Raw genomic sequence first — 72089 nt, 5'->3', positions numbered from 1 at the left:
ATGTGGGTTCAAATCAAGGTGTCAGTGGGGTGGTGTTCCTATCTGGAGGCTCAAAGACAGGATCCATTTGCTTGACTTTTCTAGCTTCCAGAGGCCACATTGCTTGGCTTATGGGCTTCTTTCCTCCTCCTTTCAGGACTGACAATGTAGCATCTCTGACTGCTCCCATCAGCCCATCCGTTTCTCTGACTTTGACCTCCTCAGCCCCCCTCTTCCATTTTAAGAGCCCTTATGATCACATTGGACCCCCCTGGATATTCCAGGAGCTTCTCAAGATCAGCTGTTTCTAGCAACTTTAAATTCATCTGTGACTTTAATTCCCCTCTGTGGTGAAACCTAAGATGGTCTTGGTTCTAATGAGAATGTGGCCATCTTTGCCATTGTACTTCCTAACACAGTGGAACAGGTAGGATAGGCACTCAAGCAATCTGGCTCCCGAACTCACGCTTTTAATCAGAAGACAGTACTGGTAACTTAGCACATGCGTGTTTTACTCAGCATCAACATCTGTCCATGTAATGTGTGCAAGGTACATCTAAATGAAAAGTTACTCTTTCAACACTTACTGGCTTTCCTCAATGGATTCATCTTCATTTTGATGGAATCAACCATGCAAACTAACCAATATTGTTGAGACTAAAAATTATTTTAGGCTCAGATGTCCCCTCCCCATTCCTACCCCAATGACTCTCTCTCCTCTCTCTCTCTCTCTCTCTCTCTCATACACACACACATCTCTAAGAGCAAGAGGTATGTGTGAAAAAACACTTATTTAATTGTGCTTGTGAATAAAATATTGTTGCATTACTCAATTATGTATACATGTAACTATCCATGTGAATGTTCTTTTAATGCCGTTCTCCTTCTGCTAGACTGGAAGGGCTTTGAGGGCAAGGGCTTTGCCTGTTTTTCCCTCATGATTGTGTTCCTCACACCTAGTACCTGACCCACAGATGTTCAATAAATGTCTGTTCAATAAATTCTTTAGAGATGGTACTCCATCACACCTATCATCACACTGCCACCCCGCCTTCCTCCTCATCATATCATGATCCTCATCCTCCTTATTATCATCCTCTACATCATCCTCTACATCCTCCTCCTCCACATTATCATTCTCTACATCATCACTCCACCCCTGCTGCCATTACTACTTGCATTTCCTGCTTTCATGTCTTATACAGAAGAAAAACTCATATTTACATTTCATCATAATACTTACAGGTGGGTAGAAGAACTATCATTCCATGGCTATGTAAATTGAAGCTCAAAGAGAAGGGTGCTACCCCTAGGAAACACAGAGAAAAAGAATACGTCCCAGGCCACACCTGCTGGGGCTCTAGATCCTCAATTCTAGGAAGTGGATGCCCTAAGCTTACAGCCAGGAGCCAAGAAGTGATCACAGGGAAGGGCAGTAGGGCTCCCAAGACTCCAGAGGGAAGTACTAAAAAACAAACTTGGCTTTCTCTAAGAGTTGATTTTCCTCTTACCAGTCATGAGGGGCAGGAAAAAGGTGTTACCCCACTCAGTTGCTCTCAGGACTTTCATGAGGGCATGGTAGAGTGATTATGAATGTTTGCCTTCTATGAGTTTCTGAAAGCAGGTTGACATCCTCCTGCAGATGAAGGTAGATGGGAAAGAAAAGACATGAACACTTACCAGAGTTTTTCCATAGCCTCAATGCTCTGCATGTCCTGGTCCCTGCCAATACCTCCACCTCCATGACCTAGCATATTCTTTTCTCTCTCTCCTTTCTAGCCCTGTGAGGCTTTCAGATCTCCACCTGCATGAACTCTCTTAGTTATACACTCACCAGGTGCCTTTCATTTATGAATATGTTTGCTGAGTTGTCTTTGGTTTATCCCACTAGAACAGGGATTAGCAAACTATGGCCCACAGACCAACTCTAGCCCTCTACTTGTTTTGTAAATAAAGTTTTATTGCAACACAGCTATGCTCACTCATTTATATCCATTGTGGCTGCCAACAACAGAGGTGAGTAGCTGCAGCAAAAACTGCATGGCCTGCAAGGCCTGACATATTTACTATACAGTCCTTTGCAGAAAAAGTTCCTCAACCCCTGCTCTAGAATATAATAAATAACTGTGTCTATGTCTACAGACTGTCACTGATACCTAACAAATGGCCTGATCCATAGAACAGTCAAGAATTATTCTTATAATAATGAATGAGCACAATTGTAGCATGCTAGGCTATTGTAAAAAATCTCATTTCAGTCTCCCACCTTGCACTGCAATGTTTAAATGTTATCTCTATTCAGAAATTTTTTCAAAAAAGAAGAAAGAAAAATTCACGTTTGGAGAGATTTAAAATCTCAAGCAAAACTATGTATCTTACGGGCAGGAGGAAGAGGAGTCCAAGTCAGTGGGTTCTTGACACCAGGTACAAAAGGCAGCCTACATGGCGGCCTGGAGGAGGACCAGATTGTGGTGCTATCAGTGCTCTCTCTCTCAGCCAAAGGTAGGCTCACTCTGGAAGCTTCTACCTGTTGGAAATTGTTTAAGAACTTTATGTGCTTTGGGAGAAACTGGTAGTTTTGTCTTCCTTATATGTATATCAGGGGCCAAATTAACCTGTCTTCCCTTTTTTGATTCTGAAAAATCCTTTCATTCCAGCTCTTTGCAATACTGGCGGGTTTCTTTCTAAAACATTGGATGTATCTAGGATGGGCCTGGTCCTAATCTCGTATCATCAGTGGAAGATGATGCATGCCTACCGCAGAGTATCATAGGAAGGCATAATTAGTGAACACCGGGTTCCAAAAATAATAATGTAGCATGTGTAGACCAATCAGAGAAATGAAAAGGTACTTGGATGTACCACCAGCCTGTGATTAGGAATGCAGAGTTTGGGGCTAACTTTTGATGAGGTAAGATGAAGAGTATATAAATCATATGATTGGAGTCATGGTTTATGGAATGTGGGAATAATATTTTACTCTAGACCTTAAAATACACCTAAATCGGGCAGCCCAGATGGCTCAGCGGTTTAGCGCCACCTTCAGCCCAGGGCATGATCCTGAAGATCCAGGATTGAGTCCCATGTCAGCCTCCCTGCATGAAGCCTGCTTCTCCTTCTGCCTGTGTTTCTGCCTCTCTCTCTCTTTCCTGTCTCTCATGAATAAAATAAATAAAATCTTTTTAAAAATACACCTAAATCAAACAGAGGCCTTTCTGGAATGATATAGAAAACACAACCTCTGTATGCTCCTCCTATCTTCCATCCAGCAGGTGCCAAGAGATAAGTTTAAGTAATATGAGTGGCCTATAGTCTAGTTTCCTAGAGACAAAAATTGGAAAAAAGTGTGGTCAATATGAGGCCTTTTTTATGGATACTCAGGGAATCTCTGACTTAAACAATTTAATCAAATGTCTCAAACCCTGCAGAATTCATATTTATAATCCTTACACATACTTGAAAGAGGAACTCATCAGTGCATTTGGCTGAATTAACTTAACCTGTAATATAATTTACTTATTATTTTAGCAATTGCCCATGCTAGGCACTATTCAAGACACTTTGAATGCTTTAAAGGAAGATAAAGGTTTCGTCTTCCTTATTTGTTGCGTTTGAAGTCTCTGTGGATTTCCAGATAAAGATTCTTTTTGCAAACGCTCATTGAGCACCTAATGTAAGTCAGGGCTTCTGCTAGGCACTGAATAAACCGAGGTGGAAAAGGTATGGTCCCTGTACTATAAGAATGTGCAGTCTGCTAGAAGAAAGAGACACAAAAATGATTTTAATTGGGGTACCTGGGTGGCTCAGTCAGTTAAGCATCTGCCATTGGCTCAGGTCATGATCCCAGGGTCCTGGGATTGAGCACCACATTGGGCTCCCTGCTTGGCGGGGACCATGCTTCCCCCTCTCCCTCCACCCTTCTCCCTACTCATGCTCTCCATCAAATAAGTAAATAAAACCTTTAAAAAATGATTGTAATAACATGTGGTAAGCTATTCTACAGCAATGACAAGGACAATGGCAATAATATTGATAATAATTGTTGTAAGTTATGTAGCACTTACTCTAATATAGACACTTTATAGAAATGAACTCATTAAATACTGTTATCAACCCTAAAAGGTACAGAATCATATCCTCAATTTACACATAGAGAAACTGAGACTTGAATAAGATAAGCAATTTGAAAAAAGACACCACTACTAGTCAATTACAGAACTTGGACCTGTCTGACACCAAAGCCCATGCTCCTTGTTGCCATCCTACATTTCCCCACCTTCTCTACCCACTGTTAAAGTCTCTGAGATATGGATACAGTACAATGAGAGTGCAGATGATCTGTGAGATAGAAGGGGAAGAAAGGAAAGGCTCCATAGAATGGTGGATTTGAGTCAGGCCTTAAAAACTGAGGTGTCATTTGCTCAACTGTGAAACTTGGGTGCTGAGTAGCAATGGGTCAGTATAGTAAAGGTTTGAGGTCAGGAGATTTACTGCCTTTTTAGGGAATAAAGAGATTAGTACAGCTGAAAGGTGGAGTGCACTGAAAGAAGAATTGTGACCAAGGAGATATATCGGAACCAGATCATCATTGTTTCTGAGGACCAGTTATATTAAAGCCTTGTGACTATTTGCTAGGGAAGGTCCACCAACCCTTTCTAAGCAGTAGAACGACAGTGGTCAATAATATTTAAAGCTTGTAGACATATCCTCACTGCATGTATTTCCATAGTGCCTGCTATAGTGTCTGGTACAAGGTAGCTACTCAGGAATTGTTGCATAAACTAATAAACCACATATTCTTAAAATAGCCCATTGGACAGCAATAGGGAGGATACACCAGAGAAGGAGAAGACTAGTTGGCAAAATATCCAGGAGCTAGTTGGGAAAAATAGCAAGGAAAGATCAGCAACCATGAAGAAGTTAATGTGAGAGAGACATTGGGAAGAGAATCAACAGACCTTAGTGATAGAATGACCCTATGGGCTCAGACAGAGAAAGTAGTTGAGAATAATTTCTAGATTTCCTATATGTGTCTGAGGCCACAATGTGGAATCCAGAAGGAGGAAGAGAGTTGGTAATTTTGAGTCTCAGGTGCCTTTGGAAGGTTACCACACAGACTGAGGCCCTGGGAGGGAGCGACGGAGAAGACACATTCAAATGACTGCCAACAGGTTGCTCCCCTTCCTGGAGGCCTCAGAGCATCCTGGAGGCAGGGACGGCCACCCCTGATTAAAGGTAGTCCCCTGCCTCAGTGTCACACAGTATGAACAACTGTGATGGAAAGACAGAAAGAAAATCCATATCAGAGAGCCGGAAGAGCAGAGGACCAAAAATCAGCAACCTGACCATTACTGGCATGTAGTTACACTCAGTAGGAACTTCAGGCAAAGCCAGGGCAGATTTCGTTGCCTTTTCCTGTGGAAAATTTATGAAGCCCAGATTGGAGAAAATGTTCTGATAGTTTTAAGGCTGGCATTTGAAGTTGGAATGCCGTCTTGAAGTAGCACATAACGGCACAATTCAATAACTCTGACCATTGCGGAAAAATGCCATGTGCCAACAGCGATTTTCCATAATTTTGTTCAGAAAATCTGAAAGAAATGCAGAAAATGGATTTGCAGCCCTGGCAGCAGGCAGAGAAACAGTAGCAGAGGGCTGCAGGCCAGTAATTGATGTTTCAAATATCACTGAGTGCTTTGCCTGTAATTTTAGGGGAGAATGATAATAATTAAAAGCACAAACTTACAAGTCATTTCTGAGGAGGGAAAATGCTGAATGCACTTAAAGTGAAGGGGGTTTGTTGAAATGTTTAACTTTTTCCAGAGAGCTTTCAGATATGCAATGATTAGTTTTATGTTCACAGAGTGACTTTCTCCCCCAATGTTCCAAAGTGCCACAAATGGAAGATGATTAACCCATGGGATTCTCTGGGAGCCAATGATAAAGCTATGTCCATATGATATTCCCAAACGCTTGGACCTCACCTGCTTTTTGTCACAAATAGCACCCTCTTTAAAAAGATGAAATCAAGCCTTTCCCCATCCTCTAACTGTAGAATCAGTTGTTACCATAATTCAGCGTAAATTAGATTTGGGACTTTGCTACATGACAGGTTGGAGCTGGAATCCACATTCACCCTATTAGCTCTGTAACCTCAGGCATGGTCACTCAATTGCTCTGAGCCTCTGTTTCTTCATCTGGAAAATGGGTGTAACAATAGTCCTTCCTTCTCCTAGAGTAAGTATTGAGGATGACCCAAGACAATAAAACAGCACGGTTCCCCAATTATTGGTGCTCAATAAATATTAGATGCTACGAGCATTATTGTTGCTGCTAAGATGACAAAGGCACGCTATTTTTCTAGATCTACTTATTTTTGTTGACAGAATATAATTTCCTCAACTACAATTTGGCTAAATCTGTTTGACATTGCACTAGCAATAGGTCAAGACTGAAGGGAAACTCATATTCCTTTCCTAAAGGGAATCCCTTTGGTTACCAAATGCAGATACTCAGTTTTCCACGTCTCTAACCAAGCACATGGTGAATATTCTATAAATGTGCATGGAGCATACATATGTCTGCATGGGCAAATGGTGTGATCTTTCCATTGGGATAAAGGACACGGATTCTGGTACCTACTCAGATTCTGATGGCTAACCTGTGCTTCCACCAACACCACTAGCTGTGATACCTGGGTTTTTCTCAGGTGCAAGCTCTCCCTTCCTTCCAACACTGCCTGAGGGTGACCTTCTGTAGCCTGAGGGGGCTGATGTGGTAACATGGGTTGATCAGGATGCTGTGGTTAACAGATGAAGCGAACACACTAAACAAATGCTCTAATGGTAGTGGCCCACCATTAGTACTGCAGTAAATATAGTCGCTTTGTAATTTTCTTTAGCATCGTCAACCTCTTTCTGGTTCATCAGAGTGAATTTTGTTCTCCAGATCATGTTTTCTTACTTCTTTAGGTTTTCACAGATGTAACTCACCTTACCTGGTGGCTCATGATTCTGAATGTGGACTAACAAACAGCAGGAAATGAGAGGCAGGGCTTTTATTTCTTTTTTTCTCCCAATTCAAAACAGGAACTTTGATGCCTCCAAGAAATAATTGACAGCAGGTGGAGGCAGGTATGTTGTTAGGCTGGTGACTCCCATCAGCCTGAGAGGTATCTCTGTCTTGACCAGCACAGCTTGGAGGCAGAACAGGAAGTCATCATGAAAACATGGTTTCTCAGCTCCTCCCTAAATGATGTGTTGACAATCTAGTCCAGCTGTATTCTTGTGCAAGAAATACTTCTATCCAACAACAAAACCAAATTTTCTGAAAGTATCTATAGCATTTCACTAATCCAGAAACTGTAGGCACTGAGTTGAGGGGAAGGGCTGTATTTTCTCTCTGGAAATGGTCTAGCATGAATAAATGAGATTGGATAAATATCCAATTCAAAGAATTTAAGGGCCTGCCAAGCAGAAGTGAGACAAGGTAAGAGATACCAGACGATCTCGTTGATTTCAATTTGTTGTGCGAAAGAGCAAATAGAATTATTTATTTCTAATTGAACTTTCCAAGTTAAATTCTGTTGAATTTTAATCACAACTTAGTGTCAAGATGAAGGTGACTGAGTACCTATAAGGAATTAAGAACATTATAAGTAGTTTTTTTAGAAAGACAAAACATAGAGCCGAGCTATATAGGAACTCTCAGCAGGGAAGGACTCCCTGATCAGTTTACCCTGGTGACTTGGGATGCCCTAGGAGTATGTGATTGGACTGGTATCCCTGTGCCTACAAGAGTCAGAATCATTAAGTTCCTGCTTGGGCCTCTCCTTTAAATGGATGACAGATTCATCCCAATCCCCATGTGCTGAGTTTGGTGGTAGGCAAGAGGGAGGGAGGTTGTTAAATGACTCCAGACTCTAAAATACAGAAACTGAGGGAGTGAAAGGAGTACAGTGCCATTAAACAGGGGTCCCCAAACCTGGGTGGGTACCAGAGTCACCTGCTAATGTGGTATTTATGAAGCCCTACTCCAGACCAGGTAGATGTAAATCTCTTTTCTCCATGGAATTGTCTTTGAATCTTTGTCAAAGGTAGTGGGCATATCTATGTGAACTCTAGTCTGTATTTATCGACCTATTTGCCACACTGTCTTAAGTGTTATAGCTTTATAATAAGTCTTAAAATCACACAGTTTTCACCCTGCAACTTTGTTCTTATTTTTCCAGTTGTCGTAGAAATTCTAGGTCCTTGACATTTCTGTATGGACTTTAGAATCATTTTATCAATTTCTACAAAATATCCTGCTGGGATTCCATAAAATCTGTAGCTCAGTTTGGGGAGAATTAACATCTTAACAGAACTGGGTCTTCTGACCTCTGAGCACAGCATGTCACTCAGAAATGGTATTTTAGCTTTTAGCTTAGAGATCTTTCATATCTTTTGTCAGATTCATATATGTGTGTGTATACATATGTGTGTATATATATCTACATATATATGATGCTTTTATGAATTATATTGTTTCATTTAATTTCTGCTTCTGACCGTTTCCAGTACTTAGGAATACAACTGGTTTTGGCACATTGTACTTGTTTCCTACAACCTCCCTAAACTCACCTATTCTAGCAGTCTTTTGTAGATTCATTGGATTTTTCTGCTAAATCTTTATTCCTTTTTTTCCCTATTTACTATGAGTTCAATTGCTCTTCTCTTTCCATTTTCTTAAGTTGAACATTGAGGTATTGACTGTGGATCTTTCTTATTTTCCAATAAAGGCATTTAATCCTATAAATTTCCCCCTCAATACAGCCTTAGCTACTGGCATTCCAAGAAATTTTTTATGTTGGGGCTTTCATTGTCATTGTCTGCAATACAATCTATTTTTTATATTTTGTCATTTTTACATGGATTTTCTTTTTTAGAAGTGTCTTGTTTAGTCTACAAATATTTGGGGATTCTACAAAGACCCTTACCATCATATTTTGACTTAATCTCATTTTGGTTTACTCTATATGATCTGAATATTTTTAAATTATTAAGACTTGTTTTTTGGCCCAGATAGGTCTATCCTAGTAAATATTCTGAATGCATTTAAAAATAATGTGTATTACATGACTATTAAGTAGAGTGTTCTATAAATGTTGATTAGGTCACTTTGCTTGACAGTTATTCAAATTTCCTATATACTTACTGATTTTCTATTTTGTGCTACCGATTTCTTTCTTTTTTTTTTTTTTTAAGATTTTATCTATTTATTCATGAGAGACACACAGAGAGAGGCGGAGACACAGGCAGAGGGAGAAGCAGGCTCCATGCAAGGAACCCAATGTGGGACTCGATCCTGGGACCCCAGGATCAGGGCCTGAGCTGAAGGCAGTGCGAAACCACTGAGCCACCTGGGCTGCCCGGTGCTACCAATTTCTAAGAGAGGAGTATTGATATCCTCAACTATAATTGTGGATTTGTCAATTTCTCCATGGCGCCCTTGGCTACTTTTTCTCCATGTGTTTTGAAGCTATAGTCAGTGCATAGACATTTAGAATTGTTATATCCTTTTGAGGAATCAGCCACTATACCAGTATAAAATTGAAACATGTGCCCTGTTAATATTAAATTTGAAATAGACTTTGTCCGGTACTGAGCACCTCCAAATTTCTTTGGGCTGATGTTAACATGTCACGTCTTTTTCTGCCCTTTTGTGTTTTTCCATTTGAAGTGTGTTTCCTTATAGGCAAGATAGAGTGGGATCCTCTTTTTTTAATCCAATCTGACAATCTCTGCCAATTGAGATATTCAAACCATTGACATTTAATTGTGTTATTGATAGGATTAAATTGTCTTCCCTTTGTCTTCTTTTTCTGCTTTCATTGAATTAATTGGATGTATTTTTTAATGATTCAACTTTCTCTCCTTTTTTGGATTACCATTAGCTATAGCTCTTTGCTTTGTTATTCACTAGTTACTTTAGGATTAATGGTGTATATCTTTAACTTGTCACAGTCTACCTCCAAATCATATCTTATCATTGCATATATGGTTTAAGAGTCTTATAAAAGTATACTTAAATTTCTCCCCTCTCATTCTTTGGAATATTGTTATCATACCTTTTACTATTATATTATAATAAACATAACATTACATTGTTATTATTTTTGTTCACAGGGTCGATGATTTTTTAAGAGATTTAAGATACAAGAAAAATCTCTTACATTACCCATGTGTTTACTCTTTCTAATAACCTTCATAATTCGTGTAGATCCAAATTTCCATGTGACATCATTCTCCTTTGGTCTGCAGTGAAGGCCTTTAACCTTTCTTGCAATGAAGATCTACTGGTGATGAATTGTTTTCACATTTGTTCATCTGAAAAAGACTACTTTGCCAGCATCATTTTTAAAAGATCATTTTCACTGAGTATAAAATTTTAGATTGACTTTTTTTCCTTTCAGTTTCTAAAGATACTATTTAGCAAGTACTACCACTATCTTCATTTTATAAACAGGTGAATTAAAGCTTAGAAAGGTAAATTAACATTCTTAAGTTCAGAGAACTAGTAAGTGCTAGAGCCAGGATTCAAATCCAGGCTATCTGAATTTGGGTTCCCCAAAAGTAGAAACATAAGGGGAACCTGTAGCTAATGTTTAATTAAGCTCCAACTACACCAGGCTAGTTCTGTGTATCTGGTACCATGCTCCTGTGATTTACATACTTTTTCATAATATGCACCTTACAACTAGCTTCCTTTTTTTTTTTTTTTTAAGATTTATTTCATTATTCAGAAAGAGAAAGAGGCAGAGACACAGGCAGAGGGAGAACCAGGCTCCACACAGGAAGCCCGAGTGGGACCGGATCCCAGGTCTCCAGGATCACACCCCCTGCTGCAGGCGTTGCTAAATAAACTGCTGTGCCTCCTGGGCTGCCCTTCCTTTTTTTTTTTTTTTTTTTTTAATCCTAAGGTACTTCTAACACTGGCTTTGTCATTCATTAGCCAAATAGGTTTTTTGTGAAGCCCAAATGAAATCTTCCATGCAAAGCCCTTGGCACAATGGCAAATATTATTTTTCCACGTATGAGTTACCCTAAATGTTAAGTCTAGCATGTCTTCAATAAAATTTTTGCTCTGGACCCAATCCAAATGAGGCCCTTTTTCTTTGTCCATCTTGACTTTAAGAAATTGGTTTTTTCCTCTGTATATTCCTGAGACTTTACACTGGAAATGTGAACTAGGCAGATTTTCCAAAAGCTAACTAGCCTATCTGGTCTCCATTTAAAGTATCAATGTGGAGTGTTTCTCCTTTGTTGGTCAACAATTATCCCTTTTAAAAATCCTTCTTTACTGGTCACTTCCTATAATGTCCACCCAGTCAGTTTCTCTGAGGTCCCCATATTGGCATTATGTCTGTCTGTCCTCATTGAAGAACTGTATAATTGTTCAAACTATTTTTTCCCTTACCCATCCCCCTGAAACCACACAAATGGCATTCTTCTAGCAGACTCATCTGAGTCTCCCTCCTTTCAGTTGCTTCCCAATGTTAACATGAAAACCAGAGTTGTATTATCATTTTCCCCATTCCAGCCACATGGAATGAAAGTCAAATTCACATATGACTTTGTTTATGTGTTTTCATTGCATCAGTCCCTGGCATTGATCTTAGAAGAAAAAAATCATTATTCTTGATTCTCCACATATATTTGGCATATACTGTGGCTTCTTTAAAAACTTGGAGGACAATGAACAGTAGAGAGGAGATAGAGGACATCAATCCATCCATCTGAGATATCTTCTCTGAACAAGAACATTCAATGTCAAAGAAAGCAAGATCCATGAATTAGGGGTTAAAGATTTCCACCATGCACAAGGCACCTTTGGTAAATGATCTCATTGAGCAACCATCACTGGGAAATCACACCCTGATTTCACACATCTCTCTCACCATTCACTGAGCCCTTGGGCTGTGTATTGACTATGTCCCCAGAGAGCAAAGACTTACATGCAAAACTGCAAACAACTCAGCAAAGTTGCTAAAAATAATTATATTTCAGTAAATGATTCTAAGCAAACAGGGAGAAAAATGTATTTAACAAAACCAGAATATCCAACAGACAACAGAGTGGAACTGAACAAAATCTTACACAAAAATAGCATTTGGGTCCCATCTGAATTTAGCAATAAGGACTATAACAATACAGTACAAATGTACCTTTTGTAGCATTTGTCATCTAACTCTGGCTCCCAGACACTTTATGGCATTAGATAATGCAGTTACAGAGAGATTTCATAGCAGAGGGACAGGAAATTAAAAGACTTAAAGTCAGGCAGGCACAGCAGTATGTCAGATGAGATCTACACACAAACCCATAGACTGACAAGGCCCACGTGATTCCAAAGGGCAGGTTGAAAAAGAGAATATTTTAGAATGACAAAGACTAGGTCCAAAGAGCATCAGAAAGGAACAAGAAGAAAGCTGCAGACCCTACAGCTACGTGTGGGACACATCCATTTTCCACCATTGCTCCAATCACTTCCACATGCTCCATTGCATTTTATCTTCACAGATCTCTCTGATATCAACATCACCCTCTTACCTTACAAGAGGGAAAAATGATGCTTGGAGAATGAAAGGGAATATCTCAAAATCAGATATCAAATACCAGAGGCAGGATTTAAGTCAAATTTTCTGACCCGTGGTTCTTAAACTTGAATGTCTATGTGGGTGTGAGAACACACATACACATCATCATCACGTGGGGAAACTTATACAAATTACATTTCTAGCCATCACCTCCCATATACTTCTGGGGTAGGAATATGTCAGGGTCTGAGGGATTTGGAGCTGATTAAGGGAAAAGGTACAACCATGGGAGTCAGTAAGACAAAGCATGCTTTACTGAGCAGCATGTGCACAGGGTTGCATGTGAGGGGAAGTCCCTCACAGCATGATATCATCTAGAGGCTTCAAAGGGCCACCATCTAGAAGGGGAGGAGGACAAAGGAACCCTCCGAGGGAGGGAGAGGGATCTGAGAGGGGGCTTGAGTGTCTAGGTGGTGTCTCTCAGCAGCAAGGCAGGAGAGTTGGGTCAGAGTTCTCCCTAGGGCAGCAGTGACTTGAAGCCTTATAACTACAAGGTCCTATCTTATCAATAAATACAAGCTGTCAGGTGAGATTTCCAGGAGTATGCAAAGCAGGTAGGTTCTGTATGGTTAAAAATCTGCTTCTTTGGACCATTTTAAAAACAATTTGGTGTCTAAAACCTTGGATTTGGCACTGGCAGGCTTCTGAGCTAGTGAGTCTGAAAGGATGACCAATATACAGATGCCATCTTTGGCTCCTTTATATAAGAGAGTGGGAGCCCCATTTGAGATAGATCTGTTGCAGTACATTAGAGACCGTATTTTGAGAAAAGAAAATACTTCAAATCTCATGTGTTGGGCTCTCTTCACTGCACCACAGAAATCTGAAATAGTGGATGAGCATGACCATCGATTGTCTCCCAGAAGACGGTTTGCTGAGGAGCCCAGCAGAAGGTGGTCAGCGCTGAGTCCGTGTCAGCACAGACAAATGCTGGTTGGGCCTCAGGATCTGGCTTGGGATGGGCAACATGCCCTCATCATCTTAATGAGGACCCATTCTCTCCATAGGAGCTCAACATCTGCATTCCTGCCTTATGACCCAAGTGAGAACAGTGTGCTTGAACAATGAACTTCCCAATCCAGTTAGGAGCAAACAGTGCTGTTTCGTGATTCAGTCCACCATAATCATGAAACTTTAACTATAAGCTCTTTGATGTCAGGTACCAGATTAGTTTGAGGTACAATCACATATTCAGCATTTAAATCATAATCGTACCTCCCTTGAAGGCAGTTAGTAAAGAGCATTGACTAATGAAGAAGATAGGAATATTCGGTCAGTGGGTTCCACGTATTTAGGTGGGTGCACTGAGAAATCCACCCAGAGCCACAAAACTCCAATCAATTCCCCTATCCTTGGTGTTAAATAGGGAATTAGGATCCTGTCCTCACCACGGAGCTGAGTCACAAACTGAGGCTGCCACTGGGATGTGGCATTTAAGATTGTGCTCACCACACTTATAAAAGAGTTTTTTTCAGGGTGGTGGGGGGAGTTGGAGGGAGAGGTAGAGACAGAAAAACACTGATTGGAAAAACAAACAAACAAACTTGAGGGATCAGGTAGGGGAATGGAGGAAATCGAGCCCTTCCCTTAGGATGTTGCCTGTCTCCACCTCATTCTTTGTGACTCAGTCAGAACCTTCCCTCTTTTCAAAATCTGTTCCCCAGCACCCACAACTCACCTCATGGGACGCTAGTTTGTGGTCTTGACACTAAATGCGCCACCCCACCCTCAAATTTCTCAACCCACAGCTCCCTCCAAACTCACTCAGATTTCAACTCACATCAAAGTGTCCCAAGTCTTGGTACCATGGTTAGATAGTGTTATACCTGCTGGTGAGGTTATGGTTCTACTCATCTCTACCCAACCCTCAAATGAAAAAAAGAAATATAAGAATTCTAAATTGTGGTTGGCAATATTGTGTCACAGTAACAAAAACACAGTTTCTTTCAAACATCTGATCTGAAAGTTTTGCTTTCTTTTTCCTGAATTGGCCCTTATATAAAAAATAGGGTTCAGCCTTGCCCTAATTACCCCCCACTGCTAGGGGTTGCATGCCCCTATATGTAACTATAACATGTACAGAGGTGATTTTAAGACAGTGTGCACGCTTGCACTTCCTTATGTCATCCATGGTGTTTCTTACTCAGGCAACATTGCAAATGTCCTTTCCTCTTCCAGGAAGCTCCTTTTGCCCTGGATAATTCCTGGTCACTCTTTAAACATTACCTCCCAGACACTTGCTTTTCAAAGTGTAGTCCTTGGGCCAGCAGCACCCACAGCACCTGGAAGCATGGAAGAAACACAGACTCTCAGGTCTTACCTCGACCTCCTGAATCAGAACCTACATTTTAAAGAAGTCCCCGGGTGCTTTGTGGTCATGTTAGAGTCTGAGAAGTGCAGTCCTGGAGGGCATCTTCCTGGCAGCAGTGGCTAGTAGCAACTCACTTCAGCCTTCCATTTCCTCGCACACATTTTTTGTTCTATTACAGTGGCTTTAGGAAACGCTCCCAGGCTTTTTCAAATTACCTGCCTGTAATTAGTTGTGCTAATTGCAACTCATAACCCGGATAGTAGAACCAATTTAGTGAGCCATAACTAGATTTTTGAATGAAATAAAATAGATTAATCCACTCAGAACAGAATGGAAAATGCCACTCAGGTGAGTTCATAAAACTTTTGTTTACGCATAACAGATTGTCTCTATATATTTATTGTGGGTCATGGTCGTAAATGCTGGAGCCCTACTCCTCTAGCATCTACAATCCTTGAACTTAGGGACTATTTGATTCATTTGTTGTATATATAACACCTAACACAGTGATGGTACAAAGTAGAGACCCCAGAAAGGTGGAATAGTGCAATAGAAGGCTATAGATTTTCCAGAATGGCAATGGCTATCTCTACATACAACAGCCAAAGAGAGGCTGACTAAAGGCAAAGAGGAGGAAGGGCCTGGCACAGCCCAGGACAGAGAGGAAGCAGGAACTTGCCAACAGACCTGGGTCCCTCTTTTGAGAGAGACCTGAGTCTGGTCCCTGCATGCAATTCATGCTAACCCAATCACGTGACTTTTAACGAGAGCCCTGTCTTGACCTGACAAAGAACAGCCAGTGGTCTAAGCCTTACTAACTAGAAGCAGAGATGTGAAAAGAAAGCAAATGGAACATTGTATGAGAAAGATTCAAGTCTGACCCTTACCTTGTAAGCAGGAAAAACAAAGATCCACAGAACGCCTTCTGAAGACCAGAATCAGGTATCTACCCATTCATTCAACAGCTACTGATGCAGCGCCCACTATGTGCAGACATTGTTCTGGAGACTGGAGATGTAGGAGCAGACAAAATAAACAAAATGGCCCTGTCCTCATGGAGCTGCCACTCTAGGGACAGAGGGAAAAATAAAAATAAAGAAAATAAAAATAAAAAAAAGCCTCACGTTTTATCTTTATGTTGTGTTTATATTATACTATCCCAGTTTCTGCATTTTCTTGATATGGTGTATTCCATAACAGTGATTGCAGGGACACGACAGTGGAAGGGAAATGAGACAGTGGCCCAGCCAGGTATCTTAGCCCTCTCACCTGTGAGGTAGGAAAGAGCAAGATGAAGTGAGAGCTACCCCAAGACTGTAAGATCCAAGTCTGATTTAGATCTTTTGGGTGATTTAATTTATAAAAAAAGGTTCACTTCTTTTGGGTTTAAATCTGATCATTTGAATCAAAGATGAGCAGCTTTAGAACAGTTGAACTTCTCATTCAACCAGGACTTCACCACTTAACATCTGCCATATTTGTGGGGGTGGCGTGGACAGCTGTGCTTGGTACAACTGCCCCAGAGCCGGATAACTTAGACAAAGCTCCCTTGCACCTTCAGCTTTCAGACAGAAAAACTAGGATTTATCAGGATTGGCTGACCTGATCAAGATCACATACTGAAGAGAAGCTGAACATATTATTACGAATCATGCTCGGTTTTCTCCAATGTAGGTCAATCACCCCCGATATTGGTCAATTACAGAATAACACACTTTCTGCAAGATTTCACCCTCGACAGAAATTTTCCAGGCTCTGTTTCCTTTTGCAGGCAGAAGAGCATGACCCTGGCCAAGAATCACCTGCCTTATTTGGCATTGCAATTCCTTACCTGGTGGTGGAACACACACACACCTCACAAGAGACAACCAACAGAGGCTTAACTCTTTGGAAATGTCATTGTTTACAGGAATCCTACCTTGAGGCACACCCTCTGCTCTCAACTGGTCTCTGAAAGTCAGGGCGTGTATTATCATTTCGTTTGCTTGCTCTCTCAAAGCATCGCCAAAGCTTTGAAAGCCAAGTGTCCATTCAAGTTGACTGTTTTGAACTCCTTCTTCACGCTGGTTCCATTCACGAAGATGTCTTTTATTATCCTTTCATCTGCCAACTCCAGGGAGGACTTTTCCTTCTTTGTATTCAGAGTTCTTCATATGCCAGGACTTTCCCGAATGAGCTTTGCTTTGGCACAACCCCATTTCTCCGAAACAGAGTATACACTCATTTCAATACCCAACCCTACGAGGTTTCATCCCGCCGGGTCGAGGTCCTCGTGGCAAACATCTGTTGACTTTCCCCGTTGCTTTCTTGCCTCTTCTAGAATGGTACCTAATTTCCATCGGCTGTTTGTTTGCCGACCTGTGTTTGTTACCAACTTGAATTGAGACCATCAACTTCCTACAGGGTCTGATTCTGGTTTTTACACTTACTTCCCACCCTCTTTTTTTTTTTTTTTTTCCATCTAAGCACTTTAAATACACACGAACAGATGGAACTGTTTTTAAACACAGTTGCTGAGTTTTTCCTCACAGTCGCATATCCACACATTCTGGTAAGCGAGTTGGGTGACCTGGGTGATTCGTCAAAAGGTTTCCTGACAGCCACTTCCCAACCCACCCAGCGCTGAGATGATTCCAGTATGGTCTGTCTCAGGGGCACATAGTTTTCTTTCTTTCTCTAACGGAGTATCCTAGCCCAAGCCATTCCACTGGCTCCCCTCACGCCAGACCACAGCGAAGTTTCTTCCAACTGCCACCCATAAATTCTCTGTGGCCACACTGGGATGGCAGCTCACCGTTTCACGGCCACTCATGCTAACCCCCTCTGTAATTCTGCTCCCCAAATACCATCCTCTGTCCTTCTGGGGCTGGAACTAGAAACATCACGCATCCCCAAGGCGGCAACAATACCCGTGTTTACTTTAGAATACATTTTGATAAGCACCCAAGTGCTTTAGCTGAAACTGAAGGGTATTTGTGGGAGGTAGCAGATTGTGGCGAAGTTTTATGTTTCAGCATACTCCAGGGAAAAGAAAAAAAATATTATTTTCTTTCCTGGAAGAAAAGAAAAAAGGAAAGAGGGAAAAAAAGAAAAGGGAAAAGAGAAAAGAAAAGAAAAGAAGAGAAAAGAGAAAAGAAAAGAAAAGAAAAGAGAAAAGAAAAGAAAAGAAAAGAAAAGAAAAGAAAAGAAAAGAAAAGAGAAAAGAAAAGAAAAGGAGGGAGAGGAAAGAGAGGAAAGAGAAAGAGACGGGGGGAGTGAGGAGAAATACTAAGATTAAATGCATGCCACAGAAAGACAAGCTGAGGGAATCCCAATAGCATGGACTTTTCTGGAAACACTGGCACCTCCTCTCTCCCTCCACCAAAAAGGAAAAAAAAAAAAAAAGCCCACTCTCCAAGGAAACTGCACTGGTGGTGTTGGAAACAATGCTTGTTTTGTGTTGGGGGGATGAACTGCCTGTGTTCTGGAGGAGGCGAAACCCCAGCAGCAACCATGTCAAAAGTTTCTGCTTTTCTGAGCGGAGCAAGCTCCCCAAAATGAGTGTGAAGGGAGAAGAACAGCTGAAGATTCCAGCCCACGGCTTCAAGTTTTCCGAAGCCTGTTTGCTTTGGCCTGCCTCTGCCATTCCTTTGTCTTTTTTCAGAAGTGTGAAATGGGTCGGTTGCTGGTATTTCTTCTGTGGTTTCTGCTAACTCTTCCATCTGTATAAACTCAGCCCTGCCAGCCGAGCATTTCAGCTGCACTTTCCCTTCAGCCGCCTCGAAGGGACACGGAGGTCCTATTAAGTGGTATTTTGAAGGCTTGCAAATGTGTGATTCTGGCTGTGCAATCGAGGGTGTGAGGCTTAGCTGTGCTGCCCTCCCAGGGCCGGGCCCTCCCTCCAGGACCCAGAGCTCAGCAGGATGAAGACAAAGCGAATCCAGGGACCATGTGCTCCCTGGGAGCCCAGAAGCAAGTGGTGGAAGGTGCCCCTAAGGTGCCCACAAGCCTAAGCAAAGGAAGCTGCGGTCTCGCCCCTCGCAGTGTCTTTCTTTCTCTTTTGAAAACTATTTTTTAGGAGATGAAAAGAGCCATTGGAGAATCTCGATTTCCAGATTTTCCAACTTTCCTTCTATACTTATCTGTATCCGGGTTGACTCGTTACTATTCTTTCAGGAGCAACAGGTTCTCCCTGCAACGAGATTTTTCTTTCTATTTGTCGTATAACAGCTGGGCCTATTTAATTAACTATTTTTCATGAGTTGCTATTACACAGCAAAAATATCATCAAACGGGACAATTTGCCTGGAGGTCAGAGGCTAAAGCTGAAAAGAGCTGATGGCTTTTGCCAAGCCCAACAAGCATCCCTGTGAAGTGTAAGCAGCAATTAATGAAAAGAGTAGCCACAGTTAAATAAACCATGAGGTGGAGAACACTGTGCCAAGGGAAGAGCTATTTTTTGGCCCATCTGTTCTAGCTGTCTGAGGCCAGACCCAGCTCAGTGGGGGCTTCAGTGGAGGGCAGCTGAAACTGAAAAGATGAATCAGAGTGAATAACCACTCCAAAGAAATGGTTTGAACTAGTGCCCCAATCTCCAGCGTGACTTTAAAAGAAGATCTCAGCTACATCACAATTAAATCCCATGAGCCCTTTGTTGAGTTCCCTGAGCTAGAGATGGCAAGCTCTAGCCCAGGGCTTCTTGGTGAAACTAGTCTTCAGTTGTGAGCCATTAGCATGAACTTAAGTTCACGAGTCTATGAGCCCAAGAGATGTTTTTAACATATATACCAAAGCATGCTCACTGTTTCAAGGCAGAGCCATCAGCATGAGGTAAGACCCATCAAAAGTCAGTGTAGATGCTAAAATTTCAAGACTGCCTCCTCTTCGTTTCCCTAACCTAGATAATTTAGTAATCTACTCAGAATGGGGTAATCTTAGACTTCATAAAATGTATTGTGAAGTTGTTGGGGTTTTTACGTCTGTGCCACAGAGCACATCGTATGTACCTCCCACAGTCGTGTTAAATAACGTTTATAGAATTACATTTATAGAATGTGCAATGAGTTATTAAGAATAAAATGAGTCTTCAAAAAATTTTTGTGAGTGCTAAAATTAAAAAAAAAAAAGAAAGAAATTCTGTGAGCCTACAATGATCTGGGTCCGGTGCAACACTATAAGGAAGAAAAAATATGTTTGTATTTGTATCTGTAAATGACATCCGCTATGATAATGATGATGATGGCGATGGTGACACAATCTATGAGTTGTTTACCATTAATCATTCATTCCTCGTTCTTCCTAAAAAAATCACAATTCCAACATCCAATACAGAAATCCTATTCCCGGGACACTTGGGTTGCTCAGTGGTTAAGCATCTGCCTTCGGCTCAGGGCGTGATCCTGGAGTCCTCAGATAGAGTCCCACATAGGGCTTCCTGCATGGAGCCTGCTTCTCCCTCTGCCTATGTCTCTGCCTCTGTGTGTGTGTGTGTCTCTCTTGAATAAATTAATAAAATCTTAAAAAAAGAGAGAAAGAAATCCTAGTCCCCTTTGTCTGAGATTGATCCAGCAAGTGTCCCAGTTCTAGACAATGAAACATAAGAGGGTTGCTGCTGAAGGTACCTTAAGCTAGTTCAAGGTGTTGAGCCCATTTAAAGCTAGACTATAATCTGTACAAGGACTGAAGCTTATTTTCCTGGTTACCTTTTCTCCTGGAGCGTGGCCCTTCCATATGTCAAACCAGACCATGGCAGGGTGTTCCTAGAGCTTCCCATTGTTGACCAGCCCTGGACTCCAGATTGTGTTCCTCCAGCACCGTGGTTATGAAAAGCTCAGCTCAGCTTTCCAGCCTCCAGCTGCCTATTCAGGTAGCTCAGAAGGCTAGTGTATTTCTCTGAGTTTATTTATTCTCCAGATTATTAGCACTGTAATTCTTTGATTTCAAAAAATGTTTCTGTTGAGCTGTTCTAGTTGCTCCTGCATGTTGTAGCCCAGCAGAGGCAGAGGTCAATGTTCAATATTCTTGAGGACTCTGTAAAGACATGCTTATAATGGAGTTTTTAGATGCAAGGATCTCTGATACGTGGGATAATATAAAACAGGAAGATGAACAATAGTTCCTGGGCAGGAAAAGGAGAGCAAAGATAGAAAGAGAGAAAGCAAAGAAAAGGATGAGAGGAAAAAGTCAAAGATCTCATAGCAGAGGTATTCCCATCTCTATTTTATAGTATAAGGACCGACATTAAAAGTAATGTGCAAAATGTAGCAGATCATAAATAATGAAGTCAGTTGTGAACTCAGGACTTTCTGGCTCCAGCCTGGATTTGGTTCTCTTCTCAATATGCCTATCTGGCTTAATATTTCTGACCCTTCATAGTCTTCTAACCCTTGGATCCTGGAAACCAATCAGAACAATTCAATCCAGCTGAAAACCTTGGCTAGTGAACATGACCTTTTAATCTCTCTCTACTCTGCCTTGACAATATAGAACCTCCTTGCTCCACCAATAGTGATCAGTACATTCTAACTAATCTCAGCTCTGATCCCCATGCCCCCCCCAATTGTTCTCTCCCACAATAAGAATGAATATGAAGAATTCATTGGATTATTAAATTCAGCCCTAGAGATCATTAAGTAAATAGAATCCTCTCTCTCTCTCTCTCTCTCTCTCTCTCTCTCTCTCTCTCTCTCTTCTCTGTTTTTATTTTCTGTCCTTAACAAATATTGGCTTAACAGGGTTGTGTGCTTAGGGCATTGCAAAACACTGCATATACAACAGTGGACAAATGGTACCATTCCTACTCATCTGGACCATACAGGTGAATGGTCATAGATGGAGGCTGTGTTTCCAAGTGTATTGCCCTGGGACAGAGGTGCAAATCCATAGAAGACCAACAAGGAAGGAAAGAGACCTAAATCATGGATAAGACAGCCTAATGAGTGCTAAAGCCAGTCTAAAGTTGTCAGATTTTCTAAAGAGGTATCCACACCATACCACAAAAGAAGAGTTTTGTCAATGGCTCCTATGCCTCCTTATTTGTTTGAGTAACAATGTCACTTTGGGCTGAATTGACCTAGTTCCTGAGACCCCATTCCACCAGAACCTTCCAGCTCTCTATGTCCCTTGGCCACAACCCCAACTGCATAGAGATGTGACAGCTGAGTAGAAGCCCTGCCAGTTAGAGGAATCTGCCCTTCAGCATGCCTAGCCCTGTAGAGCCAGAACATTTGACCCAAGAAAGAGATCCATCCAAGTCTTTGAAAATGTATGCACTTTTTTTTTTTAATTCTGAAAACAGGTTAGAGCCAAACTGATCAGATGACTAAGCAAGGATTGCATGTCTTCAGATGCCTGGATGGAACCAATTGAAACTGTATCTGCCCCTGGCCTCCCCCACCCCCCTTAAGCCTCCTCATTGGCAGTGTCCAGTCTGTGAGGGTACCCTTGAAGGCAAGTCATTTGTGGTTATAAATAATTAGCCTGATTTAGTCTTAGCACCAGCGTGCTTGCATTTGTGTTTGAAGAAGAAGCTCTGTCCTTTGGTCATCTTTCTTTCATTAATTCTCACTAAGGCCAAGTGCAATGTAATTACATCCCAATGTAAGCATTCCAGTGTGAAAGTGACTTCATCCCATTTGATACTATCTTTGACATAAAACCATCCATATTTTAAACTAAAACATGGATGTATCCCTTTAATGCAAACAAAATCTCCATTGCTTGAAGAGAAACTTCAAGGGAAGGAGAATATGAATTTGTGGGAGAGTTCTTTCTTGGAATAAGCACCCGATTCTGGGAATAAATCTGGGTGGGAAGGAGGGGGTATGCGTGCAGGGCTTGTGAAGTAGTGAGGCTGGCTTTCTCAATCTTGGAGCTGAAATTCATTCTGATATAATGTGGATTCATTGTAGTCCTTTCCTCTGGAATAATGCCAAACAACTTTCTTTCCCCATAACAACCTTCCAATTAACGGAATACAGAGCTCCTGCCCTCTTATTCTTTTCTTGTGTTTTCTCTTCCCCAGGTTGAACTCTTTCCATTCTTTCAACTATTCCTGATATGGCATTTTGGCAGGAAGAAACAGGGGTGGAAAAATTGTGTGAATAAGTACTTGGTGTACGCTTCAGTAAATGGCAAATCTCTCTCTGACCTCCAAGCCAACATTCTGACACCAGATCAGAGTACACACTTGGAGTGGCATGTCAGCAGGCAGCGTTCCCAGCCTCCTGCCAGTGAGAGGAAGCAAGAAAAACTGGCCAAAATGTTTTTGCCCATATTAATTAAGAAATGTTTTCCCTTCATTGATTCTCATATGGAACTGACATTTTTTGTCACTTGTGAAAATTATTAAAAGTTTTATATTTTAAGCTCTTAATGAATCTTTCCTTAAGTTGCATTTGGAATTATTTTAGTCCCTAAAACAACTCTGCAAATGTGCTTTAAAGGCTCACGGTCTTTTATTTATTTTTATTTCCTGAAATAAAAATAAACAACTACTCTTAACAAATGTCTCTATTTTCTGAAACTGTGGAAACCAGGAAAAAAAACAGACATCAACATGGGCTCCAAATCAGGCACAAGTTAATATTTTTTATTGAATTTGTGGACTAAAGCTCAGAGTCTAAGGCCTGCTATTTTTCAGCCTCCAATGGCTGTAATTATAATGGCACACCTCCACCTGCTTTCTCTAACTTGTTTAGCCTGAGACAAACCAGATGAGGACAAAAAATAGACCGATTACACTTGTCCACTATTAGGTGGGTTCTGGAATTTAATTTGTAATTAATCTTGTAATCTTAGAACCAACTCCTGTGTTCATGAATGGTAAGATTAATACATCTGCTAATATTACTACTAATTATATCAACAATGGAAATAGTTATAATGCTTCTGATTGTATGAAAGTGAGTTTTGAGGGGCACCTGGGTGGTTAAGTGGTTGAGTGTCTCCCTTCGGCTCAGGTCATGATCCCGGGATCCTGGGATTGAGTCCTGCATCAGGCTCCCTGCAGAGAGCATGCTTCTCCCTCTGCCTATGTCTCTGACTCTCTCTCTATGTCTCTCATGAATAAATAAATAGCATCTTAAAAAAAAAAGTGATTTTGGTATTTCACTATTAATTATGATGATGGCTCCTATTTTAAGAAAGATTTCTTAAATAGTGTTGAAAATTACCCTCTAAGTTTTCTTTTTTTCCCCTCTAAGTTTTATAAGAAAGCTGAAGACATTTTAAAATGTCTTTTCAAATTTTATTGATGTTTCAAAATATAATTATTTAAATATTATTTTATTATTGGTATTACTTATATATTAATGGCATAATGGTGGTATAATTATGACGGTGGCATAATTTTTAAAAATCTACCTAAAGCCCTCATAAAGACAGTGAAGCAATATAACATAATTGTTTTTGTTACATATAAAACCTGATACATAGCTAAACCAGGTGGCCCGGGAAGCCCATGGAACACAAAACAAAAATAGATTGGGCACAACACAGGCAGGTATGACTGTTGAATGGTATCAACATCAGCATAGGAAGAAAAAGAAAAAAGAAATAAAGAACACTTAGCAAACCAGAAAAAAGAGAACCCAAAAATGGCCACCAGGGACACCCTGTAAAGTACAGTGAGCTATGGATTTTGCTAACTTCAATAGCATATGAGTGCAAGAAGCACAGACGCAATGTCTGCAGGTAAGGTCTGAGGAATTCTGGGCATTATCAACTCGCAAAACTAGCCAAGCTCCCCTTGAAGACAAATGCCCACAGAATGTCTGGCATGCAATCCTCACTGAGCAGAACAGAGACAATTGAAATAAAGAAACAGAAGTTTCAGATAAAAGTAGAGAAGATGAACAGAGCCAAGAGATAGATATTAGAGACCAAGCCAGTGTATCTTGTAACAACAGAAATGGAGATTGTGAAATTAGGAAAACTACCATGAATGATGATTGCCTCTAAAAGTTCAAGAAAACTGGTTTCACATAAAAATGGACAAGGACTTAAAAAGCATTTAAAAGTAACTCCATAGGGGTGCCTGGGTGGCTTAGTTAGTTAAGCATCTGCCTTTGGCTCACGTCATGATCTCAGGGTCCTGGGATCGAGCCCTAAGTTGGGCACCCTGCTTAGTGGGGAGTATGCTTCTCCCTCTAGCTCTGCCCCCCTCCCCCTGCTTGTACTCTCTCTCTCTTTCACTCACTCTCTCTCTAAAATAAATAAATGAATAAAATACATTTTTTAAGTACCTAAAAAAAAAGAAAGTAACTCCCTAAAGACAACAAATGTACACAAAGGACACAAAAACAACATGCCCACAACAGAGTATTCCTCAATGAGCTCAAAGATATTAAGAGTATAATACAGAAAATTAAAGACCAACAAAATACTGCAATTAGAAAAAATAAGTCAGAAATGAGGTGGGAAAGAACTCAAAAGAACTATAAGTAAAAGAAAAATCATTTCCAAACTGAAGACTAAAACAGAAGGCATACAATTGCAAATAAATATAACAGATAAAGGTTGAAGTGAGATATAAAATGATAAGACAGATCTTTTCTAGTGAAAAAAAATTAAGAAGACACAAAATGACCTAAGAAAAAGTAACAAGCACTGAATATACACAAAGAAGACAAAACAAACGTATAATAGCAGTTCTTGAACAGGAAAAACAAAGCAAAGGAACAGAAGAAAAATAAGGACAATAATTGAGAAAATTAAAACATATAAGATATTTTACAATAAAATACACACTATAAAATTAAAACTGCATACTGAAAAGGCACAGCACATACCTGAGAAAATTGACTCAGAAAGGTCAACACTGAAAATTGCTGGACTTCAAAGAAAAATAAACACTCTTTTCAGCATCTAGGCAAAAACATTATAAAAAATATTACTAGGCTTTTTGACAACAATGCTTTATGCCAGAAACAAAGGCATGAACTAGCACATATTATGGTTTCACTTATATGGGGAATACAGAAAATAGTGAAAGGGATTATAGGGGAAAGGAGGGAAAATGAGTGGGGAAAATCAGAGAGGGTGACAGAACATGAGAGACTTCGAACTCTGGGAAATGAACAAGGGGTAATGGAAAGGGAGGTGGGTGGGGGGATGGGGTGACTGAGTGACTAGCATAGGGGGGCACTGAACGGGATGAGCACTGGGTGTTATACTATATGTTGGCAAATCGAACTCCAATAAAAAATATACAAAAAAGAAAAAATAAGCTAAATATTTTTGTATCCATCCAAAATTCTACATGTAAAAGCTGAAGACAAGCTGCTATCACATTTAAGAACTTAGGTAATTCTGTTCCCAAGCACTTTTTTCAAGAAATCCCTGGGTGGCGCAGCGGTTTGGCGCCTGCCTTTGGCCCAGGGCGCGATCCTGGAGACCCGGGATTGAATCCCACATCGGGCTCCCAGTGCTTGGAGCCTGTTACTCCCTCTGCTTATGTCTCTTTATCTCTCTGTGACCATCATAAATTAAAAAAAATAAATCTACTCAAAAAGAAAGTTAAAATATATGAAATTATTATAAAGATGTTGACATAAGGATTGATGGTGAGCAATATATAGTTACATTTACAACTAAAATTTTGAAAGAGTTTGAAGACAGGATAATATATAATGGTTTTAAATACTGACAAGTACCACTGTTTTTAAAAAAGGAAAAAGAACTGAGGAAGCATTAACAACATTTTTAGTGGTTTGCAGTAATCATAGGTAAAGTACTGTTGATCCAGGTATTCTGAGACTCCTGTGAGTACCATGTAGGATAAAGTAAGTGAGTAATTGTTGAATATTCAAATTCTAGCATCTCTCTCTTCTTGAGAACTAAAATCATCAGTGTAGAATAAATGACAAACAGATATAACCTAGAGAAGTCAAACAAATCATAATCCTGCATGTGAATTGTGCTTAATAATATGAACTCATAAAGCATTTTAACTTAAAAAGTTACAAGATAAAATGTTGATTTTATAAAACACATAAAAAGTGTTAGTGTATCATAGTTCTGTCCACTGAGGAGACCTAGAAATTAATCAGACCAACAACACACAGATATTCACATTGTCTACAAATAATGGTAGTTTTAACTCTTCTTTTCCAATCGTTATCTCATATTGCCACATGGGATAAGAGCTGCACTACTGATGTTAAATAAAAGTACAAAAATAGTCATTATTGTCATTATCTCAATTTTAGGTGGAGAATGTTTAATATGTATATGTTACAATTATAAACTTTTTGGTGAGGTGGTATTTTTTCCTTTTCTTTAAAGATTGCATTTATTTATTATTTATTTATTTATTTATTTGAGAGTGTAGGGAGGAGGGGAGAGGGAGAGGGACAAGCAGTCTCTGCACTGAACACAGGACCTGACGTGGGGCTCAATCTCATGACCCTGAGATCATCACCAGAGCTAAAATCAAGAATCAGATGCTCAGACAACTGAGCCACCCAGGTGCCTCTTAAATGATACCTTCATTGAATAATATCAAATTACTTTTTGCTCTAAAAGATGAAATTCAAAAAAAAAAAAAGAAAAGAAAAAAAAGATGAAATTCAAAAATATGGAAATACTTCTGCCATCTCATTTCTCCAACATCCAATTTTTGTTATATTTATCATACTTTAAATGATGCCAATATTTATAACATTATATTATGTGCTATAACCTTAATTATTAAAATTGTTTTGGTTTGTCCTAAATAAATGTATTTTGTACTCATCATCCTTTATTTCATTTGTAATTCTCATGGTTTTTACTTTCTATTCATATTTCAATTTATTGTTTAAAAATTCAATTTATATTCCCATCATTGCCTTGATTTTATCATTGCTCTTTTTTCCCAAAAGATACTGATGGATGCTCTATTCCCTGACTTTTTTCATATTTGAGAATGTTGCTTTTGTAGATGAACTGTTCTGATATTTTTAGGTCTAGAAATTTGTTAGTGTTTGGCTCTGCATAGGAACAAAAAAAACTCTGATTTTAGCATTTGCTGATTCTCCTGGGGTGAATAATCCAACATCAAGCTACCAACATGATGTCACTGAATGCAGATTTGGGGAGAGATGCTCAGAAGCATACCATTATATTACATTATATAGTATCTGCACTTTATGGAAACAAAAGACATAAATAACCTCAAGATCACGAAAATACTAAATCTAGTAAAATAATTAGGAAGTAATGTCCTTCTATTACTTCTATTTGTTAAAAAATATTTATTATTTATTTACAATTTTGTGTACTTTAGTTTAAAATAATGTCTGTTTAATAACTTGCCAGTCATATTCTTAAAATTTTGATGATCTGCTCTTGGAAAGTCAGTATGAGCTGGGTCCAATGCATGGTCAAGCTTTAGTTATTTTAGAACTCTAGTGACAATGTTCAATTGTTTTCCTGCACTAAATATTACCGTGGAAATATCTGAAGCTGACTTTTTGCAGCATGACAGCTGAACTGATACTTTGTCCCACGTCATACTACAAGTCCATAGAAATTCTGGATTAAGTGGTAAAAAGTAAATCAAAGTAAAATGAGAGAGATTTCCATGTGCAAGAAAAGAAAAATGAAATCGATGCAGAGCAATAATATGAAGGTGATTCAGTGACAACATTCAGGTATTGAAAGAAAGGTAGATCCTAGGAGCTGGATGCTGAGGCTCTAATGCCCATCCAAAAACAATAGAAAGTGAGGCAACTGGAATTCAAATCCCATCTTGTCCTCATGGATTATGAAGGCTCTGTCCATCAGCCCAGAACAAAATTAGTCTTATGTCTAGGGCTTTGATTCAAGAGAAAGAAAAGTTGTTGGCAAAAAAAAAAAAAAAAAAAAGAGAAAGTCTCCAAGCTCATACCAGGAATGAATACGTGGTCCAATTTTAAAGTGGATGAATAGAGCAGTAACAGCAAACCCAGAAATTAACCCAAAAACTGGCTGGCTCCTGGACATGAAAACCCTTGAGGTTTCTCCTGGACATCCTCATCATAAACAATCTTAAAATTATATGTTAGCAACAGTTTCACAAGACAAGACATACAGAACTTCTATAGAATAATCCCTCTAATCCAAAGACAAACTCAATGTCAAAAAGAACAAAGCAATAAGTAAATATTATATCCAAAAGTCTTGATGAACCAACAAAAATAAAACTTAGCAACTCAAGAACTAGAAGTAATAGGATAACATGGAAATATTTTTTGTGGAAATATTTAAATATCAAAAAACAATAAAAGTACTATGTGTAGTTTTAAAATAAAAGAATGTATTAAAAATAGATGAATTTGAGAAAGAACCAGCTAAAATTGCTGGAAATAAAAATAAATAGTTCATTAGAGGTTTTAAAAAAATGAATAAACGAATTAAGTAGGAGGTTAGATGTAGCTGAAGAGAGAACTGATAAGGTGGAAGATGGAGAATAGAAATCATTTCCAAAAACAGAGGATATTTATTATTTATTTATTTATTTAACAATAAACATCAAAATTACTTCTTAATTAAGTACCATAACTTCACTTTAGCTGATGACAATGTAATTAAAAGACAAATAAATAGTCAAATAGCAACTAAAACAATCCACCTATATCTGTACATTTTTTAAAAAATCTAAATGGATGTGTCAAAGAAGAGATAAAAAATGAAAATGGTGAAGGAGTTGGCCTTGGATGAAAATGAAGGAGCACCAAAGAGATCTATGAGAAGTAGCTGGAGTAGGTGTCAGAAGAAAATGAGGAGTTTGAACACAAAGAGTTAAAAGAAAGGATGGTCTAAATGTTCAATGTTCAACAAATTGGAAGACAGTATATTAAAACTAAAAGAATTAGAAAGTGGGAATGACAAAAGATCAGAGGAGTTAACAAAATAGAACACAGAACAAGATCAACAGAATGAAAGGCGAATTTTCTGAATGATCAGTAAAATAGGCACTGGTCTATCAAGACTAATGAAGCCAAAAAATACTAAGGCACAAATAAACATGGTAAAAACAAAAAGACATAAGTATATGCAAGCCAGGCATTTTAAAAGAACATCATGAACAATATTTTCCCAACAATCTTGAAAAGTTACATGACAGACTTTTTAAAAAATATAATGAAAAGAAATACGAATTTCAGTTGATTTTAAAGATGACTATCCTTTAAAGAATAGCTAATACAAACAAGAAAAAAGGTACAAACCTAAAAACAGACTCTTAACTATGGAAGACAAATGGATGGTTACCAGAATTGAGGTAGGAAAAAAAAAAAGAAGGGAAGTAGGGGTGGGCAACAGCTAAAATAAAAGATGGGGATGAAGAGAACATTTATTGTAATGAGCACTGAGCAATGTATAGAATTGCCAAATCAATTATATTGTACAGCTGAAACTAAGATAATTCTGTGGGTTAACTATACTGGCATTAAAATATTTTAATGACTGGGTGATGGGCACTGAGGGGGGCACTTGATGGGATGAGCACTGGATGTTATACTGTATTTTGTCAAATCGAATTCCAATAAAATATATATATATATAATATTAAATAAAAAATTTAAAAAGAGATAAAAATAAATTTTGAAAGAGAATAGGTGATCCATATATTATATAAACTGTTTTAGTCAAAGAAAAAGTTTTTTTGCAAAAAAATGAGGAGACACTTTCTAAAATTCTTTTATAAGATGGATAACTTCAAAATTTTAAAAAAATTAACAAGGGAAACATACGAATCAGAATAAAAATATTAATGATAATCACAACATAAAGTTGTTAGTCAGCCTTTTAAAAGTGGCTTACATGTATAAATTCTTCTCTTGGTAAATCTGTGATGTCCAGAATATGAACTCCTTCACGTTACAGGTAAAGAAACTTGAGCAGAGAAAGGGCGACCAACTCTCAAGGTCCTCCAGACAGAATCTGCACAGTCCCCAAAGGGAGTCCAGACAGTCTAGTTTCAGATCCTCTGCCTTTAACCACAGACTCCAAATTTTTAAATGAAATATTAGCAAAACAAATGCAGCAAGTATTTTTAGTACAAAATGATGATGTAGAGTTGGCAAAGATGTCCAGGGCACAATTTCTTAGCTGCAGATTCACATTCCTATCCAATCTATTGTCCACATCTCCAAAAACATCTCACTTACTGGCAAATATATCTTCCTTCTCCGGCAACTGTTCACTCTCAGATGTGTTCTCTACCCATAGCTTTCTGCTGCAGCTTTGTAGAGTTACGTCGCCCCTTCCCGTCCACCCACCCTATGTAAAGCCATTCTATGATTTCCCACTGTTTTTAGCACAATGAGCAAATTTCTCATGTTGGCCTACAAGATCTGTCCATAGCTACCTCTTCAGCAACTTTGAGAATCATTTTCTCCCTTCTTCCCTGTACCTTAGCCACGCAGCCTTCCTTCTTACTTGACCAAGGGTGTTCACTCATGCTGTTCCCTTGCCTGGAACTCCCTACTCTGAGCTTTGCCTGGTTGTCTCCTGGTCTTCTAGGTCTCACTTCAATCATGATTTCTTGAGAGAAATCCTGCCCAGAGCTCACCACCTCCCAAGACTAGGTCAGGCTCCCATAATCAATTTCTTCTAGCACCCCCTACCTCTCTCTGGCAGCACTGCATGTATTTGTTTCATTAATCTTTCTCTTCCCCACTAGAATGTCAACTGCAAGAGGGCAGGAGCCATGTATTTTCTTTTGTAGCATTGATTCCTTGGTGTCTAACTCAGTGTTTTTACTTTATTAAAATAATTCATTATAATAGTAAATAATAATTTGTTTAATAATTTAAGAGAGAAAAAAGGGAAGAAAGAAAAGAGAAGAGAGAAGAGGGATCCCTGGGTGGCCCAGTGGTTTGGCGCCTGCCTTTGGCCCAGGGCGGGATCCTGGAGACCCGGGATCGAATCCCATGTCAGGCTCCCGGTGCATGGAGCCTGCTTCTCCCTCTGCCTGTGTCTCTGCCTCTCTCTCTCTCTCTCTGTGACTATCATAAATAAATAAAAATTTAAAAAAAAAAAAAAGAGAAGAGAGAAGAAAGAGGACAAGGAAGGATGATAGATTATTTGAAAAAAAATGGCTGCCATTATTCTCCTCCCTGTATCCATGCCCCTTGCAATATGATTTTGCCACTCCTCCCATAAAAAGGCAGACACTCATTCCATAAACCCTTGAACTCAGGCTGGCTTTGGGATTTCCTCTGCTCGGTGAAATGCAGCAGAAGAAATGATGTGCTGGTTCTGCACCTATGTTTCCAAAAGTCCTGTGGATGATTGCTTCCTCTTTTAAATCTCTGTGGCTGCAATGTGGACAAGTCAAGGCTAGCCCAATGCAGGATGAGAGACCACGGACAAAGGCACAAGTCTTGCCCATCCCCAGCAAGGTCATCCTAGAACAGCCAGCCCCCTGCCAACCTGCCAGCCGACCTCAGGCATGAGAGCAAGGCCCAATCGATGTCACTCGAGCCTGGCCCATAGAACCAGACTCTCCAGCTGGTCCTTATATCCAAGAGCAACAAGAAATGGTGTTGTTTTAAGCCAACACGTTTTGGAATTGAGGGGGGAAAGATATAAGTTAAGGGGAAGAAAAGATCAAAGTGGACACAGATTCAATGTTAAGCTCCAGGAAAAAAAAAAAGAAAGAAAGAAACTAACAAATAACTTATACCCTCCAAAAAAGGTCTAGGTTTTTATTCAGGCTTGACTTGCTAAAAATTGAGGTTTCCAAAAGAATGAATGAAGCCCCTGTCATGGGCCAAGTGATGTTCTAGGGGGAAAAAAAGACGAGGAGTATGGAGTTAGAATTTCAAACCCCAGCTTACTTTGCTAGTTCCATGTACATAGATAATTTCTTTTCTCCCTAAGTATGTACAATGGAGCCGACAGTTACAGTATCTACTTTGGGAGGATGTGGTGATATGGAGGAGATTGCACTTCCATGAGTACAAGTGAGTCAATTCTTTACTTGCAGGTGAATCTGAAATGTAGTTACTGCTCAGACCTGGGCTGACGTGTCTCCAATGGGGCCCTAGATAGATGCCCCTGTGCCTGTGGGAGTGCATATTACCCCATACTGTACCACCCACCTGCTCCCATGAACTATCTCCCCACCCCCAACCAGTTGAGCCTGGTTGCCTTGAGTTCATTGTCTTTGGTGGAGACTCTGTCTGTTAATCTGCTTCCTACAAGCAGTCTCTGAGAGGGACTTTCACACCCAACTTCTCTTTATTCTCATCTCGATCTAGACAGTCTTTCCTGCACTAGATACCAGTGCCATCCAGCTGAGAACCTAGAGTCTGCTCAAATATGCCACTCATGATTCAGCTGAGCCCTTTGAACACCAAAACTACACCTGATTAGTGTTTATTACCCTCTAATGACCACAGTGACTGAGACTCTTCCCTGGGGTGTCACAGGGAAGAGTCTCAGTCACTGTGGAGTCCAGCTTACACCCAGTCTGTCCCTGTGACACCCCCCAAGACTCCCTTCGACCCCCCCTGCCAATTACCATAGATCATTGAGCCTCTTCCCACAGCCTAGGAGGTCCTAATCTATTTCAGGAGGTACCCAAGAGTTAGGACAAGGGCATTGTTGGTTTAAAAAAAAATGTATAGACTATAGAGGACTCTGCAAGGTGTCAGTGTTATCATCACCATTATCTCCTGAGGATCCAGCCCCTCCTGCTAACACTGCCGCTGTGTCAGGGGGACTTTGAGAAGGAGACTGGACCTCAAAGAGCCTTCCAGGTCCAATAATTCAGAATTCCATAGATACACTGAATTCCATTAAAAAATAAGTAAGCAAGATGCATATGCAAATTAGGTAAATTTCCATTTTCTGCATTCATTTCGATATCATTTGATTTAAACTTCTCTTGAGAGGCTGTTTGAACCTAGGTGGTATCAATAAAAAAGATGAAGAAGCCCACATTTTGTCAGCTGGGGGCAGCCTAGCCCCTTTTCACCAAAACCAAAAATAGTGGGCAAATAATAATATGAACCCATCTGTGAGTCGGCAGCTCATTCACTCAGTGCCACGCAGGAGGCTAAACTACTCTACTCCGCTTACCTGTTCTCATGACAGACTAATAAGTGAGTGCTATCATCATCCCCATTTCACAGATGTGGAACCCAAGGCATAGAGAAGTCAGGTAGTTCATCCAAAGTCACAGACCCAGTAGACAGGAGGCAGGATGCAAACCCCTAAAATCTAGTCCAGCAGCATGCTTTTGAATCCTACTCTCACACGTGAATACGCCTGCCCTCGCCTCCCCAGGGCCCCTGCAGGGTGTTGCAGGGATGAGATGCAGCTCGGTTGCCAGGCAGACTCTCCCTGCCACTTAGAAAGCCCATGTCTGGCGCACTCACGAACCTGGATTTTCCAATTGTGCTTGGCTCCAGCTCCCCGGAGAGAAGGCAGCAAACCGGGAAGGCCAGAGCTGTCTCCTGCCCGCTCCTGCTAATTAAACTCCTCCAACTGACACTCTTTGGCTGGTTCCAAGTGGATATTATTTTTAGTTTGTGAGGGTTAAAGGGGAGGGGAAGCATGCCAAATTCAGGTTGTTAGAGAGGGCGAAGGAGAAGGGAGCTCAGAAGGAGGCCCTGTGATTACGACACCATTTAATAAAAAGATAGGAAAAGTGGGGAGCTCCTGGTCCTGCCTCAAAGGCTGCAGGGGGGGCTCCCGAGCTCCGCCAGCCGCCTTAATGACTGCCACTTTGGAATGGGTGGGATATTTTCCTACCCACACAGGCCCAATGCAACAGAAGCTATAGATACTGGAAGGATCCAGAAGTTTCTTTTTTTTTTTTATTTGTATTCAGTGGAATGAAGGAAGAACAATGTTTTGCAGGCTAGGATAGAAGTGACTTCCCACCTCCCCCACCCAGTTCTTTTTTGTAGTGCTGGGGCCCATCCTCAGATGTAATAAATGATGTACCCACACAACCCTGATGAGGAAGCTGGGCGGTTAATCTGGGGAGATCCTTTTGATTAAAGCCAGGTCAGACCCCACAGCCTAGCTCCCCAGATTGATGGACCCTGAGCTTGGAGACTGTCAGAGGTGTATGGTCTACAGTTCTGCCCCCTAGGACTCTATCCACCTAAGACCCTTCACTCCTCCACCCCTCAGTCTCTGCCTCTGCCTCTGTTCCAGTGATTAAGGATGCACGTTCCCCAGCCAGGAACCCGCACTGCCACAAATGGTTCAAATCCCTGCAGCTCAGCCCCATTAAGTTGAGGCATAAACCCTACCAGTGATACAAATCATGAAACCTTAAGACTCAATTCATGGGAAAAGAAACTTGTTTTTTTTTTTTTTTTTGGTCCTGTTGTTTATGTGATTAATAGCTGTCATTGTTTGGACTGACAGCAAAGGCTCCATTGTATGACCGGCTAAGTTTCACTCCTGGACAGAGCAAAGAGAGAATACTCCTGACACTCAAAAGATCATTTTTCTCAGGCCTCGACGCATTGCCATTTGGTAAGAGCATGCTGGTGGAATTTTCAGCATGTGATAAACATATACTGTAGGACAGAGGTTATGGACTAGTGTTGAATGGCAACTAATGTGTATTGCAAAGGGGGCTGGGAAGTGTGCTAATTAAGAGTGGGCAAGAGCCAGGGGACAGAGAGAAGTCTGAGGCAGGATCAAATCCACAACCTCATCTTTGGCATGAGGTAGTATGTTTCAAATCTCTATAACCAGCTTCTAATGACCCACACGTACATAGCACAAAACAATGGGGATCGGTCAAAAGCAATTGTTCATTGTTGATGCTGGTAAAAAACAAAATTCATATGAATAAATTTAAAGCTCAAATTGGCTTTATTCAACAATTCAGGAATCAGGCAGTGTTCCTTCTAGCAAATGGAAAGGAGCTCCATCGAGTTGCAGGAAAGGAAAGTTTTTTAAAGGCAGAAAGAGAATGGAAAAAAGGAAATTATTACCAAAGAATGCATTGTTTTAGGGAAGATTGCCCTCCTAAGTGGAACGGAAAAAGGTCTATCAGTGGACTACCTCCTAGTGTTGACCAGGAAACTCCAAGTTGGCTGGTTAAAGGTCACATTTCGGAAGGGAGGTGGTTAAAACTGTGGTTAGGTTAGTTATTAAGTCTTGGTTCGCTGACATGAAGACTTACCATCACTGACTCCATGTTGGGCCCGTGGGTTTCTTTTTTAACTATGTCTCACTGTTCCTTCAAAGAGTAACTGCTTATTTAAAATGTGCTCCCCCAACAGTAAATAATGATTTTTTTTTTTTTTTAGGATACACTTTGTAAAGACTACAATAAATTAGATCTTAATTGTGGGCAGTGTGTTAGCATGTTACAGGTTTTTTTTTTTAATTTTTATTTATTTCTTTATTTATGATAGTCACAGAGAGAGAGAGAGAGGCAGAGACACAGGCAGAGGGAGAAGCAGGCTCCATGCACCGGGAGCCTGATGTGGGATTCGATCCCGGGTCTCCAGGATCATGCCCTGGGCCAAAGGCAGGTGCCAAACCGCTGTGCCACCCAGGGATCCCCTGTTACAGGTTTTATAGTAAATGAAATAATGGTTTTATTCTGTGTCTCAAAAGGGAGTGAGAAAAAAAATGCTGTGACTTGAACTTTGTTTTTATGATTTGAACATTTTGAATGATGCTAAATCAAATGCTTAGTGGTTCTTGATCTGGGGTGATTTTAACGCCCCACAGGACATTAGATGATGTCTGGAGACATTTTTGGTTGTCACCACTAGGGTGAGGGGAGTTTTCTCTGGCATATACAAGGTAAAAGCCTCAGATGCTGCTAAACATCCTACAATGCCCAGGATGTCTCCTCTCACAACAAAGCATTATCCAACCCCAAATGTCACTGGTGCTGAGGTTGACAAAGTCTGGTCTGAGCAAACTTGTGGGGTCCTGGGGTAGGGTATCATAAATAACTTTTTACCATGTAAGGAAATTCAGCTAAAATTCAAATCAGGGGCATTGAATGGAAACAAATTTCACCTAATAGAAAACTGAAGAATTATTTGTAAACATTATATGTAGTTCTTGATTGATTTCATTTTTCACATTAAAAATATGTTTCTCCCAAATACAACATGCAGAGGCCTTTTGGATTGTCATTGTTTCCAAGGTTGCTTGAGTTGGTTTTTATGATCCCCTCTTCCAAGGAAAGAGTGGAAGTCAGAGGCTGAGCTAACGTTGTGTCCATCATCACGATGGAGCTTGTCCCCACAAACTCCTTCCCCTGTGAGAAAAGCAAAGAAACAAACTGCGAAGATTTACTTATCTTAACTGTACTTGAAAGATTTTTCTCCTTCAAGTTCACCGCTCATGGTCTCTCCTCCAAGGATAGGATTTCCCCCAATGGCTGCCAAGGTAGAAATCAAAACATCCAAAAGTACGAGGAAGAAGGTAAAGGTCCCATTCACTGTTTCATTTTCTTTACCTTCCATGCCCACAGAATATGGCTTTGCCCATCTGAGAAAGTCATTAGTGGGGGAAGAGACTATATAAGCACTTCCTTGAAATTGGGGCAGGTTTGCTGTTTTTGGAAACTATCAGGCTGGAAGAAATCAAATTCAATAAGAGGGGAAAGCTACTAAGGTAAAATTACATGATTCTCTGATTTCAGAGGCTCTTGGTTAGAATTTGGCTCTGCCCCTACCCCAAGGCTCCCCTCAACTCACCATGGGTCAACCAAAGCCACAACATGGTCCTGAGAGGCGCAGAGACAGCCTGAGTTCCACAGGGCACAGGCAGGTCAGACCAGAACACGAAGGGAAAACCTGGTATTTATTAAGTGTGGATGGCAAGCCAGGAACTGTGCAAGGTGTCTTAAAGATGCGAGATCCTCTGGAGGAATTTCAGAAGCCATGGTTAGGTTAGCATTGAAAAAGATTCTTGTTTAAACTAACACAAATCCGAATTTGGATTGATGAACATACTTTAAGAAAAAACGTCAGTGCGGTCAGGAAATCACTGTCTTAGGTACATATTAACCGTGGCCTGTTCCCTCCTTCATGAGTCTGTGATTCCCTTTGAACCAAGACTTCTTAAAGGCAGGGAATTTATCTGCACCTATTTATCCCCACACAGAGAAGAATGTCTGACTTATGGCAGGTCCCCACAGATTCGTGCTGAATGATTGTATTTTAGTCCCAACACGGGTACAGGTTTCACATGATGCCAGGTGCATAGCATGAACTCCAATACATAAAATATTTAAATTGAATTTATCCACAATGTAATAAGATTAACAACAGCCATACCATAGGAAGGGGGCCAAAATGTAAATGGACTAACATCAGAGACAGTGCCCAGCATGGTAATGGTGGATAGAGGGGATTCATTTAATGTTTGCAAGGGTGGCGTTAGCACAGGGGAGGGCCTCCTAGCAAAGGATTTTCCTTTACGATGCAAAAGCTATGTATTTGCACAGGGTGCCAGCCAAGAGTTGCTGGCACTGTGTCTGCTCTGAAAAGCTCTCTGGGATGCGGCCGGATGTCCACTAGGGAACCCAGCACTTCACCTGAACTCTGTATGGCTTTGAAGCATGACAGGTGCCTCCGCTGTGATGAGACCTGCCAGATGTGGCCAATTGAGCCTTCTGAAGTAGTGCGTGCAAAGCGACCAGTAATACCTGATTCCCAGGAAGTAGAGAGCAATATTAAACACACTTTAAAAAAATAATAACTTGTTTAAAAATCAGGGGGAAAGCTTGTGCATGACTTTTCATCCCTTTGACATCTGGAAGTTGCTTCAGTTGAGTCCCCACATTGCACACTGTGGTCTTCAATTTCAACCTTCTCAACCTCTCTTCATCTTTACTGAGCATCTCTCAAGTTACTGCATTACTGGCTGAGGCAAGCCACCCCCTCCTACCTGGAGGAAGAGACTGGAGAAAACAGTACTTACCAGCGCAATGTGACAATGACAATGATAATAGCAATTGCAATATAGCCAGCATTTAGTGAGTCCCTACCATGTGCCAGCCACTGTGATGGGGTTGTTTGGAACAACCCTTTGCAGTCGAGATCCTGTGATGAAGGTTCAATCCTGACTTGATTGGTGTTCTTTCTGCAGTCAAAAGTTAATACTCCTTAGGACCATAATGGTTGTGGAAGACAGACCAAGCACCAGTGCTGTGGCAAGTAGTTTTCTAGGAGCCTTTCCCTATGCTACGGGCTTCGAATAAGCTCCTTGAATCATACAGATTGGGTAAGACAGCAAGAAGTCCATCCAAGCCTCATAATTAGAATAATAAATAACTACATTGATCATGGTGGTCCACTCACTCAGTAAATATTTGTTGAGCATGTACTATGTGCCAGACACTGTTCTAGGCCTCAGATTCCTACAGAAAATAAGACTTAAGAAGAATTCTTCCTTCAGGGAGCTGATGGCCCAGTGGCAAGATATATGAAAGTTGGAAAGAGAGAGGATACATGAGCAAGATTTTTTCTGATAACAATAAATTCTGGAAAGTCCGTGAGACAGGGCCATGTGATAAAAATTGCTTAGGGTAGCAGAGGGTAGGGCAGAGCCAAATGAGAAAGGAACATTCCAGTTGGAGGGGCCAGACATGTCAACATTGGATGGAAGAATGAGTAAATGGAGAAGCCCAGAGGCAGGAATGAAGTTGGTGATTGAGAAACAGAAAGAAGACCAGTGTGGCTAAAGCACCATGAGTAAGGGGACAGTGGTAGAGATTGAGGACAGAGTGGTCAGGAGGACCCAATCACACAGGGACTTGAGGACCATGCTAAGAAGCTTATAAAAATCATGACAAGGTCTAAATGACAAGGTCAGAGTGTGACCATGACTCTGTTGACATTTCAAAGAGATCACCCAGGATGCCTTGTAGCTGCTATCCCAAGCGGTCAAGTCAAAGTTACCATCTGTTATCCTAAGCCCATCCTTCATTCAGTGACTTCAGAAGCAGAAACTGTGCATTTTCTATGACCCAGGCACCCGGCCAGACTGAACCTGTGAGGGTGAATAACATAAACAAAGTCCTTGCCCTTGTGTAGCTAAACATCTTGCAGGGTTTACGGCCCCATCAATGGGTATTTCATTAAAGTACATTGGTTGCCTCCCTTGTGGGGATTCAAGGGCTATTGAAGACAGAGCCAGAACAAGGCTTTCTAGAAGAACTGACTTCCTGACTGAGCAGCAGGATTCAGGGCAAAAAGTGTTTGTGTCAAAGAAATGTTCTTTCCCAAATCCAGAGAGGAGACGGGAGGTATCTCACTGGGGCAAGGGCCAGCAGTCCGGGAGGGCGGGAGTGGAGCTCAGGAGTGGCAGGGGAGAGGCTAGAGAAAGAAGCTGGCCCACAGCTTGAGAGCATGGTGAGCCAGGAGGTGGATTTATGCTGAATGCAGCACTCTGGAAACCGGGGTCCCAGCAGATCCTGATTGAACAGGGCCAGAAGGCAGCTTCCAGAAGAGAGTTCAAGTGCACGAGAGCACAGCAAAGGGGCCCTCTGGCTGTATACTACTTTAGCATTCAAGGGTGCTCTTCTTCCAAGTACAGTCTCTGCCTTATCCTGCAGCCCTTCCCTCCAGGCTCTCTGGCTTCCTGGTCAGTGGGAAGAGCACTCCCTGCCACCCTGCTAGTGTGGAGAAGCCACTCGCGCTCCCAGGAACCTGTGGTGTCACCTCCATCAGGCTGAACTCTGGCGGCTCTGTGTCAAGCGCCCCCTGGAGATGCAGGAGTTGTGATTGATGCTGCTGCTCCCAAAGCTGCAGGAGAGCTGTTTGCACAACTCAATGGGCCATGCCCCAGCAGCCCCTCGGAGCCAGGAAGCAGCAGCCAACACTGCCAGAAAGGCAGGATCGGGGCTCTGACTCAGTCAGACAGAAGAACCAACAGCAGCAGCAGCCTCTATCCATTAGAGGAGGCAGAGGAGACAGGGTTAGGGTCCTTGGGACTGTATATTTCCCAAGATGGCAAGAGCGTATGCTCTTTTGCAAAACCCATGAGGCTTTCTGCTCCTGGTGATACAGCACAGTAGGCAGAGAAGTAAGACCGGCCACAGAGCCTTGCAGCCCGAGTTCCAATCCTGGCTCTGCCACTTCCTAATTATGATATTGAGTAAGTTGCTTAACCTCTCTGCATTTCAGTTCCCTCATCAGTAGGTTTGAAGCCAAAACAGTATCCAGTATGAGGTTATTATAAGGACTCGGAAGTCAGAGAACATAGGTTCTGAGACCAGTGTGGGTCAGTATGTGGGTCACCAGTGTGTGGGTCAGTGTGATGTTAGCTATCATCATTCCCTATTCTGCTGAGCTCTGGGGAGTAAGAAATGGATAAACCTAGTCTTTAAGAACCACATAGCCTAGAGAGAGAAAGAAATAGCGTTTATTGATCACCTACTATGCGTCAGGTGTTTTTTTGCCTGTGTTAGCTATAAGGCCTTAGAAAACACACTGTTTATTTTTCTCTGATACCAGAGTGGGGAGCATTTCTATTAAACATCGTAGAGTGAGACAAATTCTCTCCTAGAGAGGGAGAAATAATATCTGGATAGAGGTGACTGGGGAGAGGGAGTGAGGTGTGGAAGGGCACTGAGATCACAGGGAAAAGAAATGTGCTTATAATTCCATACTGATGTCCTTTAGTATTTAATTATGTATTTAGTATTAGAATTAAGCTTTCATAATTGCCCTTAGCTTGCCCCTCCTCCCAATTCCTGATAATGTTTCAGGCTTTTTTTACAGTTAGATTTCGTCTGGGGGGTTATAGTAGTGAAGCCAGTGGAAAGCCCACAGGACCAAGCCCTGAAGCAGAGACAGCTCGGGCGTGGGGATTTAGGCACCTCGCTCGGCCCCTCCACTTCTTTCCTCACCTGCACAGCACAGCATGGCCACACCTACCTTGTGTGGCCGTCGGATAGTTAAAGGACACGACATGGGGAGGGCCTACAGCGTACCGCAGCCTGCCTTCTTCATTGGCTTGTACTTTGTTCATGCTCACAACTGTGCTAGACATTCAGCATGTGCTACGCACACAGACCACCCTGTGGACACAGACTCTCCAGAGCTAGGTCATGTGGCTCTGTTCTGTCCTGCCCCGAGGGCAGCTGGCCATGTCTCTGACCCCGGGCCTCTGAGAGGTAGAGTGCAAGAAATTCCACAGGGGAAGAGACAGGCCCATAGGATTCTTCCTATTATGAAGCTGAATCAGAAAATGGATACACAACAGAGAATCAGGAGCTGAAGCAAAGGTGAAAGAACGTGCAGTTCAAAGCCACAAGTTAGGGAAATGAAGACAAGGAGCAAGGTGGCTAACAGGTAGGTGGGAGAGCATAAGGCAGACTCTGCAGCAAGTGGATTTCAGAAAAAGTGCTGGAGGCCCAGGTCCAACACAAGGCCTGGTCGTTCACCAACCTGGAGCCCGTGAGGCCCAGCCACAGGCTCAGATGCCTGGTGAGTCACCCCCATGGGTAGCCAGAGAGCAGTGTCTTCGACCAGGGACATTTTTGCTCCCAGGAGCCATGAGGCGGTATCCAGAGCCAGTTTGGGTTAGCGTAAATGGGGTGGAGAGAGTGCTCCCAGCATCTAATGGAGACAGGCCCTGGATGCTGCCAACATCCCGCAACGCACAGGACGTGCCCCCGTAACAAAGAACTATGCAGCCCCAAACGTCAAAAGTGCTGGTGCCTTAGATTCAATTTTTTACGTGAAGGAACTACGACAATTCTGTCCCTTGAAATCTGAAGAATCCATGAAATGCAATGAGTTTTCACTCCTGCTGTATTCTGAACACGTGAGGGCACTTTGGGGAATGAGAGGTCTGTATCCTCCACAGTTCATTGCTGGGGTCTGGTGCAGAGCAGTCACTTAAAACAGTGGATTTGCCTTGTAATTGAAGTTGGATTTTAGCCTATAGTTTAAATATTATAGACAGGGGCACTTGGGTGGCTCAGTCGTTGAGCGTCTGCCTTTAGCTCAGGGTGTGATTCCAGGGTCCTGGGATTGAGTCCCACATCAGACTCCCTGCGAGGAGCCTGCTTCTCCCGCTGCCTCTGTCTCTTCCTCTCTCTGTGTGTCTCTCATGAATCAATCAATCAATCAGTCAATCAATCTTGTAAACAAAGGCACCTTCAGAAATCACTCAAATTAGGAACACTACTTTTTACACGTGATACACATGGTTTGGGGTATAGACAAAAGGCTAGGCTTGTGTTGGTTTTCATGTCTAAAGCTATGAGGTTTAGCTTATAGCATGGATGGATGCATAGCTCAGAATATTGAGAACATTTCACAGGATGAGCTACACTAGGGAATGTGGGACTTTCTGATGTACTAGGCACTAAATGGAAGGGCTAGGGAGATTTCTGTATGAACTACCATTTGTCCATTTCCCATTTGTTAGGTGGAGCGGTGACAGTAGCCACTACACAAGGAGCTGTCTGGTTGAGTTGGCCCAAGCTACAAGTGGATGCTTTGTATTCTTCAAGCTGCTATTTCTAGTTCTGTATGCTGATAGTAATAGTAATACCTCTTAAAGCCAGACAGGGGTCCCTCAGATCCAGTGTGATCTGAAGCAGAAATGTTTTCCCTGTGCTATAGCACAGAGTTAGAACTCCAGCACCCATATTCTGGGGCATCCCCACAGCTCTTCAGAAAGATGCTGGGAAAATGAGCCAAGACTAAATTTCTCACATCCAGAAGGAAAAGACTCTTGGATTAAGAGAAAAAGAAAGACCTTCTGTGAGATTTGGGGATCTGCAACATACTCTAAAAAGAAACGAGGCAGATGAGATTCATAGATTCAGAGAAGGAAGACAAGGGACACCTGGGGTGGCTCAGTCAGTGAAGCATCTGCCTTCAGCTCAGGTCATGATCCCAGGGTCCTGGGATCGAGCCCTGTGTCCTGCTCCCTACTCATCAGAGAGTCTGCTTCTTCCTCTTTCTCTGCCTGCCCCCACCCCGTTCCTTCTCTCTCTCTCTCTCTCTCTCTCTCTCTCTCTCTCAAATAAATAAATAAAATTTTAAAAAAGAAAGAAAGAAAGAAAGAAAGAAAGAAAGAAAGAAAGAAAGAAAGAAAGAAAGAAAGAAAGAAGAAAGAAAAGATACAGGGGAAGCCCTCCAAGAAGAATTAATCTCAGGGTGGGACTGTAGGTAATGGAGCCTGAAGGAATTTTTTTAAACCGATGTATGAGGATCAGGAAACAGGCAGGAGCAAAATTTTTAAACAAAACAACAGCAGTGAAAACTATGATTAAAATTATGTTTAACTATAGTTTACTCCATACCCTTAGGTTTTGGGAACCAGATTAAGTGCTTCACATTTATTGTCTCATTTAATGCTAATAACGCTGGGGCTCTATTTGCAGATCCAAGGAACTCCCCTCATCAGCTAGTCATAGCATTGGAGCACAGAGCCAAGCATCTTCACTCCAAAACCCAAGATAGGATCTTTACCCTAAACCTAAGCCTTCCCCTGCCCACAGCCCAGAAAACTCCATGTAAAATCCATTATCTCAGCGTGGTTGCTAGGCTGTCTGCGCAGAGGAGTAGAAACAGATACCTCCCTGTATCATATTGATAACTAAACACCAGGAAGAAGTGACGAGCATTCTTGAATATTCCAAGCACTCCTAGATGCAGATCTCTGGCTGTCATATATGTACGGGGCTGTGTTCTTCTGCAGCAGCCGATCAGCTGGGAAACATTCAGAGCCAAACTGTCGTCATTGTGATGTCAGCTTTGCCAATGACATGTGGACTTCCATCAACTTAGAGACAGCTGGATATGGAGAAAACAAAAGGAAATACAGGGACCAAAAAATACACCTATTTTCTAACGTAATATTTAACCAAAACTAGCCCTCAAAGACTTTCTTTTTATAAAAATTTCCTATACCTTGGGAGAAATCTTCATGAATTCCCCTCTGCCTGTAGGAAGAAGGCACATCATTAGAACGGTAATTTGCCCTTCAATTGTAATAAAGTCTTAAATTGTACCTGTACCTTTCCAGATATGACCTCTGACCTCGAGTTGTCAAGCTGACTGCTCCTCGCTCCCTTCAAGTTGATGGTCATGCCATGTGCTTCCGCGTTCAGAAAATCAAGCCTTAGGTCAAATTCCATACCTCTGTGCAACTCTATAGAAAATTACCTTTCTCAATAACCAGGGAATTAATGTTTTAACTCTTAAATGACTGCTACTTCCTATCAGATGTGGAACAGGAATGAGTGTTTTCAACACTTGCCTGGATCTTATATAGTGAAGTGTATTCTTTCTTACTGTAGCAGGTTATTAAAATAGATGATATAATATGTAATCTGTGATATATTAAAGTATATGTTATAATAACTTGTATTATTAAAATTATATTAGTTATAAAGTGATTTTTTAAAAGATTGCTAGGTTTTAGGAAAGGGGGTGACAAAGTATGTTCTACAAGCCAAAGCCAATCCGCCAACTTGTTTTTGTAAATAAGTTGTAATGGGACACAGCCATACTCATCATTTACATATCATCAGTGGCTGCTTTTGCATTACAACAACAGAGCTGAGCAGTTGCAAAGGAGGCAGTGGGGTCCACTGAGCCTGAAATATTTATGATCTAACTTTTTTAGAAACATTTGCCACTGCTTGCCTTAAAATAACAGGAGAACTACAATATTGAAACTCGGTTTCCTCCTTATTAAGCAAGAAGACTTGACAGGGTGACAGCTAAAATTAAGATCACTTTCCTGCACTCTGATTGTCTGATCAAGTACAAATTTAGAAGCTGTCTTGTGGCGAGTTGTCCAGTAAAATGTTAGGGCTATGTCCTCAAATATCCTAATATCTCTAGTGATGCTTTATGGATCCTTACCTTCTCGAAGGCTTTTGTAGGTGAAATTATACCTTTTAGATTATGACCATTATACACTGCTTGATGTATACATCCCTCACTCCACTAAACTCTAGGCATTAAACCTCTGTCCCCCTCCAAACACCCTCACCCATGTCATGGCGACCTCTCCTCACTCCCTGTGTGAGCCATAAATCCTAATACCCTGAGATGGAGCAGATGTTTCTATTTGCCAACACGCTTGTGTCATCCACAAGCCAGGTTTGGTGTGATGTTGCACAGGATAGAAACAAACCCAGTGTGTGCAGCATGAACGGGTAGGTCCACTCCATGCCTACACCTTGCCACCCCCAAGGCTTCTCTATGGGCTATGCTGCCATCCTTCCATTTCTTCTCTGTCTTGATGGCCTGTGCCTCTGGTCTTCCTTAGAGCTGACACTAATGCATAACTAGATCCTGGCCATTTGGTATCTGGACTGACTACATGCCCCCTGATTGACCTTGATGATCTTACCTCTGGGATTACTCCTACGGAAGACTTCCAGCATGGCCTCATCTGACCCAGCCCGTCTCCCTTATGGTTCTGGCTCCAGTGGGCATGGTGTGAGCAATGCAGAGGCGCTGAGAGGCCAGAGGGTGTCCAGGGCAGCTAAGTAGAGGCAGGCCTCCATATACATAGGAAAATAGCTTTGCCAACAGGACAGAGCCTCGACTTGGAAATATGGAAGTTACAACCTTTTGGCAAACAAAATATAATCTGTTGAAGTCACTGCCTCACTCCTGACTTCAGAAAGGCTAGAGCATATGTGTTTGAAAGACACAATCAGGAAAGCTTATTATGAGGAGTCTCAGTGGGAAGAAGATTGACAAAACAGATCGAGATGGAATTGCTACAAGCCTAAAATGCTAAACCAAAGCATTCCTGAAATTTCTGGTCAGCTAACATGATATGTATTTCATCTTTAAACTTTTAGGTAAAAAGAAAAAAAAACACAAAAAATCCCACCCCTTCACTTTAATATTTAATGCAGAAGTATAAGCCTGGTAGTTAGGATAATGAACTTTGAGCCAGACTACCTGGTTCCAAATCCAGGATCCATTTCTCATCACATACAATCTTGGATAATTTGGCTTGACTTCTCTGTGGCTCAGTTTCCTCTTTTGTAAAGCAGAAGTAATAGAAGTGCCCCCATCAGATGATCGTGCAGAGCGCTAGCTGTTATTATCTGGTGTTTACCATATGCTAGACACAGAGCTGGGTAGTCCCACTCACCTAACTTTTCACAAAGGGAAGGACCAAGGTAGGAACTATGAGCATCCCTGTTGTACAAATGTGGAAACTGAGGGTCAGAAAGTTTGAATAATTTGTCAAAAACAAGAGTGAGGAAATGTCAAGATCTGAAAGCAAACTCCAGTCTGCCCAGTCCCCAAGTCAGGTTTTAAATTTAAATATTTCCATTCTCCAGTACCACTCTCTGCATCCTATGGAGCCTTTTTCCTGGAAATTGCCAGCCATGGCCTGAGAGCTAAAAGCCGGTAGAGTCAAGGGCCAAGGCTGGTTTTTATTGAGTTTGCAACCTCCTCTTGAAAGAAGTCAACCACCAATAGCAGGCACACAAATCTGGGAAACTGAGATTTCATTTTGATTTTTATATTTTTAATGAGGTACTTGTCATTATGTGTGTTTTGTTAATCTAGTGCATTTACCTTGTTCATTTGCTGTTTCTCCTCTTTTATCTTCTCACTCCTTCCCCTTAGCCATTTTCCATAATGCCCCTTTGCAGAATACCAGCTATTGTTTGATGGTTGTTACATAAAGAAGAAAATCTGCAAAATTATTAACAGAATCTCTAAGAGAAACCTAAGAAAACACACACTAGATAATATATATAATATAATATATGATATATATGCACACATTCTGTATATACACACTATATTATACATCACACACATACACTTTGGAGGAATCTTGTGGTTCAGCCCACAAGTTGGTATGGATACATATCATTCTCTTATTCCTACTTACTGAAAAGTGGATCCTTATCACAAAAATTTTGCTATTAGATGATATTGAAGAGGAACAATTGAATCATTAATTTATCCATATATAAATCTCATTTTGCTTCTGATAGGAAAGGATGAAAGCATGAGTCACAACCTCTATGGATTCACTTGAACCCATTCACTTGAACCTCTATGGATTCACTTGAACCCATAGGCAAGGCAAAATGGGAACACTTCTGCTTGAGTTTCCCTGGGAGAGCTTTGTTTATTGCTTGGCTCTGTGTTTGGCTCTGTGCTAAATTCTTTACATAGATTAGCAGGTCACATCAACCCTTTGAGCCAGGTATTATTGTTACTCCCATTTTCCAGAGGAGAAAATGGGAAGCTAAGAAAGGCTGTGTAACTTCCCCAAAGCCATGCCGTTCACCTCTGGCAGACTGAAACAGTGACCCCTGGCTTGCTTGATTAACCTGGGAGGTGGTCTTACGGTCTTAAGCTCCTAGAACAGGGATTCTCTGAAGTGTAAATGTACACTAATTGGAGTCTCATCCTAACCAGGATTGGCGTCTCTGTGTGTCCACATACACGTGTGTGTGTGTGTGTGTGTGTGTGTGTGTGTGTGTGTGTGCCTGCTATGTAGGAGCACTTTAGGGATCAAGCAACAGCAATAGTGTAAATGTGTGCTCCATTCATCTGGATCTGAACAAGAAAGAAGGAAGAAAAGGAAGCAAGGAGCAAGGGAGTGGGATGTCACATGGTATTCAATATCAGCAGCAGATACAGGGAGTTTTAAGGAGATCTTCAGTTGCAGGAGAAAACCCAATGGAGCTAAATAAATAAATAAGCCAGAAGTATAAGACCCTACATTTGGTTAATTCAAAAGTTTAAGTCACTTCACAAAAGACCCAGGTGCTCTCCATTTTTCTGCTCTGCTACGTTCAACTTACGGCCTTTGTCCTCAGGATGGTTCCTCTCAAGTCCAGGTGGTTTGACAATATAACCCAGCCATGAAAAACATTCTGAGGATGAGGAAGTACCTCATCTATTCCGATGTGTGCTTCTTAAGGGTTAGGAAGCCTTTCTAGGATCTTCCATCATTTCTCTCGTTGTGTCAACAAAAACCAATCACAGACCTACTTGTGCACCAGCCCCTGTGGAGACAAAGGGACCTCCATGGTTTAAACTGACTCTTTGACGTCGAATCCATCCTGGAGAGTAAAGCACATGACCCTCCAAGACAAGTGACACATTTGTGTCACACTGTAACATATTTGTGTCCCATGCCCACAAAGGCACTTTCAGCTCAGTGTTGAGAACAAGGACCCAATGCTCAGCCACCTAAAAGCAGAATCTCCTTGAGAAAGGATGTAGGGCTTGGGAGAGCACAGCTCTGTGTGCCTGTGCCATGTTCCCTCAATACTCGGGCTTTTGCACACTTATTCATATATTGGAATTAGCAGGATGATCAATATGGACCAAGTCCCTGACTTCAAAGATTTTATATTCTTGTGGAGGTGGAGCAAGAAATACAAAAAATGATGAATAGACATAAGGCAGCACACAGTGCTATAAAGAAAAGTGGAAGGAGAAAAGGAGATAGAATAGAACAAAAGTTGTGCATCCTTCCTTCTAATGGGGAAGACCTCTTCATCCCTCCATACTGTCACCTGCCCAGCTAACTGAACTCCTGTTCTTCTTCCAAGTCTTAGCTCATGTATCATGCTCCTTTAGTGTCTGCTGGACTTCTGAATCTCTCCTTTCTCTCTCTCTCTTTTTTAAGATTTTATTTATTCATAAATGAGAGACACAGAGAAAGACAGAGACATAGGCAGAGGGAGAAGCAGGCTCCCTGCGGGGAACCTGATGGGGGGCTCCATCCCAGGACGCCAGGATCATGACCTGAGCTGAAGGCAGACACTGAACCACTGAACGACCCAGGTGCCCCTCTCCTTTCCTTTTTACAAACTTCTTATCATCAGAGTTGCAATTCCATATTGACTAGTGTGATTGTTTCAGTAGCCCTTCTCTAGATCACAAGAACCATAGAGTAGAAAGTATAGCTGTTTGTTCAAGATTCTGTCTGCAACACTGAACACATTGCTTAGCACACAGTCGGTACTCGATGCATCCTTTTTGAGTGGTAGAATGAGAAACTGAACGTGTGATATTGGCTTTTTGTGGGGTCACAGAAAAGAGACATCTTTCCTGGGGACCACCTGCCACTCCCTAGTACAGCTCATCAAGCCCCAGGCTGTCTCCAGCCTGGTTTGCCTGCTCTGGACTACTTTCCTACATTTGTGTGCTTTCTCTGCCAATAAATGATTTTAAGGTGTACAGAGTAGTTATTATTCTTATATCCTATTCATCACCGGATAGCAGAGTATTTTTTTTCCCATGCAGCTGTACAAGGGGAGGGCACAGGGAGCAAAAGAAAAAAAAATCTTCTCTTTCCCTGGGGATGCATTTTAAAAAGGCTTTAGAAAATAGAATTGATGGGCAAGACTTTGAAACATCCCTGATGATGAAAACTGTATCCACATATTGTTAATTCATATATAGCAGGCCAGCAAAAATAGTGTTGCATACAGGGAAAAAAAAACATTGATTATATTTATTACTCTTGGATCTCTTTTTTCTCAAGCATAAAAGGCAGAAAAGAAGTTGTATTCCACGTGTCTCGACACTTTTAATAAAAATACTAATGATAGAAAATAAAATTATTCAAGTACTTGCGGGATGTCACTTAATCTTTATAATCCTTTGACACAGATCCTATTATTATACCCATTTTACAGATGAGAAAACAGAAGCTTGGGGCTGGGAAACAATTTGCCTCAGATCACATGGTCAGTGAGGAATAGGAAGAGGAATAAGCCTGGTGGGTCTGTCTTCAAAGTCTTACTTAAATCTTTAAACTTACTGCCTTAGTTTGGGTTCCCAGCAGAAGGCAAAGACAGAGAAAGAGGTTGGGTGCAGGTGGTTTATTTGGGGAACTATTTCTGGAAGCAGGCATGGAGTTGCTGAGAGAACAAGTCAGGAAGAAGGAGATGCCAGCTACAAGGGTACTTTCTGGGGTATCAGGTCCTAATTCCCTGGACCTCTGCGGAGAAGGAGCATTTATCCATTTGCTTCAGTTCCCAGTAGTAAATGATGACTCCTGAGAGCATTAACTCTATTATTCTTTCAGGTTGTGTCTAAAGAGGACTGAACAGGCTCCAGAGGCTTTGACATAATTTTGAGTCAGAAAAGCAGGAAGAAGTCAGCAAGCATTCAGGAGAGGTGCTGGCAGCATGGGTCTCATGAACTGAGCTCCACAACCGTAGCCGAAATCATAGGTGGCTTAGCGATGTGGTGTTTGGCCACCTGAAACTCTGCTACACTCACTACAGCTCAAGTTCAATTTCATTTTCCTTTTTTCTTCACCATGACCTTGTGAGTTAGGTGTTAAAGTTTCTACTTTCCTGTGGGAAAAGATCAAGGCCATGAACTGTCAATGACTTGCCAAAGGGCACACAAATGGACAGTGCCCTTCGAGCCTCTGTTTATAGGCAGATCTTTACATTTGGCTTTCTTTCTACTGTTCCATACTCGGTTCGGCCAAGTTTGAACAAGGCTTCATGCGCAAGGATGTAAGACACCAGATCAGAGAAAGCCCTGCCATCACCATCAGGACGGCAGAGAAGGGCATGAGACAGGGACATTGAGACTCTACCATAAGACAGTGCTCGTTTAAGGAAGAAAGTGCTAGCCAGCCTTCCTCTGAGCTGTAATCCGCCTGGGTAAGCAGGAAGACATCATTTTCCTTAGAAAAGGCAAGCTCACAGTCTTATGGATACTTTATTTTTAGAATATAAACATCGATGCTTCATCAGTCCTCAAAGATTTGCTGTGAGTATTGAAGAAGACACCAGTTTTTTCATTTGCTTTTTAATCACTGAATGGCTCCAAAATTATATTTCTATATAGAGACAACAAGAGTCTTTGGGTGAGGGGCATCCTATGCATAATGTTTGTGCATCTTCAGCATCGATTTCTCCCCCAGCAAATGTGCAGAAAGGATCAAGCAATCTATGACCCTGTAGGTTTCTGGGTTTTGTCTTCACTCCCTAAACAAGAAAAGAAAAAAAGAAAAAAAAAAACAAAACAAGACTTGAGGCAACTCCCTATGTTTCAATCATCCAGGAAGTGATTCTGGGTGATAATAAGAAAGGATAGCTAAGAAGGGGGACAGGGGGAAATTACTGGCTCGGTCAAAGCTTGCAAAACGACACCAGTGATTAAAACATCTTATGCTGTCCTTGGGCTGCAGAAGCCGTCACTGACAAAAGATCTCATACACACACACACAAAAGGAAAGAAATTAGCCATTAAGAAATATTTCAGCATAATGCAATTATTACAGCTGTATAATTGAATGGGGAAACCATTGATCTGTAGTAGAAAGGAAATTGCTCTTCTCATTGTGTTCCTATGAATATGTGAACATTAATCTCCATCTATAATCAACGTTCATTTCAAATCTGATTGCGTGCTACTAAACACCCGTAGCTATGCTAACATTATGTTAATATGGTTCAACATCATAGCTCCCAGCTTCACAGCACAAATATTTTTCTTTGGCAATCAATAGTAATTTCAGCTGAGTGGATGGAAGTCACGTTTTAATGGTAATCTTTCCTCCAAGCCTCCAAGTGCAAACTCAGTTGGTGTCTTAACATGGCTGCAGTGCGTTGCATATAATCAGATAAATTAACCTGAAAAGAAATGGAGGAAGGAAGGGAGGGAGTATGGGTTAGAAATAAGAAGCAAGCTGGGCAAGACTCTAAATCTACCTAATAGATGAAAGTGCTCATTAGGGAGGGAAAAGTGAGGCTGGATGATGGGTGGTTGGGACTGGATGAATGTGTGCTGGCTCGGGGAGAGGTATGCAGGAAGGGGGCTGCGATTGTTGAGAAATGAATTATTCCTTCTGGCTGAGAGCCAATGGGATGGAGCAGCCACGTATTTGGGCAACATGGGTTTTGCCAAAGCAGTGAAGAGGCGCGGGGAAGGAGTAGGGAGCGTGGCAAACCTGGGTGGATGGTACATGCTTGCTTCTGAAGAGACCACTCAGGTGCCTGTCACTCATGCATTGATTCATTCACACACTTTTAGAAGGCAAAATTTCATAAATGTACAAGTTTTGATATTTATAGAACAGAAAAATGTTTAAAAGAACTCATTTGTGAACAAAGAGTCTACATTTCTAAGCACGGCCACTGCCGGGCACCAGGAATGTAATGATGAGCAAAGCCCATCTCCTGTCCACAGGGGGCTGACTGCCCAGAATGGGGGGCAGATGCAAAAATAACTCGCAGTGTCAACCTGCATTGCTTTGGGGGTCTCCATCCACTCCCTGCTCCCCTGGCCATCAGGATTCTCTTCTTCCTTGAGGAAGAGAGGGAGAGGCAGAGAATCAGAGAAGCAGAGAGAGGGAGGAACGTTGGAGAGAGAGAGAGAGAGAGAACGAGAAAAGAAGAGTTTTGGTTTTCAACCCCCAAAGATCTCACTGATGACATTTTTGGGAAACTCACTTGTTCTGCTCCAACATCCAATGCTGCAATCCCCCCACTGCACCTCTTTATCCTCATACCTCATCCTGCCACAGCTACTTAAATCACAGGCTCCTTCTTTGACAAGGATCAAGGTCATGATCTCCAAGGGTGTGTGCTGTTTAGTACAATGCGAAGAAAAAGGAGACCAATACAAGCTGGGTCCCCAGCCTCTTTCCCTTGCCCTGCTCCAAAGAGGGTTCTGGTGTCGTCCCTTCCTCTCGCTGCTCCTCATCCCTCCACCTTGTCCTTCCTGGGTCTTTCTTTGAAGCTCAGAGGAGGAGACCGTTCTCTGAAGGATGGCAGGGCATACACTGAGGTAAGAAGGGAAATACAGAGAGGAAATGACCATGGGCCAAAGAGAAAGGATCAGGAGGACACTTTGGGGTAAAAGGCCATGGATGTTACCTGTTTGCTTTTTTTGAGGAGTTCAGAAAGAGGAATAATTTAGAAAGAGAAACTGCCATGGATAAAGGAACCACTGAAAATGTTAGATAAAGAGAACAGAGTTTTAAAAACTTTGCCAGGATATTTTGCAGCTTATTTCATTTTGTCAGCCCCCGTAGAGACCTGGGTAAAGAAATTAATATCCTGCGCCTATTTGTTTTCGTCTTTATAATCCTAAGGTGAGTAAAGATCTAAATTACTTTTACCTGTTTCGTGGAGTCTCAAAATGCCTTTTTCCGGATGGCGTTAGTCTTAGTATCATCAAATATATTTTACATAACACTATCTGGAACTATCAGAGATTTTATTCTGGAAACTCTCACCCAATTTCAATTTTATCAGCTTTGCTTAGTGTAATTGCCCCTGGCTTCCCCAAACCTGGGTTCTTTTTTTTTTCCTTTTTAATCTCTCACCTACAAGATAGCCAATAAAGCTGGCACCATTAGGCACAATTTTCAAGACATTTGGAAACTAAGCATCCAGAACATGGAAGCAAGACTATATATTTTCAGCCATGTTTAAAGTCATGCAATACCCAATGATGTACTTGACAAAATTTCACTAAACTTCTCATTAAATGTTTAGAAGCCTATTTTGAGTTTTACTGCATATTAGCAAAGCCCAAAAGAAAAGTCATTGGGGAAAATACTCAATCTTCCCAATGCCAAAAAAACAGCTGAAATAATATACGGAAAACAATATGGCGACAAATAAAAACGTATTCCTTTGTCAGCAGATTCTGCTGGAAGATACAGAGAAAACCTCGCTGAAGATCTGAAAAGTCAAGTGTTAAATTACTTGGTGTGTGAGTTTTGCTATACAATTGGGTAAAAGTACAGATGCTTCTAACGTTTTTTTCCTTATGGAATTTGCCATGAAATACAGAATGAACTTTTTTTTTTAAATAGTAAAGAATGTATGTAATGGAGAAAAAATATTTCAGCAATAAATGACTGTTAGAAAACCAATATTTTATGGAATAACTATTAGTTACTAGTAGAATTTGTTTTTTAAAAATTCCAAGTAAAATCACAAAGATAGCTCCAGACACGAAATTCATAGAGTAGATTAGGATGTTAGCAAAACCATCAAAACTTGAAGCCATAGGTGTGCAACAGCATTTACGGTTTGTCATCAGCATGCTTAATTTTATACAAAGATGTTTAAAATACAAAGTAATACTTTTATGACGAAATAGAGACTGTCAATAAAAAGTAATTTTTATAATATAGCAAAGAACGTAAAGAAGCTGCTAGATTTAAGGTTATTTATCTTTCTTTTTTAAATGACAAGGGCTCTAAGTTTACTGAATATTTTCTTTTCTACCAGTGCAAAACCTCTCAGTATAATGTCACCTACAAGACAATCAAGTAACAATGACCATGATGCCAGTAGTACTGATAAATACAATCTCTCACTTCAAAATTAAGGCAACATTTTTAAAATGAGGAACAAAGTATCTGTGAGGTGAATTAAACAGGCTATGGGGAGAGACTTTTGAAAATGGATGTTTGAAAACATCTCCTTTGTTACAAGATTTAGCTAATAAAATAATCAAATAAATTAATAATAAGAATTCTCACAGCTAAGTTCTCTGACATACATAACAGAATTGTTTAACCTGTATAAAATTTTTCTAAGCAAAAATCTTCTGTAGTAGAATTTGAAGTGTTTATGTTAACAAATGAGGGCAACACGTTTCGATTATCTCATAAAACTACTAGTTGGCATTAGGGAAGGCGGATATTCGGTAATTTGCATCCAACACTGCTGCACAGTTGGTGAATGAACTGAGATTGAAGAAATGAGTAGGAGCATGAAGAAAGCAGAGGCCTGGGGGCACCTGGTGGCTCAGTGGTTGAACGTCTGCCTTTGCCTCAAGTCCTGATTCCAGAGTCCTGGAATCGAGTCCTGCATCAGGCTTCCTGCGGGGAGCCTGCTTCTCCCTCTGCTTATGTCTCTGCCCCTCTCTCTGTGTCTCTCATGAATAAATAAATTTAAAAATCTTAAAAAAAAAAAAAGAAAAAAAGAAAGCAGAGGCCTGGAGTGCCTCTTTTTTAGCTTGTCCATCTATGTGCCCATTCCTTTGAGCTATTACTTTGTAACAAACCACTCCTAAACTTTGTTATCATCTTGCAAGGTCCTGGTGCTGAACTCAGCTAAGCAGTTCTTAGGGACTCTGGAGCAGCTGCAGTCAAACGCAACTGGGCCTGGAGATATCTGAACGCCTCTCTATTCCAATGTCTGATTCTTTTTTTTTTTTTTTTAAGATTTTATTTATTTATGAGAGAGACAGAGAGAGAAGCAGGCTCCATGCAGGGAGCCTGATGTGGGACTCGATCCCCAGTCTCCAGGATCACGCCCTGGGCTGAAGGCGGTGCTAAACTGCTGAGCCACCCAGGCTGCCCCCAATGTCTGATTCTTGGTCTAGGACCACCGGGGTGGCTGAAATGATTGGAGGTTGGTCAAGAATCTCTCACTCTCCAACCAGCTCCCCCACTATGACTAGAGAGCATGGCTCCCCTACAGCATGGGAGCCCAGAAGAGTCGGGCTCTCACATGACATCTGGCTTCCCCCAATGTGAGTGTTCCCAAGGACTCAAGTGGAAGCTCTAAGCTTTCCCATAACATGGTCGCTAAAGTCCCATAAAGTTGCTTCCACTATATCCTATTGGTCACAAAGATCACTAGGGCCACTCCAGCCAGATCCAAGAGAATGGGAAATAGACTCTACCTCTCAATGCAGGGAGCACTGTGGTACAAAAAGAAGGAACTGAAGGCGACCATCAACTTGTGTACAAATTAACTGCCATGAGGCACCTGAAAGCACCTGGTACTGTTGCTAGCATATTAATCAGTGCTTAAATAATGTAAAGATCTCACGAACGCTTCCCTTTCTTTAGTAAAATAAATTGTTTATTAACCTTCATCCAACTGACAGTCCTGCGTCTTTACCTGCAGGTTGTTCATTATTCTGTCCTCTGAAAACAGGACATTTCTTGTTGGGAATTTTATTTATTTATTTTTTCTAATTGAAGTACAGTTGATGTACGAGGCAAGAATATACAAGGGGAGAAAGTCTCTTCAATAAATGGTGCTGAGAAAACTGGACAGCCAGCCACATCAAAGGCTTCTCAAAACTCGACCACAGTCTCTGTGGTTATGATGAATGATTCTCCCATTTTCTTTAACACACGTAGCCTGACAAAGGCTGTTTGGGGAGTATAATACTAACAGCTAATGTTTTTGAACATTACTGATATGCTGAGCTTTTTTTTTTTTCCACAAATGATCTAATTTTATCCTTTCCAGAAATCTTCTAGGTAGGTACTCTGTGTATTTGCATTCCCCAGATAAGAATAAGGCTTAGAGAACTTTGTGACTGATCCTGGGTCACACAGCATGTCAGTAGCAAATGGATGAGAGCAATCCAATTTAGCTAACAGCAGTAACTATGCTCTGAACCGCCATGTAGTTGGAAAATCTGTAAAGATAAACATGTTAAATTACATTTTATTGTATACTTTATGAATTACTTCATTCTAGTTTATTAAAACAGACCACAAAAAATTATGTATGTCTTTTCTATGGAAGACTATGTAACTATCATAAAAAATGAGGTAGATGCCTGCATTTATTTTTGAAAACAAAGTTGTAGGAGTACATATATATAGATAGAGAGAGAGTATATATATAACATATATATGCTACATAAATATTAGACACAGGCATGCATACAAATACACATAGAAAGAGAGAGGGCATTTCCACAAAAAAAAAAAAAGACACCTTAAAAACATTTTCCATGCAGTTCATACCAAGAAACAGGAGCTGGGTTTCTTTGACAAGAAGAAAGAAGAATGTTTTCTTCCTCTTCTTTATTATTTATCATCGTAGCAGGTGCTGCTTCTGGCCTCTGCCCGTATTCCTCGGCCCATCCCAAAGATTACTGGCAGCTTTGTCCGCAGCTCCTATATATGTGACTTTGGCTTTCCACCTCTCTCTCTGTCTCTCTTACTGTGTGTGTATGTGTGTGTGCACATGTGTCTGTGTCTCTGCCTCTGTCTGTGCTGCTGGCTTGGGGCAGGTCAGAAGCCCCTGGAGCAAACCTCCCTCGACGTGGGATGGCAGTGATGGAAAAATCCTCTGACCTCTCTGAGGTCAGTCCCCGTGGGACTGTGACCCACTTACCTGGAACGGAGCCCCTCCTCATTCGCACCTCCTTTGCTGGCCTTTCCCCTTACCTGTCTTGCTTCCCACTTCCTCGCCATGCCGCCCTGGATCACCTCCCCAAGAAACTTGTGGGCGTTTGTGTCCCTGTCTCTGCATCTCCTTTGGGGAGAACCCAAATTAAGACAAATACTATTTAAAGTTTTCTTTGTGCTTGTGTAGCTTTTACCTATACAAGCAAGTGAGCAAACAAAAGCCCCGCTATGTTCAGATTGATAAAACCAGGAAAGAGCACATCCTTTGCAGCCTCCAGTGCGGGCTGCATTGTCCCTAACGCGCCCGCTGGGCCTGCGGCAGAGGCTCTGGCTTCTACCCATGCACAGGAGCGCATGCTGAAGGCCACAGTGGAGTCTAAGGAACCCCGAGCGGGGAGGGGGTCCCTCTGGTGAGGCTGGGAGCAGGATGCCCCGCACAGCACCTCGCCCACGGGGCATGACCTGCTCCTGGGTTCCCATGCCTACCCCGTCGCACAACCATCTGTGGTTGAACCCGGCTGCATGTGCGAGCTCTGAGCCGGGCCTCTGCTGAAGGCTGCTCAGCTCCCCCAGCACAGGGGCTGGGACCAGAGGCCCCGGGATTCATTGTGTGCTTCTGACACCGCGCCCTGGGCCCTGGCCCTGGGGAGCTGAACAAAGTCGTCTCAAGATTACAAGCCATTTCAGCCCGATCAGGGGTTACGGCCCCTACTTTTTAACATGCTGCTTTTATTTGCAGGCTATGAAGTGTAATAGTTCACCATTTTGGTTTAAGTATCACCATAAAAGTCAGTGAGATGGAACAGGCAATAAGTGGTTCTTTTACATAGTGTGGCTGAGGCTGGGAGCTTACGTCTTCATTAACCCACAGAAACGGCTCTGAAAGGGAAAGCCGGGGTGGGCGCTCCCAGCTTAAGGGATCAGAGTGGTCCCGGCCCCGACCCGGGTGCCTCCCTTGGTTCCTTCCCGGGGCTGATGCGGAGCCAGGGGGCAAACAGGAGGGCAAAGAGCTGATGAACTTCTTAGGAGCAGTTCTCAGCCTGTGGAGGAAACATGCAGCTTTGGGATGGAAAGTGCAAAACTCTCCTCGGTGGGGAGAGGTAAAGGGGTGTCTCCAGCAGGATATGCCACCTGACCATCATCTGGGCATCAGGTATTCTGAGTACAGTTCCCCATAATAGCACGTGGGCTTTCCACATAAAAACAAAGGCACTTTAAAAATCTATTTTATTTCTTTATTCATGAGAAACACAAAGAGAGAGGCAGAGACACAGGCAGAGGGAGAAGCAGGCTCCTCGAGGGGACCCCGATGTGGGACTCGATCCCAGGACTCTAGGATCACTCCCTGAGTTGAAGGTAGACACTCAACCCCTGAGCCACCCAGGTGTCCCCAAAAAGGCATTTTTTGATGGGAAAAAAGATAAGCTTTTATACCCTCCATCTACAATCTGTCCCATAAAATTAGTAAGCAAATGCTATGGTCCAAACGTTTGCATCTCCCCTCAAATTCATGTGTTTTTTGCCCAAACTGACAGTATTAGGAGGCGGGGCCTTAGAGAGGTGCTTAGGACATGAGAGGGGATCCTCAGGAATGCGATCAATGCCCTGATAAAAGGCCTCACAGACCTCCCACACCCCTTCCGCTAAGTGAGGACACAGCGAAAAGTCTGCCATCAGCCACCCTGAAGCAAACCCCTCGCCAGAACCCAACCAGCCAGGCACCCTGATCTCTGACTTCCAGCCTCCAGAACTAGGAGCAATAAATGCGCCCTTATAACAAGACAAGCCATCCTATTTCCAATCTTACCCAACATAACTTATTTTTCTTAAAATAAAGATAGCCACCCTTCTCTTATAAAAGAGACCATGGAAAAAAAACCCATGACCAGAGCTTGGTAGATCCTCGTTACCCGTTGGCGCTTTTTTTCTCTTCTTTTTCTTTTTCTTTTTCTTTTCTTTCTTTCTTTCCCTTCCTTCTTTTCTTCTTTCTTCTTATTTCTTTTAAAGATTTTATTTATTTATTCATGGGAGACACACAGAGAGAGGCAAAGACACAAACAGAGGGAGAAGCAGGCTCCATGCAGGGAGCCCGATGTGGGACTCGATCCCGGAACTCCAGGATCACGTCCTGGGCCGAAGGCAGATGCCCAACCGCTGAGCCACCCAGGTGTCCCTCTTTCATCTTTTCTCTGAAAACATTTCTTAAGGACTAAAATTCCAGATTCAGGGATCCCTGGGTGGCGCAGCGGTTTAGCGCCTGCCTTTGGCCCAGGGCGCGATCCTGGAGACCCAGGATCGAATCCCACGTCAGGCTCCCGGTGCATGGAGCCTGCTTCTCCCTCTGCCTATGTCTCTGTCTCTGCCTCTCTCTCTCTCTCTCTCTCTGTGACTATCATAAATAAATAAAAATTAAAAAAAAATGTTTAATAAAATTCCAGATTCAGTAAACCCAAGCCATGCAGTGAAACATACACAACTTCCCATCTTCTTATTCTCACATTCATGCCAGATAACGCCGGTCGGCATAGGCTAGTCTATCTCTTTTTGTCTCCAAATAACAACTATGGACCTGTTAGATTTGCCCCAAGAGATAAAAAACCTTTTGCCCTCTCTGTCTTAGATCCTGTTTTCTTAGAAGGCCAGTGCTCTTACCCTGCCTTTCCAAGTATTTCTTTTTCTCATAAAGGTGAAGTCATGGCTGTGTGGTTGATTATATCTTAACAAAGATGCCTTGTTTAAGCCAGAGAAGCTACTCCTCTGTGAAGTCTTCACTTTGCAGAAATGCCTGTTATGTTCAGTATCTTTCAAGTTGTAGAACATACCCCTTTCTGGTCCATAGTTACCATTCACCTGTCTCATTTGTACATCATGAAACCATGGGGTAAGAAGAAGGAGTATCCTTCACTGGTTCCAGAGTCTGAGCCAAGTGATAATGGAGAAATCCCTGTTCTATAAGTCTCATATGGCTATGAGAAGACCATTTCTTCATAATCCAAAAATGCAACAGGACACTACGGAAAAGTCTTTGGATACCCAAGAAATAACACATGTTCCCTCATCCATAAGCCAGAATGGATCAAGTCCAATCTTTCATATTACTCATTACAAAATTAGACTTAGTTTATCAATGAAGGTCTTCTCCATAACCCCAGACTTTGTACTCAGAAAGGGTGTAACTTAAATTTGCTCATCAGTAGCCCTCTGGCCACTTGGAGTTAGGGGATAGAGCTAAGACAGTAGCTTCTGTCATCCAGACGTGGAGGATTCAGAACCTTAACCCGTCTGTGATGACATAACATCTGAACACACGAGAACCAAACATTCTGCCTCACCAACATACACCCAACATTCCAATATCCTGCAGCCATCACTCGTACACTAAAGTTCCCATCCCTCTGTGGCTCCGCACCTCTAAATGACAGGGTGAGGATTGCAAGCAAGCCCCGACACTAAACTCACCACAAAGGCAGATCTTATCATTTGCTCTGCATAATGTATTTCTGATCTATTCTCTTCTAGACCTCTATTCCCATCGATTCCACTCTCCCTCCAATGTCTCAACCACAATTTTACATTTTCTCCTGATTTTGCCTTTACTCTGTTTCTTTGCATTAAGTTCCCCATTATCTTATCCAGTATACTCTTGACTTCACCCCCGTTGTTGCTTTGACTATCCTCCCTAGCTCTGGTGCTTCCATCAAGTGTATGCCAGTGTCCCCCTGAGCTTCCTCTGGCCGGCGTGCCCGGACCAGGGAGCTGCTTCTTTGCCAGCCGGCTACACACACTTCCAAGGATGCTGCCGCAGTGTTATTCCTCCCGCCACCCTTTGTCAAGAATAACATTTTTAATAAATGAATAGCTGCAGATTCTCTCCAGAAAAATTATAGAACTCTCATCAAAGAACCATCTCGTGGTGCTTTTGCCCAAAGGTTTGCCTCTGCGGGTGCTTGTGTCACTTAGCAGTTTCCTCTGCACTTGAGAAAATTTGGCTTTCTCATCTTTGAATTATGCCTCTGGAACAGTCAGACGTGCCCTGGGCCTCACATGGGCAGCATTAGGGTGGCACATTTTCCCACAAGATTAAGGATTCAACTTGCCACTACACATCCCTAAATGACTCATCATCTGCTTTGTGTCCCCTTAGTGTAAGATGCCCCAAGACACATTGAAGTCCTTTGAGATGTGAGTAAGCTTTAGCTTATTCTGCATCCTCCTACATCACAGGACAACAAAGACAGCCCTGAACTGGTGGTTCTGTGAGTGGGAGCCATCGCCAGGGGCCTCAGACTATAAAAATGTGTCAAGACCGACAGGGCAGAGGAAAGGGCGGTGGGTGTCCAGACCTTGAAGCAGGCCCCATCATCTTCCTCAAGGTAACTTCTGGGAACTCCCCAGGGAGATGGACCCCATTCATTCCTGGGACCTGGTCATCCCCTACAGTCCTCTGTAATCCCACCGTGCCCGGGCATGCTGCCACACCAGAGCCGATGTCCCGGCTGCTGCCTCATGGATGCTTTGCCACTGATGTGCTTCCGTATGTATGCATTGATCTGTCTCTCTGTTTCCCACATTGTTTACCTGTGTGCTTCTCCAGATGCTTGCGATTGCTGGAAGTCTGAACTCTGATTTACAGAGGGGGTGTTATTTACTTCAACATGATTGAAAGTGTTCCACAATCTGTCTATCTTTGGATATGTCTACTCTCCTGGCATCACACAGAACCAGACACAGCCTAAGGCCTTATGTTTCCTGTTAACTTAACAACCTGCACAAATGTCTCTTCTACACATTATCAATGTGTCCTTCATAGCCGTGTAATTCGTGAAGCCATCTCAGCCTGATCTGAATAAGCAAAATCCTGCCAGCTGTGGGACGTGAGGACCCAACTGGTTTGCCAAACCAAGCACAGTATCAAAATACTCGTCCTAGCCCAGAACAGCAGCTGTTATACCTTTTGAGGAGTGCCCATTCTTGACTGTTGTGTTTCACATGTGTTTAAGAATCGTGGTCTGATAAGGGATCTTCTCATTTGGTTTTATGTTTTTGTTTTGACCTAGGACAGGCCGTGGGGTGTGACTTAACTGAGACAATCCAGTGAAATATCATAACAAGAATGCACTTTCTGTTTTGGCAATGTCCTATTATTCCCCACTCTCTATCAGTAAACTATTGGATACAAAAAGTTTTTACAACCCTCCTTGAAGGCTTCCAAAAACGACACAGATGTATTGCTGCACAACATTAGCTGTGGAAAGAATAACTCTGTTAAAGAAGGCTTTTTCCGGTTATAGGGAGAAGCAGAGTCGTTCTTTTAGGGTGAAATTTATAAACTGTGAATCTCATTGGGACAGCCTTGCTGAGCCCTCTACACTAGAAATTTAGACACCCATCTGTATCATATCTGCCAAGTGGATGGGGTAGTAATGAGAAGGAATGTGAACGGAGGCTGGGGGAAAAAATGGAACAAAGAAGCAAGATGTCCAGAATTATTCCTCAGACTGGATAGAATTACCACTGAAGATCACCTATCCCCAAGTTCACTGAACCATTTTTTAATACCTGACTCAGCTTTCATGGAATGTTGACAGAGAGATGCACGATAATAAACAGAAATTATCTATTCACCTGGAAAGTAGAGATGACTCTGTAAATGGAGTCTGCTATCTGGTTTATACATCTACTATTTATGAGTTTTATTACTGTGAGTTGGTTCCAAGAGTTGGATCATCAGAACAACAATCAGTCAAATCATAATTCAAGATACACAAAGTTGAAGGGGCTGTCACTTCTTTAGCCTAGCCCACGGGACTCCCCCTGTGAGGGAACTTGAACCTTGAGCCATGTATTAAAAAGTCATAAATCACTGGAACTGAGTAGTTCTAGAAGAACTTTTTGGAGACTTTCCCTGAGTTCCCTCAGGCTGTCCTGCTTTCTGTCCTTCCCAAAGCCTGGCAATTCAGCTTCTTTACTTCTCTGAACTATCCACTATATACCTCAAAAAAAAATTTTTTTTTTTTATTTGCTTCCATTAGCCTGATGTGGATTCTATTTCTTGCAACGTCAGGACTGTAAGTCATTCAGGAGCCATGAGGCTGTTTCTATTCGTGTACAAATGGAGGTACATGGAAGCCATGATTTCTTTAACTGGATTTCAGGACCCAGGGGCAGGATAATTAACCTTTTATTAGGGAAGCTGTGAACCCTTGCCTCCTCCTCCCCAGGCAGAGACAAACAGTTCTCCACCCGGGCCTGACTGAGCGATGTGATTGTTCGAGCCCACGTGCGCTTGCACAGGAAGGGAGCTGCTGGAACTTGCCCAGGAGGCCCTGGCTAGCACCAAGTGCTGGAGGACCCAGGAGGAGGGCTCCCGCCTCACCCTGGGCGGTCGGGTGGAAATAAGCTGTGTCTGCCGCCCGGTTCTGGCAGCAAAAGCAGCACCAGCACCAGAGAGGGTTCGGACTCCAGACCCCCCAAAACCAGGAAATTCCATGCTGGAGCTAAAATTGTAGCTGGCCTCCCTGGTCGTGCTCTCAGCTCACACGCTCTGCAGCCTCAGCACAGCGTGGAAGCACACACGCTACCCACGTGGGTTGAATTATGGAGGCAGAGAGCTGCCGTCATCTCCTGCTCTCACAACCTCAGGGCGAGGAGGATCCTTCACCCTCCATGTGCTTGAGCCCTGGGACCCAGCCGGCTGTTAATTTTAACCGTGGCAGCAGAAACAGAAAACTGACAACGGTTGTTGCAGGCCAGGAACCGAACTAGAGATTTAATGAGTATTATCTCTCTACTCTTTCCAACAACGTTTTGGTTGAAGTAATATTATCCCCATTTTACAGAGGTTTCCCTGTGTCTGTACATGTGCCCAGGGTTTGGAATCTGATCTCCAGGTCTCTTGTGTCTGAAGCCTGCGTGACTACTTGGCGTGTTCTATCTGATGCAGCTGAAGAGTTTGAATGGACCTCATGCTCAAGTGCCTTCTTAAAGTGATAAAAACCAGACCCCCACCCCTAGATGTTTCTATTGAAAGGGCCAGGAAATGTGGTCCTTTAGGCCGGGAGATTTTCCTCTGCCTCTTCTGGCCAGGTCATTGTCATTAGGAGAGACCGTCAGCTCACAAAGGATAGGACTTGGAACAGAGGGCCCTGGATTAAGAATTAGGAAAGCCAGCTCCAAGCTCTTCCACATGGCATGGGTTCCAGCGCTTGCCTTCTTTGTGTCTTCAACCCATTTATGAGAAGACAGGGCATAAGAGCGTCTACCAGAACAGCAGTGTGCCCTATGAATAGGGCAGTGATCTACCAAAAGGTAGAGGGAGGGGGCAATCTGCCTCAGTGAAGGCATGTTTTTTATCACTAACGTTGTTTAGACTTGAAAAAGAGGCTGAGGAGCCTCAGTGTCCAACAAAAGATGAATAGATAAAGAAGATGTGGTCTATATATAGAATGGAGTATTACTCAGCCATCAGAAAAGATGAATATCCACTGTTTGCTTCGATGTGAATGGAACTGAGGGTATTATGCTGAGTGAAGTAAGTCAATCAGAGAAGGACAATCATTACATGGTTTCACTCATAACGGGGAATATAAAAAATAGTGAAAGGGATCATAGGGGAAAGGAGAGAAAATGAGTGGCAAAAATCAGAGAGGGTGACAAAACATGAGAGACTCCTAACTCTGGGAAACGAACAAGCGATAGTGGAAAGGGAGGTGGGTGTGGGGATGGGGCGAATGGGTGGTAGGCACTGAGGGGAACATTTGACAGGATGAGCACTGGGTGTTATACTATATGTTGGCAAATCGAACTCCAGTAAAGGAAAAAAATATATATATATATATATACACACACAAAAAAAAAAAGGAAAAGAGAGTGGGTCTTTAAGTTAATTTTCTGATTGTTTTTTAACTGTCTACAGACAATGCAACCTTTCCGACCTGCAAGAGGGAGCAGAGTGGGAGGAGTTGGAAGGTTATCCTAGATCTCTGTGCTCCTAGATCAAGGAATTTCCCACCCTGCCCCCCAAAAAATTATAAGGCAGCTGCTGGAAAAGAACTTATAAACCATGAACATCAATCCATCACTTACAAATCCAGAAACTGAAGCCTCTAAAAGAAAAGTCAGTTGCCCAGGATCACATAGTAAATTAGTGGCAGAGAGAAAGCTAAAGCCAATTTTTTCAATCTAAAAAGGAGTCTCAGCACAAATGTAAAGTGGTATGAGACCAGTGTCCCACCGCCAGAAAAGGCCCCCTCCCAATAATTCCAAGGAATCCAGTCACTTCAGATTCTGGCCCTCAGAATGAGGGATCATTGGGTCCCAAAAACTTGTGCTCAATTCTTGGGTGCTGACAACCTCACTGGGAAGGGCAGACAAGCCACGCTATGGAGTAGAAATGACTTCCCAAGGCACAAACACAAGCAGTGTCACAAAGCAGCACATGATGAGGTGTCAGTTTAGGGGAACAAGATGGTGATGCTCCAACAAAGCAAAGGCAAGCAACCATTTGGCGCTTCCATGAACTCTTCCCAGCTCACCTCACATCCTCTCTGGTTCTCTGAGCCCTTAATCAGTAACTTAAACAGGAGATTTGCTGGGTAATTATATGTTCATAAGAAATGATGGTTTAGGGGAAACAATAAGAGACAAGGAGCCATTAGACCTGTGTTTATTGCTTGTCCCTGCTGTGTGCTAAGTGAATGGTCTTGGACAACTCTCTTCACCTTTGAGACTTGCTCTCTTCTGCAAAGAGGGAATAATAATCCATCCTTCTCATGACTGGTTGAGAGTTGTATGAGAAATGAGGCAGAAGAGTCTACCATTATGTTTGGCTCATGGTGACTGCAGAGTAACTTCCTTTTCTTCAATTGGACTGCTAACTCCTTGAGTCCTTGTATGACTTAGCATCTCTCAAAGCTCCTTCTTTGTGCCATCACAAACATTATTGATTTAAACTGGCTTAAGAGTGGTCAGGATACAGAAGAAGAATGTCTACCTTGTTTTCACAACAGAAGAAAGTTGGATGTGCACTGCTTTCCACTGAACATCTGTTGGAAACTGAGTTGAATTTCTGGACAATTCTTCATGGTCCTCGGTCCATGGTTTGGGTCCATCATCAGCTAGACACAGAATCCTGCCAATAACCAAAGAAGAAGAATTACTTCCTCAAGCATCTAACAACCCAGAAGATTTTGCTGATGATCTCTTTAAAGTTTCTATATGATGATCTCTACAGCATATTCATTTTCCCAGGAAAATGGCAAATTCAGTAAGATGAATCAAATCTTCATGGTTTTACTTCCCACCAAAGAAAACTATCAATTATATTTATGCCCACACGAGAATTGTACCAAAATTAGTTAAAAGTACTGAGTGGTTTATGAAAAAGATTACTTTTATTATTTTTAATCACTGTATTGTTTGTTACCATAAAAAGGAATGCTTTATTTCATACAATAAAACAAAGTTCTATATTAGAGGACATGCACAGATACACACACTTATGTATAACATGTCTGTGTGTATATTTACCATAAAAGTATATATTTGTGTGTATGTATTTATGTATTACATTATGTTATTTTTGTATTGTTTATATTTGCATTTGTGTACATTTATATTATTATGTTTATATGATTTATATGTACATATAATCATATATGTACATCATGGTCATCTTAATAAGGGGAAAATAAGCATTAATTTACTTTTTGATTATGATAGGCATTGTAGACAATGTGGAAAATACAATATACCAAACAGTCAGGCTCTAAACAGAAGACAAAGGTCATATAGCACTCTGAACAAGAAAAGTTTCACACAAAGAATTACTAACTATAACATGGAATAACCTACTACAGGGTAAAGAGAATTCCAAGGAATACAGTAATGGTGGGATAGGAAACAGCCCCTAACCATAGGGTTGAGGCAGAGAACCCAAGAGAGGAACAACTTCGGAAGATCCGTCAACTTCCCAGAGCAGAGATCCAAATTTGGTTTGCAATGATACTGCTTTGGCCCAAAGGATGGTGGGGAAGTTCCCCGATGTGTGTGTTCCTGGAGTAACTGGGATAAAATGTTGATCCCCAGTAGGAGTGTGGCTGAACATCTCTGGAGATGAGCATCACTGGGTGACCCACTAGCCACACCCCTGCTATGGAAGCAAGACTCAATACCAGAGTCAGAAGAAAAGCACCTTTCTAGACCAGGGTCTCTCCAGCGCCCTCTACTGATACATCTTGCCATATGTCTACCGCAAGGGAATGGTATTCCAGTGTGGTAAGCAGGACACTGATTTATGGATGTGTAGTTGAGAGGTATAAACTGATAACCAACACATACAACAAAATATAAGAAAATAAACTAAGGTCATCAATAGGCCAAGCAACTGAAAAAATCTTCTGCTGATAATATCAATAAATATTCTTCTAAAACTTTTATTTATTGTGTGTGTGGCAGTGGGTGCATGTGTCTTTCCATGGTTTGGGTTTTTTTTAAATATAATCGAGATTATATTTTATGTCCAATGTATCTATATTGGTTTTTAACTTATAACACAGATAATGTTTTATATCATTAAAATTCCACCTAACATCATTTTCCTGGATGCATAATATTTCACAATATTATGTGTACAATAGAGTACATACTGAAGTAGCCTCCTAAATCAATGAGAAAAACAGCACGCTAATTGATAAATGGGCAAAGGACATGAATAAAAGAACTGTTACTAAATATGAACTACACTTTTTAGGCAAAGATAAAGAAATGTTAAATCTCTAACAATTAAAGAAAGCTATGATGAAAAATACAGCAAAACTGGGCATCTGCTTGCAGTCATGCTACATTTCCTTGTTGGAACATCTGAGTTACTACTCAAATCAGTTTCAGACAATGACAAATTCTTCAACTCCAAAACTTGTTTTTCTTCAAATGAGAATGGCTGTAAATCATAATTTTTCACATGCATGTATGTTGTGTGAGTGTGACATTGCTAAGTTTTAAATAGGCGCCCAGACAGATGGGAACCAGAACATGACCTTCATCTCTCCCAGGGTTGCCTCCAGAATAATGATTGGGGTTTGTTTTGAAATGTCTTCCTTGGAGAAGGATTCCCCAGAGGCATCTTATAGACTAAACCTTTGGCTCTGTTTGGCGCAGTGCCTGCAGTGGTCAGGCCCTGGGAAATGCTCAGGATCCCTGCAGGGGGATGAGGCTGCAAGGAGGGGCCCAGCTCCAGACCCGCTCTTCCTGATTTGTTTCTGCTCTGGCCTCGGTGCCGAGCATGGCCAGTGTTGCTACCTCTGTGGTGGACCATGAAAGAGTTGTGACATTCTTTTATGGAGTTGCCACACCCCTCGCATCAAAGGCCACCTACCTATTGGAATAGTGGAAAGAATGCTGGATTTGGAGAACCCAGATCCTTCACCAAATAGCTGTATGATCGTGGATAAGTTACATAAGCCCACGAGTGGTGACCTTCTCACCCAGAGCATCGGGCCAACGCCTGCTCTGCCTGTATTACTAAATCGTTGGGAGAAACACAACTGATTTACAGGCCATGTGCAAGAAGGCCTAGACTCTGAGACAGACCAGACGTTTTGGATTTAAATATTGTTTCCATAGCTGGGCATCCTAGAGAAAGTTTACTTTTCATGCTCATTTTATGAACTGGAAAATGGAGATTTCTCATAGAATTATTATGAGAGGGGCACCTGGATGGCTCAGTGGTTGAGTGCCTGCCTTTGGCTCAGGACATGATCCCGGGGTCCTAGGATCGAGTCCCACATGGAGTTCCCCTCAGGGAGCCTGCTTTTCCCTCTGCCTATGTCTCTCGCTCTCTCTGTGTGTCTCTCATGGATAAATAAATAGTTTTTTAAGAAAGAATTATTATGAGGATTACCTTGTATAAAACAGGTAAGCATTATAACAAGACCTAGAACCAGTCTTGTAATTACAGTAATCCCAGTTTAGAAAGTCCTACTTTTCAAGCATTCTTTCCTACCTTCTCTTCTTAACCTCCTCCACACTCCTTCTCAGTTCAATCAAGCAGTATTTTGAAACCTGCACTTTTAGTATTTTTGTTATCATCTGACATGGTGAATGACATTTTCCTAGCCTGGATCTCATCTATCTGAAGTCTAGGACGACACTCCCAAGCCTTTCACATATTCCATTATTCATTCAGTGAATGTTTATTGAGCAGCTACTAGATCCCAGCACTGTGGGGAGTCCTTGAGGTATAATTATGATTTAAACTCAGCCCTGGTTATTGAAATTCTGGTGGTCCAGTTCCAAATTGGGAGGCAGGCAAGTAAACAAATGATTTCAGAACTGAGTGATAAGTAGGTAACAGAGTCAAGCACAAGGTTCTGTGGGAAATTGAGTGAGATGGGATTAGCTCTTCCTTCTGGGATTAGGAATGCCCCAGTGGGTCATTCAAGCAGGGCTCTGAATGTACTCGGCAGGCAAAGAAGAAAAAGGTATTCTAGACCAGGAGAACAGAACGTTCAGGAGCGTGGAGGTGTGAACACACATGACCTAACAGGAGAGACTGAAAAGTTGACTCTGGCAAAAGTAAAAGGAATGGCTGCAGTAAGTTACATGGGAGAAAGGGCAAGAACCAGAAAATACTGTAACATGAATGAAGGCATTTGGACATTTTCCTAGAAATTAGGAGTTTTAAACACATGGCCACCCAGCAACCCTGATTTAATGAGGTCAGTGTCTTTAAATTTTGCATTGAATATGGAGCATGTACTACTTATTTGGCCACAGAGCCCACTGTGCCATATTGCCTTATACTGCACCCCTTCCCAGGTAGCCCTGATGGGTCTGAGTTGGCAACCCTGCTTGGGCTTAATTAGTTGCTAAAGACTTTATACCAGGTATTGACCTCATCAAGTCCTTCTGGAGCCTGGAAGGAGGAGGTGTTGCATGTCCCGGGGTACGAGTTTGTATGAAGAAAGAATAGCTAAAGAGCTACTGCACTAAAATGAAAACAATAGAAAGTGTTTGCAAGGACGTGGAGTAACCAAAACTCTTGTACACGACAATCACTGCAAGTCTCAATTGGTACAACCACTTTGCAAAACTTCTTGGCAATATCCAAGTTTAATACTGAACATCTGCAGGCCCTATGACCCAGCAATTCCATTCCCAGATACATGTCCCACAGCTCTGTGCATACACGTAGACCCACAGTCAAGCACAAGACTGTTTACAGCAGTGGTATCCACAATAGCCCCAACCTGGAGACTACCCAATTGGACAGTACACTGTGGATAAACAAACTGCCACGTGTTCATGCCAGAGGTTACTATACAGCTGAATGTTCTATGTCTATGAAAGCAATACAGAGAAATCTCCTAACAATATTGAATGAAAGAAGAGAAACTCAAAAGGGTATATATTGAATGAGTCCGGGTATAAAAAGTACAAAACCAGGCAAAACTAGGATTAACTGTTAGATAACGATTATTCCTGGCCAGGGAAACAATGTAGGTCTGCAAGAATGCCACAAGGTGACTTTGGGAGAGGTGGGGAGGGCTAGCGGTATTCTATTTCTCCATCTGGGAACTGATTTCATAGGTGTGTTTGGTTTGTAAAAATTCATTGCTCCAGTAAAGCACACTTACAATATTGTGCTTTTCTGAATAGACTTCAATAAAAAGGTTTTTACAAATTTAAAAATAAGTTAGAGGTCACTGTAAGGCTATTGTGGTAGACCAGATGACGTTTTTGTGAAGGTTCTACTGTAAATCAAATGCTCCCCTAAATGCTGAGGACACCAAGCTACAGAACCTGGAGGAGAAATTAAACGATCAAACACTTGAGAATACTTTCCGTAAGGAAAGGCAAGGGAATGAGCTACAGCTTGAGGGGTGTCACTGAAGGATTTGGGGCTACTTTAGACCGCATAGTCACTGCTTTCCTTCTTCTCAGGCTGCTAGGATTACGTACTTGTGCACCATTATATTAATCAGTGGTGTTAAAACAGGATGTTGGTGGATCCAAAACCCGCAGATCTTGCTCCATCTTGGCAGGGAGGCGGGATTTTGACAATGCTCCCCTAGAGGGGCCATCATGTGCAAGAATGTGGCACAATCACCATGCCATAGCAGGCAAGACCTGTGAGCACAGACTGATGAT

The 72089-nt window shown here is 41.8% G+C and overlaps 1 long non-coding RNA gene across 1 annotated transcript; it reads right to left on the bottom strand.

Annotated features, from left to right (window-relative positions):
* Positions 1–15864: 15864 nt before the first annotated feature.
* LOC121478283 lies at positions 15865–34333 on the bottom strand. The gene is made up of 3 exons (XR_005984446.1): positions 34263–34333; positions 25697–25772; positions 15865–15995 (listed from the first exon to the last, which is right to left on the bottom strand). It is a non-coding gene; the product is annotated as an uncharacterized LOC121478283 (long non-coding RNA).
* Positions 34334–72089: the final 37756 nt, after the last annotated feature.

Source organism: Vulpes lagopus, chromosome 18 (assembly GCF_018345385.1).
Source record: "Vulpes lagopus strain Blue_001 chromosome 18, ASM1834538v1, whole genome shotgun sequence".
In the NCBI taxonomy this organism is placed as follows: domain Eukaryota; kingdom Metazoa; phylum Chordata; class Mammalia; order Carnivora; family Canidae; genus Vulpes; species Vulpes lagopus.
The sequence above is the reverse complement of the archived record's forward strand: the minus strand, read 5'-3'. Positions and strand labels throughout refer to the sequence as shown.